The sequence below is a fragment of the Artemia sp. Qi Xiang Cuo genome, chromosome 14 (assembly GCF_049724085.1).
Source record: "Artemia sp. Qi Xiang Cuo chromosome 14, ASM4972408v1, whole genome shotgun sequence".
NCBI lineage: Eukaryota > Metazoa > Arthropoda > Branchiopoda > Anostraca > Artemiidae > Artemia > Artemia sp. Qi Xiang Cuo.
In genome coordinates this window covers 22,885,178-22,957,266 of record NC_142807.1, presented here as the reverse complement: position 1 = coordinate 22,957,266, position 72,089 = coordinate 22,885,178, and the positions used below count along the sequence as shown (strand labels likewise).

At 36.0% G+C, this 72,089-nt stretch overlaps 1 protein-coding gene across 1 annotated transcript; it reads left to right on the top strand.

Moving 5' to 3' along the window:
• Positions 1-27,904: 27,904 nt before the first annotated feature.
• Positions 27,905-48,927, top strand: LOC148944275 (uncharacterized). The gene is made up of 2 exons (XM_089099890.1): positions 27,905-28,092; positions 48,543-48,927. Exons 1-2 carry the CDS (start codon positions 27,905-27,907, stop codon positions 48,925-48,927), a joined length of 573 nt encoding a protein of 190 aa, XP_088956016.1.
• Positions 48,928-72,089: the final 23,162 nt, after the last annotated feature.

Genomic DNA, 72,089 nt, shown 5'->3' with positions numbered 1-72,089 from the left:
GGGATTATTTGCAAAAGAATTGCGCCAATGCCTTTTGAACTGGCATCAGTGGTAACCACAAATTTTCCATTTTCGAAATCAGGGAGTGACAAAATTGGTTCAGAAGTGAGTGCCTTTTTGAGACGGTCTAGGGAAGTTTGAGCTTCCTGGGACCAGGTAACATTATGAGAGTTTCCTTGGGTTAATTCCGTGAGGGGTTTCGCATTTTGGGAATAATTGCGTACGAATTTTCTAAAGTAGCCAGTAAGTCCTCAAATTTATCTTAATTCTTTCATAGTTTTGGGGGGCTTGAGGTTGTCAACACATTTTATTTTATCAGGGTCTGGGGATATCTCTCCCTGGGTTACTACTACTCCTAAAAATTTAATCTTATATTAAAATAGATTTACTTTCTCAGGCCGGCATTTTAAATTGCCTTGTCGGAACCTCTCGAGCACCTTAGCTAATGTTGCTAAGTGTTGTTCAGTGTTTCCCCCATTCATATAATATCAGCAACAAAATGAATCGTGTTCTTTAATCCTCTTAACAGGTGCAAAAGGAATCTACATCGCGTGCTTGAACTTGTTTTAAGTCCATATGGTACTCTCAAGTATTCATAAGAACCATATTCGGATGCTGAAAATGAAGTTTTTTGGACATCTTTTTCGGCTATTTTCACTTGGTGGTAACCTTGGGTAAGGTCCAAAGAGGTAATAATTTTGTTTTTGCTTGAAATTGAGTCAAGAATTTCGTCTATTCTTGGTAGAGGAAATTTATCTCTAACTACTTGTTTGTTGAGAGCCCTATAATCTACTACGAGTCTAAGATCTACATTCTTTTTTGGTACTAAGATCACTGGTGCGCTATATGGACTTATACTTGGGCGTATAATTTCGTTTCTTTCTAATTCATGGATTTTATTTTTTAACCACTCTTTGTGCTTATATGGCACACGATATGGCTGTTTTGCTACGGGATTACAGTCGTTAAAATTGAATTTTCATGAAATGGAATTAGCCCGATATCATCTTAAGATGCAGAAAATAAAACCTTAAAATTACATAGTAATTCGCCTAATTTTTTCTTAAGTTCAATATCCGTAATATGATCCATATTAAATTTAGTCGTTATTAGAAGGGGTATTCATTATTTGAAGTTTTAATACCGTTAACTAGGTTTCTTTTAGAATTTTCCCATGTATTTAAATCATTTTCCGTTAAAACCTGGATTTGAACTAGACACGTCCCCTTTTTAATTGTAATTGTATCATTTTCATGGTTATTGGTTACCCAAATAAAACCTTCCCCTTTGTCATAAGATATAATCTGTTCCTCGCATAACAGATTTTCGGGTAATTCAGACGGTGTCGCAAACCATATTTCTGATTTGCTAACCACTGGCTCGCTCATCTGTGATATTTGAATTTTTTGCATCGTTTTGGGAGGGATTTTTGTTTTCCTTATCGCAAATCCGTAATATTTTTCTTTATTTTCATTGTTTATTAGATTCATACTGGCGCTATGCTGCGCCATTGCGGCATCTTGTGGCTTCACGTTGGGTTTTACTATGTGTTTCCAAATTTCCACTATTTTCTTAATTTCATTTGATCTGTACTGTCACATATCTCCTATTTTTATTTTCGCAGATTCAATACTGTTATTATTTAAATTTACTTCATTTCTGCAATTTCTCTCAGGATAATTGAACAAATTTCCAATCATGCCATGTCTTTGCGAGACATAAGGTTCATAATGCTTCGACATTATACCACTAGAAATTTTATTTACTGTTTTGTTGTCGTCTTAACCTCTGTTACGATTTCTTAAGGTAGAAATTTCTTCCCCTACCTTAGCTGGGTAGACAAGCTTCTCGTTGGCTACGTCAAATAGTATTCTATTAGATCTTAGAAAGTTTGCCCCTATAATAGCTTCATATGGGAAATTATCACATATAATAAAATTTGTCATAAAGGTTCTATTGTCTCTTTTTACGTTTAGGAAAATTGACCCTTTGCATTTAATTTATGACCTGTAACACTTGTTAAATTGGGATTATTAGGGTTCCTTTGTTACCTAACTTGCAGAGGCAACATATTAAATACGCAAGAGTTTATGATATTTACAGTAGCTCCGCTGTCAACTAAGGCCGTAAAGTAAACGTTTTCTACACAAAATCATTAAATATAGGTAACTTGTTAATAATATCACTACAAGAAGGCACTAGTATTGTTTTGGACCTATTAAATATTCCTGGCACCTTCTGAGTCCAATTTATGTTTCTGAGGGGCCCAAAACTTTCCCTGGTGATTTATTTTCTGTGTTGGTGCTCATAATAGATATTCAGGCGTATTAGGTTCCGTAGGCATATTTAAATGATTTACGTCTGTCTGTCTTCGCCAAGTATTATTGTGGTAACGTGGATGTCTCGTGTCAGTGCCGTTTGCTCGCGTTGACTGCCAATACCGTTGGCTTGCAAAATTTTCATTTCTCATTGGCAAATTTTCATGATTTCTATATTGCATTCTCGGATTATATTGGCCTTGGCGAGTATTTGGGTTTCCAAACCGGTAATTAATTTGCCTGTTGGGGGGAGGGTTATACGAATTCGATTGGTACCCATTATAAGGTACTGATTGGCGCAATCGCCCCTGGCTATATCTCATTGCATGACCGGTGCTAAAATTTGTTCTTCTGAACAAATGGTTGCCGTGATTTTGCGTTTTACCGACAGTATTTCTTGGTATGGGATTGGGGACATAGTGCCACTCTCTTGCTATGTGGCCAACCCGATTGCAATTATAGCATCTTATTATCGTAGGGGTAATGGGCTGAAAACGTACTGTTTTCTGCCTAGCGGGTTCTGTCGTTTTATTTCTTTATGCCAATGGGGAGTTATCCCTTGAAAGGATATTGGGGGATGCCTTATCGCCCTTGAAGATTAGGTTCGCGTTTGAGTCGCCTAGGCTATTTATTTTTGCATTACTATGATTAGCAACCATTTTATCAACTTCGATTAGTCGCTCTACCTCTTGGACTGCAAGATCCAACGTCTGAATATTTTTGGATTTTACTACTCTATATAGTTTTGGGGGTAGCCCTTGCAAAAAGGTATTTAGTATGACTTTTTCATACAGTTGCCCCGAACCACTTCCGTATTTTGCTTCTACAGAAATGCGTATGTTATCAAGATATTCCCTTATATTCTGTGAAAAATCAAAGTTCACTACTCCTTGTCTTTTAATTTATTTATAGAACTAGTTTCTATAAATCTCTCTTTGAATGCTTTTAACAAGTGATCAACCGTATTTATTGGCAAGTTGGCGTTATTGCCTATGGTATGTTCGACCTGTTTTAGAAAAGTTAAGGCATGGCCTCTTAATCGTAGTAGGAGCATGTCTTTTAACGCTCCAATGTCTTCTTTTGTTAGTTATACAAACTGGGTCAGTTGGATATTAAATTCGTCAATATCTGACTGACCATTGTACTCTGGTATAGATTTTGCAATCTCTATATTTTTTGCGACTAACTTTTGCATTATTAATAACTCACTGAGTTCTTCCATTTTTTTTGTATTTATATCAACTTAAAATTTTTACTTAACCTATTTTGGGGTAGGCTATTATCGCCTATGAGATATAAGGGGTTTGCTGTCGTAGCCTAGCGGTTATAGGCCTAATCATTTTTCTTATATGTCTGTATCTCTCCCAACAATTAAATTTGAATTGCAAAGTTTTAATAGCCTAACTAGTTCGCAGTTTTCCTCCAATTTCCGACTCGCGCCATTTGTAGCGATAAAAGATTTGCTACTTGTGGCGATCGAAATTTCTCCGATAGGGCCGCTTATAGCGCTGGAGATTGTGTCAACTAGGCTAGCACCGCTCTCAATTAATGAGAGAAAATTGAATATGTAGACATATAAATGTGACCTCTTTTTCTCGAGCTATCTGGAGATCAGATTCCTTTGGGAGCATTTACCCTGGAGACTTACGAACTAATTACCTATTATTAGACTAGACGCAGACATATAAATGAAATAAACACAGATAAAAAGACATAAAAAACTTACATACTTAGTTGCACAGCAACGGGTCACTTCAATGACAAAAATGGTGACCGAGATGAAAGAGTTAAAACTTCTATCTCAATGGATCTTCTCAAGTCAGACTTACGATTAAAAATTAAAAAGCACATCTACCCCACAACCAAACGCAGTTCTTTTGTCCTGCGCTGTAAGGACTGCTCACCATTGGCCCAAGGGGACCAAGGATGTAAATCTTTCGTCCAATGAACTCTTTTAAATGTTTTTGATAATTCAAGCATTCAAACGGTTTTTTTTGCCATTTAAACTTCCTTTGAAATATTGTGCATGACATTTTTTTTGCTACGAATTATCTTAGCGAAATTCGAACGAATAGTGTCGTAGTTTGACTGAAGCTAGAATGTAATTTTCTCTTTTTGCTGATTAAGAATTTAGACTCTTGGAAGCGGTATTTGAACTCAATTAGGGGACGTTTATTTTCTGCCCGAATCATCTTTAGAAGGAAAGAATCTTGTATTTTAAATGTATCGCCTTTTACTCCTGGTACAGTTTCTGTGTGTTTGTCCTCTCTCTGTGTGATTCGTCTCTTTGTGTCTGTCGTCTCTGTGTGTTTGTCCTCTCTGTGTGTGAGTGGACTCTGTGTGTGTGGGATGTCTCTGTGCATGTGCCGTCTCTGTGTCTGTGTTGTCTCTGTGTGCGTGTCGTCTCTCTATGTGTTGTCGTCTCTGTGTGTGTGTCGTCTCTGTGTCTGTGTTGTCTCTATCTGTGTGTCGTCTCTGTGTGTGTGTTGTCTCTGTGTGATTGTCCTCTCTGTGTGTGATTCGTCTCTTTGTGTCTGTCGTCTCTGTGTGTTTGTCCTCTCTGTGTGTGAGTGGACTCTGTGTGTGTGTCGTCTCTTTGTGTGTTTCGTATCTGTGTATGTGTTGTCTCTGTGTGTGTGTGTCGTGTCTGTGCATGTGTTGTCACTATGTGTGTCGTCTCTGTTTGTTTGCCGTCTCTATGTGTGTGTATCGTCTCTGTGCGTGTGTCATCTCTATGTTTGTTTCGTCTCTGTGTGTGTGTCATCTGTGTGTGTGTGTGTCGTCTCTGTGTGTGTGTGTCCTCTCTGTGCGTGTGTCGTCGCTATGTGTGTGTCATCTCTGTATGTGTGTTGTTTCTGTGTTCAATAGTCGTTCTTTTCCATGCTATTAAAAAAAAGTATACCATTATTGCATCTCTGACCAATGAAAAATCTCTAAAATTCCTCTGGTCTTTGTTTCAACTCTTAACATAAACAGTTAGAATTTCATAATTAGATGTCTTACAGGAGATTAAAAAAAAATGTACTATTTTTACACTTATAACCGATAAAATATATCAAAATGTCCGTAGTTCTAGGTTTCACAGCTTAAATCAGGCAGTAGGAAATTCAACGTTTGTTCTTTTACACGCTATTACAAAACAGTATACCATTGTTGCATCTCTGACAAATGAAAAATCTCAAAAATCCATCTGGTCCTGATTTCATCTCTTAACTTAAACAGCGAGGCATTCAATAGTCGTTCTTGTCCATGCTAATAAAAAAGTGTAACATTTTTTCATCTCTGACCAATGAAAAATATAAAAAATTCCTGTGTTCTTGGTTTTACCTCTTAACATAAACAGTGAGGCATTCAATAGTCGTTCTTTTCCATGCTATTAAAAAACAGTACCATTATTGCATATCTGACCGATGAAAAATCTCAAAAACTCCTCTGGTCTTTGTTTCACCTCTTAACTTAAACAGCGCGACATTCAATAGTCGTTCTTTTCCATGCTATTAAAAAAAATGTACCATTGTTGCATCTCTGACCAATGAAAAATCTCAAAAAAGTCCTATGGTCTCGTTTTCGGAACTAACTGAAACAGCGAGGCATTCATCAGTCTTTATTTTACGTACTGTTAAAAAAGTATACCATTATTTCATCTCTGACCTAATAAAAATCTCAGATAATACTCTGGTCTTATTTTCAACTCTTAACTTAAAAAGCAAGGCTTTCAATAGTCGTTCTTTTCCATGCTATTAGAAAACAGTACCATTATTGCATCTCTGACCGATGAAAAATCTCAAAAACTCCTCTGGTCTTGGTTTCACCTCTTAACTTAAACAGCGCAACATTCAATAGTCGTTCTTTTCCATGCTATTAAGAAAAAAAGGTACCATTGTTGCATCTCTGACCTATGAAAAATCTCAAAAATTCTTCTGGTCTTGATTTCACCTCTTAACTTAAACAGTGAGGCATTCAATAGTCGTTCTTTTCCATGCTATTAAAAAAGTGTACCATTGTTGCATCTCTGACCAACGGAAAATGTAAAAAATTCCTCTTGTCTTGGTTTCACCTCTTAACTTAAACAGCGAGGCAGTCAAAAGTCGTTATTTTCCATGCTATTAAAAAACAGTACCATTATTGCATCTCTGACCGATGAAAAATCTCAAAAACTCCTCTGGTCTTGGTTTCACCTCTTAACTTAAACAGCGAGAAATTCAAAAGTCGTTCTTATCCATTCTATTAAAAAAATATACCATTGTTGCATCTCTGACCAATGAAAAATCTCAAAAATTCCTCTGGTCTTGATTTCACCTCTTAACTTAAACAGCGAGGCATTCAATAGTCGTTCTTTTCCATGCTATTAAAACAGTACCATTGTTGCATCTCTGACCGATGAAAAGTCATCGCCCCATCCCCCAAAAAATACTTTTTAGACAATTCTTGTTAAAACTTTATTTTCAACTAATTCATCCGAGTTTTCGAAAGCAATTCATGCCAGAGTACACTCCTAACTTTCAGTTGAAGAAACTTTTTTTATAATTTAATTTCTGATCGCGGGGGGCTGGGCACTGTTGTTTTCACGTATAAATACCCTCCACCTCTTCTATGGAAAATTCCCCCCTCAAGACAATCCCATTCCTGTCGACGTTTGGAAGGTGTTTCTTCATTTTTCGATAATCAGGCAATTTTCTCAAACTCATAGCTTTTTGACTGGCAACACTTAAGTTAATGAATCCTAAATCTTTTGGAAACAGCCTCTATTTTCTGTCCGTTTTCAAGTTTTGATATTGCTCCTTACTTTCAGTTGAAGAAACTTTTTTTATAATTTAGTTTCTGATCACGGGGGGCTGGGCGAGGTTGAAGTTGTTTTCACGTAAAAATACCCTCCACCTCTTCCATGGAAAATTCCCCCCTCAAGACAATCCCATTCCTGTCGAATTTTGGAAGGTGTTTCTTCATTTTTCGATAATCAGGCAATTTCCTCAAACTCATAGCTTTTGACTGGCAACACTAAAGTTAATGAATCCTAAATCTTTTGGAAACAGCCTCTCTTTTCTGTCCGTTTTTAAGTTTTGATGTTGCTCCTTACTTTCAGTTGAAGAAACTTTTTTTATAATTTAATTTCTGATCGCGGGGGGGGGGGGCTGGGCATGGTTGAAGTTGTTTTCACGTAAAAATACCCTCCACGTCTTCCATGGAAAATTCCCCCCTCAAGACAATCCCATTCCTGTCGACTTTTGGAAGGTGTTTCTTCATTTTTCGATAATCAGGCAATTTCTTCAAACTCATAGCTTTTGACTGGCAACACTAAAGTTAATGAATCCTAAATCTTTTGGAAACACCCTCTATTTTCTGTCCGTTTTTAATCACTTGTGTATTATACAGTACACAATCAACCCATCTCCCCCCCCCCCATCTCCCCCCAAAACACTTTTCAGCCATTTCTTGTTAAATTTTTTATTTCTTAACTATTTTAAATTGAAAGCACATCTAAGTATATTTTAAATTGACAACACTGTCCAAACGCACCAAGTAAAGAAAAACCACACGGCAATCAGGCAACAGAGTCTCTCAAACCCCGTAAAAATGACTCAAACCCCGTGCAACTGAATCCCCTTTAACTGAACCCTCGTGCAACTCAACCCCCCGTGCAACTCAACCACATTTAACTAAACCCCGTGTAACTGAAACCGCATGTAACTGAACCCCCGTGCAACTGAATCCCTCGTGCAACTCAACCCCCGTGCAACTCAACGTCATTTAACTAAACCCCCGTGCAACTGAACTCCCCATGTAACTGAACCCTTGTATAACCGAAACCCCGTACAACTGAACCTCCGTGCTACTGAACGCTCGTGCTACTGAACCTTCTTGCAACTCAACCCCATTTAACTAAACCCCCGTGTAACTGTACCCCCTTTAACTGAACCCTCGAGCAACTCAACCCACCGTGCAACTCAACTCCCGTGCAACTCAACCCCAGCCTGAGCGTGCACATATTTCCTTTTGGTGAATTGACTTTCCCTTTAAACACTCTCTGAAAGTTCCAACTTAATACACAAATCCCTTTTTTGATATATGCCATCTTGAAAATCTGCGTGCACATAGTGTATTTTGATTTAGTTCAAGTTCCACCTCAAATACCTCATTCTGTCAAATTGTCAACTTGATATGCGTAGCCTACCGCCAGGAATCAATGGGGGAATCCTCGCTCGTAATTGCTAATCACATTAACCCTTTTTCTCCATCGTCAAGTACATGCTCCAAAAATATTTTATTCAGTGAATTCATGTAAAAAATTATCCAATCCCTAATTACCCCTTTTTTGCAAATGAAATCAAACGCCAAGGAACGTAATCTCCCCAAACACGTCAAACAGTTTCCATGTGCAGTTGACAACAATAGCAATAACCACATGCTTTTTTTTTTTAATGTGCATGTCTAAATACAGTGACACAGCCATGGGTTTTCCTTGCGCAATTCCAAAGTATATTTTTATGTAGGTTTTCAATCTATTACACTTTTGACCATATTCTTGTAGGGTTGAAAGTGCCTAATAGGTTACTACTAACATCTTCCCAGTTTTAACTGAACCATGTAAGGAACCTAGCCTCACTGAGGTCGGGGGAACATGACGGTCCCAAGTCCGTTAAATGAGGAGGGTTGGGCTGTGGGTTCGCAACCCACACCCGGGACCTAGAGGGGTAACCCTCAGGGGAAAACACCTGCAACTGAAACGCCTACAACAGCCTCGGATGCATTACCCCCCCCCCCCTCCAGATCACCAAATCGGTCACCAAAGACGTTCCCAGGCACGATATAATCTGTGTTTTTGGCGATCTAAATACTAAAGTCGGTGCAGATCGTCAGTACTGCCCTTAAGTACTGGACCCACATGGCATCGGAGACATGAATGGAAACAGTGCACTCCTAATTGACTATGCCCTAAGTAATGACTTGGTGATAGGCGGCAGTATGTTCGAACACAAAACGATTCAAAAGTACTCGTGGGTGTCCCCCGACGACCGGACAAAAAATGAAATCAATCATTTCCTCATATCAAGACGCTGGAGAAGTAGCCTGCTCGAGGTGAGGGGATTTCAAGGAGCGGACGTGAATTCAGATCACATCTTGCTGATAGCCGAAGTAAGAACTAAACTGAAAGCTCAAAAACCAAAAACCAACGACACAACAAACAAACAGTTCAACACTAATAAACTGAATGATCGTGATATCCGCAGAAGCTTCTGCATATCACTACATACCAAATTTGAAGCGTTAAACCTGCTCGATGAAGCAGGTTTAAGGACAGAACACCGAACAAGCAGGTTAAGGACCGAAGGACCGAAACAAAATTTGGTTCCTCGGCTGAAAAAAATACTGATATGAGCTTAGAAAGCAAAATGATAACAAACACAAATAAGAGCCTGAATTAGTACCGGTTATTTATCAGCTAAGATATTTTCAAGATCTTTTGGAACTGTGGCTCTGACTAGTGTGACTTGTGCTCCGGTTCTCACTGAATTCTCGTCTGTCGGATTCTCCATCTGCAATCAAAATAGAAAACAATTAGTTATAATATCAAACTGGTCAAGATATGCACTCAAACATATTCCCAATAGTTTCAACGTGTCAAACACTAATATGCCTAAGCAAACGATACCATACTGCACCTTATTAAGGTTAATCTCACCGTATATAATTGGTAAGTGTTCATAACTTCCAGCTAGTCACCAGTAGAATAACACATATATTATTAATAAGAATAATATATTAAGTTTCATTAGTCGTGGTGAAAAATATTGTAGCAAACACATTGCATCATATTTTTTCGTTTTAATGCAATTTAGAATTATGTAATGGTCCCAACAGTAGATGCAACAGCACCATCTTTTTCTAAACAAAGGTAACTTTTTCAAGATTTGAAGTATCGAAACAAAATATGGTGTCACACCACTGACCCTCGTCCAAACCAAATAATTGGTTGAACTAGGATTCGAACCTTCGCCTTCTTGGACAAAGAATCCTAAATTTAGCGCACCAATCCACAATAGAAGTGTGTTGTACTCAAAACAAATTCTATTAGAAAAAATTAATAAACTAATTGACAAATAAAAAAAATAAAAAATAAAATGATTACAATTTAAGTTAGTGTTTAGCAATATTCAATATCAATACAGATATAACGATATATCTAGCTAAATATAGATATCGAAACGTAAATATATATATCTAAAACAATATTTTGAAATTTTTGAGTGTTTTCGGTTTTTTCTGCTATCTACTAAGTTTCAGTAGTCAATGCAAGGCATGCTTCGTCAGCAGCCAGATCTGTCACGGTTCTGAAGATTTTCAATAATGAGTCATTAGTTGTAAGAAAAACTGATTTACTCAAGTTGTTGAAGTCTCATAATATGGGTTTCAGAAACACCTATACGTGGTTGTAATGAAATTAATTTCCATGCCCACAATAAGCCTCATTTCTGAAAGTTTTTTCCGATGCTGTTCTGTTAATAAAACTGTTGTTGGTAACAAACTGTAAGTAAGAAGCGACTCGGCCAATTAGTAACCGAAAGTCTAAGAAATTTAATTTTAAAAACAATAAACACGCCAAAGAAATTGGCTTTTTGTGCTGATTCCATATATATAAAATCCATTTAGTTAACTATACCTATCAAAAGCTAAGATCCTAAGGAATTATATGTTATTTTCAAGAAAGGGGGGGGCACCCCCCAAACTTCAACAAAAGATCATGAAAATCATACCATCTGTTATATTAAACCGAATGATTTTTTTTTTTTTTTGCCAGGGTGATTTTATTGAACTAATGGTCGTAGAAGATCGGGAGAAAATTCCTTCTGCCCTTTTTTAAGTCACCAAAAGATTTACAGGTAACTCTTCTCCTCCCCCCCCCTCCAACACCCGTTTTTTCCCAATGTAATCCGAACTAAAACTAAATAGATCTGTTTTAATAAGCATAATTGAAATGTCAAATTTCTATTCCTCTGAGGAGACAAGACCCCCACAGACCCTAGGGAAGGGGCTCTAAGATATAAAGTTTTCCTATTGTTTAAATATAGTGTTTGTTATTGGGAAGTAAACGGACATTTTTCAGGACGAGGGAATTTCATGTGGGGGGGAAGGGTCCACGGGAAAAATTTGCTCAAATTCCTACACGAAATCCAACATGAAGGAACTTTCCAAGGAGTAATTTGCATGAGGGGGGATTTTCGATGAAGGGAAGAGGTAGAGATTGCGGTATTATTTAAAAAATAATCAAAAACGAATTATACAAACAAGTTTTTTTGCTGATAGTAGGGAGTAGAATTATGACTTAAAAAGAACATAAATTATCCTGTATATGAGTGGATAATTTGTGTACGACTTTGTGTCCCAATTCTATAAGGACAACTCCTGAAAAACTAGGGTCGCTTAATTAAATAAGAAGTATTTTTTAAATACAAAAAAAAATTAGAGTGTAGATCGAGGTATTGAGGAGGGGGTATTCCCCTCATGTATGGAATAGTTTTTGTTTTGTTTTTAAGTTTTAGAGTTGCTTTTTACTTTCAGATGAAAAAATATTTTTTTATATTTAATCACTGAAAGGCAGAATCAATTCTGAGGGGAAAATGTTGAAATGTTGCTGATTTTGAATAGCCAGTAGGTTTTTTCTTCATCCTGAGCCTGAGCAATTTCAAACCTCGTTTTTTGTGATATTCGTCTATGTAATTGAAGTTTGTTTTTATATTATTCAAAGTTTGGACAAATGTGTGCAAAATACTCTTTAATTACCATTTTTTTTTTTATTGAACTTTGGAAAAAGGCAAAATCAAGAGTTGATCTAAGCAAAAAACAACTGATCAGGAATATCGAAATCTTTGATATCGAAATCTTATATATATATATATATATATATATATATATATATATATATATATATATATATATATATATATATATATATATATATATATATATATATATATATATATATATATATATATATATATATATATATATATATATATATATAGTTTTGAAATATATATATATATCTTATATATATATATATATATTGATTATGTTATAGTAAACCGAAGACTGGCAGGATCAATAAAAGATACTAGGGTATATAGGAGTGCTGTTATTGATGTTAAAAGTAAAGATCACCATCTAGTAGTGTCTAGGGTTAATTTAAAGCTGAAATATCAGAAGGGTAATTACCTCCCGGGAAGTTATGATGTTAGAAGACTCCAGGATGAGAATTTGAGAGAAACTTTCCAGGAACAGTTGAACACTAAACTTGAAAGTTTAAAATTTGATAATGTGGAAGATGGTTGGAATAATTTTAGAAAAATAATTTGTGAAGTTGCTGAAGGTGTATTAGGGAAGAAAGCTAGAACTGCAGCTAAGAATATTAGTGAAAAAGCTTTATGTTTAATAGAAAGGGCTTGTACAAGAATTATCTGAGTGATAGATCGCATGAAAACAAAAGAAATGTAAAGAAAGTAGAGAAAGCATTGAAATATGAACTAAGGAGGTGTGAAGTGGAGGCCATGGATAAAATTGCCGAGGATTTAGAAGATGCAGCTAGACGGCATAATAGTAAAATATTGTACTGGCACGTTAACAAATTAAGAGGTAGTAGTCAATCCGGACTTGTCCCAGTTAAAGATAGAAATGGGGTGGCAATTAGCGATAAGGAAAAAGCTAAAGCGAGATGGGCCAAACATTTTGAGAACTTGCTTAACCAAGATAGAATTGCAGGAAAAGATATAGAGGAAACTGAAAAAGTTTGTGATACCTTGGATGTGAAGGAAGATTTGTTTTGTGAGGAGGAATTAGCAACAGTACTAAAAGGGTTAAAGAATAATAAGGCTCCAGGTGCTGATAGGGTAGTAAATGAGTTTCTTAAATATGGTGGCTCTGAGGTTACAAATAAGTTATTGAAGATTATGAATATGATTTTTGAAAAAGGGGAAGTACCTAACGATATAAGGAAAACCTTAATTAAGCCACTTTATAAGAAAGGTGATAAAAGTGAGTGTGGTAATTATCGAGGCATTAGTCTGGTCTCTGTAGGTAGTAAATTGCTTAGTAATGTGATACTTTTTAGACTGAGAGATGCCGTAGACAAAGTTTTAAGAGAAGAGCAGTGCGGTTTTAGAAAAGGTAGAGGATGTGTTGACCAAATTTTTACTCTTAGGTTAATAATTGAGAAGTGCCTAAGTTTTCAAACACCTTTGGTCCTCAGTTTTATAGATTATTAGCAAGCGTTCGATTCTGTTGATAGAGGAGCTTTAGTAAAGATTTTATCCTTTTATGGTATACCAGACAAATACATTAAAGTTATTAGTGCTATGTACGAGAAAAACACTGGTGCGGTTAAGGTAGGAAATGAGGTTATCAGCTGGTTTTGTATTAAATCAGGAGTTAAGCAGGGTTGTGTTCTATCCCCCTTTATATGGATTATTTTGATGGACTTTGTTTTAAGGAGCACAGGAAAGGGAGTGGGAGAACACGGAATCAAATGGGGAGGAAAAAGTCTCCTGGACTTGGATTATGCTGATGATTTAAGCATCCTAGATGAAAGTGTGAGCAAAAGGAATGAAGTTTTAGAGGTTTTAAGAGTTCAGGGTGCTAGAATTGGTTTGAAAATTAATGTTAAAAAGACAAAGTCACTAAGGCTAAGAATAAGTAAAGATGAAAACGTGATGTTGAGAAACGAAAAGATTGATCGTGTGGGCAGTTTCACCCATCTTGATAGTATAAATGGTAAAGATGGCGGGAGCAGTGAAGATATTGAATGTAGAACTGCCAAGGCCGAGGGTGTTTTTCACAGTTAAAAAAAGTCTGGAAGAATACGAAGATAATTCTACAAACCATGATTAGAATATTGGAAGCTACAGTGATGACAGTTGTCAAATATGGCTCTGAAGCATGGACGCTCCGAAAAGCGGATGAAGATTTGCTAGATGTTTTCCAGAGAAATTGCTTAAGGATTGTTCTGGGTACCCGGCTGACTGACCGTATTTCAAACAATAGGCTATACGAAAAATGTGGTTCAATACCGCTTTCTAGGTCTATAATGAAAGAAAGGTTGAGGTGGTTAGGGCATGTTGTGCGGATGAAGGATGACAGATTGCCGAAGATTGTTCTTTTCGGCCAACCATCTAGGGCTAAACGGAAAGCAGGTCGTCCCCGTCTGGGGTGGGAGGACGTCATAAAGAAAGATTTAAAGGAAATGGGAACTTCGTGGGCGGGTGTAAAAGGGAGGCTTTGAATAGATTGGGGTGGAGGAGGAGCGTGCCTAGCTGTGTTGGCCTCAGGCGGCTTGGTGCTGCGATGAGTTTTTAGTAGTAGTATATATATATATATATATATATATATATATATATATATATATATATATATATATATATATATATATATATATATATATATATATATATATATATATATATATATATATATATATAAGCGAATAAATGATGTTACAATATTGCGCAATTGGTACTCGTGGGCGGAGCTTAAAGGTAAGTCAGGAATGCCAAGTCACCTTATCGGCTTATCGCTATGCGGTTCAGGCGTGTATGGAACGAAATGAATTCGTCAAAACTTTCTAGCTGTGAAAGTAACTTTGATCAAGCAACAACATAGAAGATTTTAATAGTGATTTTAGTTGTGAAACAAATTTAATTAAGAGATTAAAAAAGATTAACATGGATAGAGGATTTTCACAAACAGGAAGTTATGGGGTTACACGAGAAATATATAGAGTTAGTTATAGTTCATCTCGAAAGAGAAGACAAAGTTGTGAATCTTATTCTGAGTTAAAAAAAGATTTTAATACATGCGGTTACATGTTTATAATTTGCCTACAATTGAAATTTTTAATAGCTAGGTGCAAATGACAAAGGTAAAGGCAGCCAGGCTATAGAAGAACACCAGTTGAAAAAATAGACAGAATCTATGAGACACACCCCAAAGCCAATCTCTCTATGCACGAGACCAAGAATTGTAACTATTTATCAGACCGAAAAGATATAAAATCGGAGAAAAGTTATCAGGCAACGCATGTATTAGAAACAATACTGCACCAATTATTTGAGAACAAGACGTTCGAAAGAGGCTCTATCCTTTATTTGAATAACTAAAGTGATAGCTCAGGACTTCTCTGTTTCGATGCTGCTAAACTTATAAAAACAATATTCTTTTGAACTTCAACAAAATTTACAAGATTACAGTTTGTAAAATTTTCGTTTTTTGGATGTCAAAATTATTTATTACTTAAGCTAGTTTTAAATTTTTTGTAAGTTAGTTTTTATATTATTCTTGTTTTTCTTGAAGATGATCTTTTTGCCTTAGATTTGGATATATATATATATATATATATATATATATATATATATATATATATATATATATATATATAGAGAAAAAGAACATCTTTCCATTTTAACTCAACCATGTAAGGAACCTAGCCTCACTGAGGTCGGGGGAACATGACGGTCCCAAGTCCGTTAAATGAGGAGGGTTGGGCTGTGGGTTTACAACCCACACAAGGGACCCCGAGGGGCAACCCTCAGAGGAAAACACCTGCAACTGAAACGCCTACAACAGCCTCGGAGGCCTCACCCCCTCCCCCCAGATAATGACCCCCGCGTGCCCCCGGAACCGATTTTTGACTGTGAAACAACACCTAAAGATGTGTTTTGGGAATGTGAGGACGATGAACCAGATATCCAAGACAGAAGAAGTTATTAAAGAGATGAGACAATACCTCATCGATATACTCGTTCTCATTGAAATAAGGTGGACTCGAAATGGATTAGAGGAATTTGATGATGGGTATACTATGGCATTTAGCGGTCACCCTTCCGTCCACCACGCTGGTGTAGGAATTATGATTTCGCCACTTTCACTCAAAGCAATGGCGAACTGGACACCAGTTAGCGAACGTATATTGATAGCTCGTTTCGTATCTAATGATACAAAATGACCATCATCGCCTGCTATGCTCCGACCAACGAAGCTGATGATGAGGAAAAAGATGCTTTCTACAACATGCTACAATTGGCCATAAAAGACGTTCCCAGGCACGATATAATCTGTGTTTTTGGCGATCTGAATGCTAAAGTCGGTGCAGATCGTCAGTAGTGCCCTTAAGTCCTGGGCCCACATGGCATCGGAGAAATGAATGGAAACAGTGCACTCCTAATTGAATATGCCCTAAGTAAGGACTTGGTGATAGGCGGCAGTCCATTCGAATATAAGACGATTCACAAGTACTCGTGGGTGTCCCCCGACGGCCGGACCAAAACCCAAATCAATCATTTCCTCATATCAAGACGCTGGAGAAGTAGCCTGCTGGAGTTGAGGGGATTTCAAGGAGCGGACGTGAATTCAGATCATATCTTGCTGATAGCCGAAGTAAGAATTAAACTGAAAGCTCAAAAACCAGAAACCAACGCCACAACAAACAAACAGCTCAATACTGATAAGCTGAAAGGTCGTGATATCCGAAGAAGATTCTGCATATCAGTGCATACCAACTTTGAAGCGTTAAACCTGCTCGATGAAGCAGGTTTAATGACCGAACACCGAACAAGCAGGTTAAAGGCCGAAGGACCGAAACGAAATTTAGTTCCTAGGCTGAGAAAAATACTGATATGAGCTTAGAAAGCAAAATGATAACACACACCAATCAAAGTCCGAATTAGTACCGGTTAGTTACAAGCTAAGATATTTGCAACACATTTTGGAACTGTAGTTCCAACGAGTGTTACTAATAATGCAGTTCTAACCGAATTTTAGTCTGGAAGCGTCTACTTCTTGACTTACAATATAGAACACTGACTTATAGTATAAAATTTTTCATAAGATCAACTCGAATATAGACCCGAAAGTTCAAAGTGTCAAACTCTAATATTCTGAAGCAAACTATACAATACTGAACCTTATTAAATAGCCTCTCACTATATATAATTGGTAAGTGTTCATAATTTCCAGCCATTCACCAGTAGAATAACACATATATTATTAATAAGAATAATATCTGAAGTTTCATTAGTCGTGGTGAAAAATATTGTAGCAAATACATTGCATCATATTATTTCGTTTTAATGCAATTTAGAATTATGTAATGGTCCCAACAGTAGATGCAACAGCACCATCTCTTTCTAAACAAAGGTAACTTTTTCAATATTTGAAGTTTCAAAACAAAATATGGTGTCACACCACTGACCCTCGTCCAAACCAAATAATTGGTTGAACTAGGATTCGAACCTTCGCCTTCTTGGACAAGGAATCCTAAATTTAGCGCACAAATCCACAATAGAAGTTTGTTGTATGCAAAACAAATTCTAGTAGAAAGAATTTATAAACTAATTGAAAAATAACAAAAATAAAAAAAATGATTGCGATTTAAACTAGGGTTGGGTAATATTCGATATGAATATAGATATAACGATATATCGAGCCAAATATCGATATCGAAACGTAAATATAAATATCTAAAACGATATTTGGAAATTTTCGAATATTTTCGGTTTTTTCTACTATCTACTGGTGAATGTCCAGCGAAACTAAATCCAATGCTGAAAAATGTTTCGCAAATGGTCGAGAAGAAGAAAAATAATGTATTCAATCCAGTGACCATGCTGCTTTACAGTATACTTAGCTGCATCCATAAGTAGGCATAGCCTGTTTTCAAAATCAAACTACGGTTAGGGCTTGGCTAGATAAAGTGTCTTTTAGGCTTATAAGTCTTGGTCGTATCACACCCGTCACGATTACTATATACCTTGATGCATGTTTCATGAAAATGTATACTTCCCCTGACAATCTTCTCCAAGTTGAGAGCAACAATCAAGGGGCACGGATTTTGCCTTGATGGCTGCTAAATCTAGATCAATAGAAGCATGTGCAGTGACAGTCCTTGTGATTCAGCCACCACTGAATTAAGCCAATTTGTGTGGATGACGTGAAGAAGTTTCAGTTGTCAATGCAAGGATTGCTTCGTCAGTAGCCAGCTCTGTCATGGTTCTGAAGATTTTCAATAGCGAGTCAGGAGTTGTAGGAAAAACTTATTTACTCAATTCGTTGAAGTCTCATAAAATTGGTTTAAGAAACACCTTTAAGAGGTTGTTATGAAATTAATGTCAATGCCCACCATCAGCCTCCTTTCTTAGTGTTTTTTCCGAAGCTTTTCAGTTAATCAAAATGTTCGTGTCAACAAACTTTAATTAATAAGCGACACGGCCAAATTGTAACCGGAACTCTAAAGAATACAATTTTGAAAACAATAAACACATCAAAAGAATTGGCTTTTAGTGCTGATTCCAGATATATAAAATTCATTAAGTTTATCGTACCTATCAAAAGCTACGAGCCTAAGGAATTATATGTGATTTTCAAGAAAGAGGGGGGGCACCCCCCCGAACTTCAACGAATGATCATGAAAATCATACCATCAGATTCGGAATATCAGAAAATCCAAGTTCTGTTATATTAAACCGAATGATTTTTTTTTTTTTTTTTTTTTATACAGGGTGATTTTTATTGAACTAATGGTCGTAGAAGATCGGGAGGAAAGTCTTTCTGCCTTTTTTTAAGTCACAAAAAGATTTACAGGTAACTCTTCTCCTCCCCCCCTCCAACACCCGTTTTTTTCCAAAGTCATCCGATCTAAAATTAAAGATAGCTCTTTTAATCAGCATAATTGAAAGGTCAAATGTCTATGCCTCTGAGGAGAAAAGACCCCCACAGCCCCAAGGGAAGGGGCTCTAAGATATAAAGTTTTCCTATTGTTTACATATAGTGTTTGTTATTGGGAAGTAAACGGACATTTTTCAGGACGACGGAATTTCATGTGGGGGGGGGGAGGGTCCACTGGAAAAATTTGCTCGAATTCCTACACGAAGGAACTTTCCAAGGAGTAATTTTCGTGAGGGGGGATTTTCGATGGAGGGAAGAGGTAGAGATTGCGGTATTATTTGAAAAATAATCAAAAACGAAATACACAAACAAGTTTTTCAGCTGATAGTAGGGAGTAAAATTATGACTTAAAGAATATAAATTATCCTGTATATGAGGGGATAATTTGTGTACGACTTTGTGTCCCAATTCTATAAGGACAACTCCTTAAAAACTAGGGTCGCGTTATTAAATAATAAGCAATTTTTAAATACTAAAAAAAATTAGATTGAATATCGAGGTATTTTGGAGGGGATAGTCCCCTCATGCACGTACTAGGGTTTGTTTTGTTTTAAGTTTTAGTGTTGCTTTTTACTTTAAGATGGAAAAATATTTTTTTTTATATTTAATAACTTAAAGGCAGAATAAAATTTGAGGGGAAAAAGTTGACATGTTTCTGATTTTGAATAGCCAGTAGGTTTTTTTCTTCATCCTGAGCCTGAGCAATTTCAAAACTCGGTTTTTGTGATTTTCGTCTATGTAATTGAAGTTTGTTTTTATATTATTCAAAGTTTGGACAAATATGTGCAAAATACTCTTTAATTACCATTTTTTTGTTATTGAACTTTGGCAAAAGGCAAAATCAAGAGTTGATCTAAGCAAAAAAAAACTGATCAGGAATATCGAAGTCTTTGATATCGAAATCTTATATATAAGTTTTAAGTTTTAGTTTGTTTTTAAGTTTTAGAGTTGCTTTTTAATTTCAGATGAAAAAATATTTTTTTTATATTTAATCACTGAAAGGCAGAATAAATTCTAATGAGAAAATGTTGACACGTTGCTGATTTTAAATAGCCAGTAAATTTTTTTTTCATCCTGATCCTGTGCGATTTCAAACCTCGTTTTTTGTTATACTCTTATATTTAATTGAATTTTGTCTTTATATTGTTAAAATTATTGAAAAATGTGTGAAAAATACTATTAAATCACCATTTTTTTTGTTATTGATCTTTGGAAAAAGATGAAACCAAAAGCTGATCTGAGCAAAAAAAAAAAACTGATCAGGAATATTGAAATCTTTGATATCGAAATCTTATATATATACATATATATATATATATATATATATATATATATATATATATACATATATATATATATATATATATATATATATATATATATATATATATATATATATATATATATATATATATATATATATATATATATATATATATATATATATATATATATATATATATATATATATATATATATATATATATATATATATATATATATGTGTGTGTATATATATAAATATATTATATATAACTTATGTAGAAATGTTTTGTAATGCAAAAAAAATTTCGAAGCAAATAAATGATGTTACAATATTGCGCAATAGGTACTCGTGGGCGGAGCTTAAAGGCAAGTCAGGATAAAAGCCACCTTATCGGCTTATCGCTATGCGGTTCAGGCATGTATGGAACGAAATGAATTCGTCAAAAATTTCTAGTAGTGAAAGTAACTTTGATCAAGCAACAACATAACAGATTTTATTAAAAATTTTAGTTGTGAAACAAATTTAATTAAGAGATTAAAAAAGATTAACATGGATAGAGGATTTTCACAAACAGGAAGTTATGGGGTTATATAAGAAAGATCTATATTGCATGAAATGGCATCAAGAAAGAGAAGAAAAAGTGTATACACTATGACAGAGATCCAACAATTGGTACCTAAAAGGTGGGACCATTTTTTTATTTAAAATCAAATTCCTTTATTGATTCAGATTGAACTTGAAAAACGGAACAGGGAAACAGGCCAGTCTATAGAAGAACACCAGTTGAAAAAACAGACAGAATCTATGAGACACACCCCAAAGCCAAAACTCTATGTACGAGACCAAAAATTGTAACAAAGAAGCTTCCAGTATTTATCAGACCGAAAATAGCTAAGATCATACAAACGGAATCATGCAACACATGTATTCTAAAAAAGACTGCACAAAGTAAGTTATAAAATGTAGTTATAACGAAGCTCGAGAATTTATCAGAAAATCGAAATTTAGATCTCATTAAGTCACTTTATCTATTATTATTATATTATTACAAATATATAATTTTATAAGTATAAAAAATTTAAATGCTTAAAGTTTTGAAAATTATAATCTGTGTTTTTGGCGATCTAATTGCTAAAGTCGGTGCAGATTGTCAGTACTGCCCTTAAGTTCTGGGCCCGCATGGCATCGGAGACATGAATGGAAACAGTGCACTCCTAATTGACTATGCCCTAAGTAATGAGTTAGTGATAGGTGGCAGTATGTTCGAACATAAAACGATTCACAAGTACTCGTGGGTGTCCCCCAACGGCCGGACAAAAAACCAAATCGATCATTTCCTCATTTTAAGACGCTGGAGAAGTAGCCTGCTCGAGGTGAGAGGCTTTCGAGGAGCGGACGTGAATTCAGATCACATCTTGGTGATATCCGAAGTAAGAATTAAACTGAAAGCTCAGAAACCAAAAACCAACGCCACAACAAACAAACAGTTCAACACTGACAACCTGAATGATCGTGATATCCGCAGAAGCTTCTGCATATCACTAAATAACAAATTTGAAGCGTTAAACCTGCTCGATGAAGCAGGTTTAAGACAGAACGCTGATCTAGCAGGTTAAAGGCCGAAGGACCGGAACGAAATTTACTTCCTAGTCTGAAAAAAATACTGATATTAGCTAGAAAGCTGATATGAGATAGAAAGCAAAATGATAACAAACACCAATAAGAGCCTCAATTAGTACCGGTTATTTATCAGCTAAGATATTTTCAAGATCTTTTGGAATTGTAGCTCTGACTAGTGTGACTTGTGCTCCAGTTCTCACTGAATTTTCGTTTTTTGGATGTCAAAATTACTTAGTCCTTAAGCTAGTGTTACATTCTTTGTAAGTTAGTTTTTATATTATGCTTGCTTTTCTTGAAGATGATCTTTTTGCCTTAAATTTGGATATATATATATAGAGAGAAAAAGAACATCTTCCAAGTTTTAACTCAACCATGTAAGAAACCTAGCCTCACTGAGGTCGGGTAAGATATTTTCAAGATCTTTTGGAACTGTAGCTCTGACTAGTGTGACTTGTGCTCCAGAAGTGTGACTAGAAGTGTGTTGTATTCAAAACAAATTCTAGTAGAAAGACTTTATAAACTAATTGACAAATAACAAAAATAAAAAAAATGATTGCGATTTAAACTAGGGTTGGGCGATATTCGATATGAATATAGATATAACGATGTATCGAACCAAATATCTATATAGAAACGTAAATATAAATATCTAAAACGATATTTGGAAATTTTCGAATGTTTTCGGTTTTTTCTGCTATCTACTGGTGAAAGTCCATCGAAAAAAAATTCAACATAGAAAAATGTTTCGCAAATGTCCGAGAAGAAGAAAAATAATGTATTCAATCCAGTGACCATGCTGCTTTACAGCATACTTAGCTGCATCCATAAGTAGGCATAGCCTTTTCTCAAAATCAAACTACGGTTAGGGAGTCTTGATCCTCAACTGTTGCTGAGCACTCATTAATTGCTTGGATCGATAAAATGTCTCCTAGGCTTATATGTCTTGGTCATATCAAACCCGTCACGGTTACTATATACCTTGATCCAGGTTTCATGACAAGATATGCGTACCCTGTTAATCTTTTCTAATTTGAGACCAAAAATTAAGGGGCCTGGATTTGGCCTTTTTGGCTGCTCAATCTATATAAATAGAAGCATGTGCAGCGACAGTTCTTGTGATTCAGCCACCACAGAATTAAGCCAGTTTGTGGGGATCACATCAAGAAGTTTCAGTAGTCAATGCAAGACATTCTTCGTCAGCAGCCAGATCTGTCACGGTTCTGAAGATTTTCAATAATGAGTCATTAGTTGTAAAAAAACTGATTCAATCAAGTCGTTGAATTCTCATAAAAAGGGTTTCAGAAACACCTATACGAGGTTGTCATGAAATTAATGTCCATGCCCACCATCAGCCTCACTTCTGAGAGTTTTTTACGATGCTGTTCAGTTAATCAACCAGTTCATGGTAACAAACTTTAACTAATAGGCGACTCGGCCCAATAGTAACCGAAACTCTAAAAAATACAATTTTGAAAACAATAAACACATCAAAGGAATTGGCTTTTAGTGCTGATTCCAGATATATAAAATTCATTAAGTTTATCGTACCTATTAAAAGCTACGAGCCTCAGGACTTATATGTGGTTTTCGAGAAAGGGGGGGGCGGGGCACCCCCAAACTTAAACTAATTAACATTAAAATCATACCATCAGATTCGGAATATCATAAAACCAAATTTCTTTTATATTAAACCGAGTTATTTTTTTTTTTTTTTTTGCCAGGGGGATTTTATTTAACTGATGGTCGTATAATATCGGGAGAAAATTCTTTATGCCTTTTTTTAAGTCACCAAAAAATTTAAAGGTAACTCTTCTCCCCCCCCGCCAACACCCGTTTTTTTTCCAAAGTCATCACATCTAAAATTTAAGATGGCCGGTTTGATCAGCATAGTTGAAAGGTCAAACGTTTATGCCGCAGAGGATGAAAAGATTACGCCCTATCGAAAAGAAATAATTCTAAGTTATGAATCATCCCCTTTGTTTATATGCAGTTTTAGTTATTGGTAGGCGTCCAAACATTGTTAAGAACGGGGGAATTTCTATTGTAGGGGGGGAGGGTCCACTGGAAAAATTTGCTCGAATTCCTACACGAAATCCTATGACTTAAATTAGAGTGAAGATCGAGGTATTGAGGAGGGGGTATTCCCCTCATGTACGGAATAGTTTCTGTTTTGTTTTTAAGTTTTAGAGTTGCTTTTTACTTTCAGATGAAAAACCTTTTTTCTATATTTAATCACTGAAAGGCAGAATAAATTATGAGGGGAAAATGTTGAAATGTTGCTGATTTTGAATAGCCAGTAGGTTTTTTTCTTCATCCTGAGCCTGAGCAATTTCAAAACTTAGTGACTTTAGTCTTCTTAACATTAATTTTCAAACCTATTCTACCACCCTGAACTCGCAAAACCTCTAAAAGTTCATTTATTTTGCTCACCCTTTCATCTAGGATGCTTAAATTGTCAGCATAATCTAAGTCCAGGATACTTCCCCCCCCCCATTTGATAAGCAATTTCCAGAGAAATTGCTTAAGGATTGTTCTGGGTACCCGGCTGACTGACCGTATTTCAAACAATAGGCTATACGAAAAATGTGGTTCAATACCGCTTTCTAGGTCTATAATAAAAGAAAGGTTGAGGTGGTTAGGGCATGTTGTGCGGATGAAGGATGACAGATTGCCGAAGATTATTCTTTTCGGCCAACCATCTAGGGCTAAGCGGAAAGCAGGTCGTCCCCGTCTGGGTTGGGAGGACGTCATAAAGAAAGATTTAAAGGACATGGGAACTTCGTGGACCGGTGTAAAAAGAGAGGCTTTGAATCGAGTGGGGTGGAGGAGGAGCGTGCGTAGCTGTGTTGGCCTCAGGCGGCTTGGTGCTGCGGTGAGTTGTTAGTAGTTAGTATTTGATTCTGTGGTCTCCTATTGCCTTTCCTGTGCTCCTTAAGACAAATTCCATCAAAATAATCCATATAAAGGGGGATAGAACACAACCCTGCTTAACTCCTGATTTAATGCAAAACCAGCTGCTAACCTCATTTCCTATCTTATGTTTCAAAAAGAATAAAAAATTTCAGAATAGAACTGTAAAACTATTATTGGAATTTTATGATTCTAATGAGGTTCCTGTTCATGACCATTTTAAAAAGAATAAGTTAATGAAGGTATCCCAAATTTGAGATTACCAAGTTGTGATTTTCTTATGCAAATTTTTGGGTCAGCCCACCCCTGCTTTTGAAAATCTGTTCACTTTTAATAGAGACCGTCATGATCATAATACAATAAAAGCTGATAACTTAACTCATGAGTTTAGGAGCACCACTCGGGCATCTTTTGTGATTAGCCATTATGGTCCCCATGTTTGAAATATATTGCTGGAGTGCGTGGAAAATGCACCTGGTCTTCTGACTTTCAAGTCATGGGCAAAGAAATTTCTTTGATCTCGTGAGTGAATTTGACATGAAGTCCGCTCTAGGTTGTCATTCTATTCAAGATATTTCTCCGATTTCCTTTGCTGTTAATTTTCTTGTTTTCTATTTTATTCTTAGCTTTTTCTCTTTCTCTTTTTTCCTTTCTTCCTTCATCAGTTGAGTTTTTTGTGTGTTGAGTAGCTTGGTATGAAAGTGGTTTTAATTAGCTGAGTGTCATAACCATGCTTGCCCTTCCAGTCTTTCCACATTTTTTCCAACTCAATTTGACTGCTCAACATCTTCCCAATGTGGGCTGTGTGCATTTAGGTCACCAAAAATAAAGAGGTTTTGCCCCTCTGCTTCAGTTGATAAAATATTAAACACATCTACATCACCCTTTGGGTTATACATTGATTTAATTATTAGTGTATCTCCTGATTTTAAAGTGATTGAGACTCCCACCACATCAACTTTGTGATCATGTTGCATTAATGGTAATTGGGAATGAACTAAACACTCATCTATTAAAATAATCACCCCCCCCCGCCGTTTCTGCCAGAATCTCTATCTTTGCGGCAGCATTTATATCCTGGTATGGCCACTCTTTTAAGATTATTCAAATTTGTTTCTTAGAGGCAAATTATATCCACTTTCTCTTTATTTAAATATGAGCAGAGTTCCATTATTTTCATTTTATTCAGTGATAATGTGTTCCACTGCAGTACAATCAGTTTATCTTTTATATTAATCTTGTTAGTCAGTTGGGGGGGCATTTTTTTAATCATTGGGTGATTTGAATATTTTGGGCAGCAACTATAGCAACTAGCTCCATAAATTCATGTGTCACTTCTTTCAGCAAGGACTCTGGAAAGTGCTTCTCTAGTGCTTTCTCACTTAATAAGCATTTCATTTGTATGTCATAATTTGATGTTTGAATAAGTTCCTGGGTAATAATGAATTGGTTTTTGTGACATTCGTCTATGTAATTGAAGCTCATTTTGATATTATTCAAAGTTTGGACAAATATGTGCAAAATACTCTTTAATTACCATTTTTTTTGTTATTGAACTTTGGCAAAAGGCAAAATCAAGAGTTGATCTAAGCAAAAAAAAAAAACTGATCAGGAATATCGAAATCTTATATATATATATATATATATATATATATATATATATATATATATATATATATATATATATATATATATATATATATATATATATATATATATATATATATATATATATATATATATATATATATATATATATATATATATATATATATACACACACACACACACACACTATATATATATATATATATATATATATATATATATATATATATATATATATATATATATATATATATATATATATATATATATATATATATATATATATATATATATATATATATATATATATATATATATAATATATATATATATATATATATATATATATATATATATATATATATATATATATATATATATATATATATATATATATATATATATATATATATATATATATATATATATATATATATATATATATATATATATATATATATATATATATATATATATATATATATATATATATATACATATATAACTTATTAACAAATGTTTTGTAATGCAAAAAAAATTTCGAAGAAATTTTTTACACGAGAAAGAGCTATATTGCGTGAAATGGCAGCAGGAAAGAGAAGGCAAAGTGTATACACTATAATGGAGGTCCAACCATTGGTACCTAAAGGGTGGGAACAGTTTTGTATGGAAAATCAAAGGCCTTTATTAATTCAGATGGATCTTGAAAAACGGAACCGGGAGCCGGGCCAGTCTATAGAAGAACACCAGTTGAAAAAACAGACAGAATCTATGAGACACACCCCAAAGCCAAACTCACTATGTACGAGAACAAGAATTGTAACAAATAAGTTTCCAGTATTTATAAGACCGAAAATAGTTAATATCGTACAAACGGAATCATGCAACTCATGTATTAGAATAAATTACTACCAAAGTAAGTGATATTATTGAGGTATAAATCGGAACTATCATTTATTGTAAAAACTACATTTATATATATTTAAGTACCTTTTCTGATGATTAGACTAGACTAAAAACAATATAATTTTAAAAGAAAAAACCCTTTAAATGATGAAAGTCTTAAAAATTTGTTGTTTTTTGGATGTCAAAATTATTTATTCCTTAAGCTAGTTTTAAATTTTTTGTAAGTTAGTTTTTATGTTATGCTTATTTTTCTTGAAGATGATCTTTTTGCCTAAATTTGGATATATATAGAGAGAAAAAGAACATCTTCCCAGTTTTAACTCAACCATGTAAGGAACCTAGCCTCACTGAGGTCAGGGGAACATGACAATCCCAAGTCTGTTAAATGAGGAGGGTTGGGCTGTGGGTTTGCAACCCAAACCCGGGACCCCAAGGGGCAACTTTCAGGGGAAAACACCTGCAACTGAAATGCCTACAACAGCCTCGGATGCATCGCCCCCCCCCCCCCCAGATAACGACCCCCGCATGCCCCCGGAACCGATTTTTGACTCCAAAATAACACATAAAGATGGGTTTTTGGAATGTGAGAACGATGAACCAGATATACAAGACAGAACACGTTATTGAAGAGATGAGACAATACCTCATCGATATCCTCGTTCTCACTGAAATAAGGTGGACTGGAAATGGATTAGAGAAACTCGATGATGGTTTGCTATGGCATTTAGTGTACACCCTTCCGTCCATTACGCTGATGTAGCAATTATGATGTCACCACTTGCACTCAAAGCAATGGCGAATAGGACGCCAGTTAGCGAACGTATATTGATAGCTCGTTTCGTATCTAATGATACAAAATGACCATCATCGCCTGCTAATCTCCGACCAACGAAGCTGATGATGAGGAAAAAGATGCTTTCTACAAGATGCTACAATCGGTCACCAAATACGTTCCCAGGCACGATATAATCTTTGTTTTTGGCGATCTAAATGCTAAAGTCGGTGCAGATCGTCAGTACTGCCCTTAAGTTCTGGGCCCACATGGCATCGGAGACATGGATGGAAACAGTGCATTCCTAATTGACTATTTCCTAAGCAATGACTTGGTGGTAGGCGGCAGTATGTTCGAACATAAAACGATTCACAAGTACTCGTGGGTGTCCCCCAACGGCCGGACAAAAAACCAAATCGATCATTTCCTTCTTTCAAGACGCTGGAGAAGTAGCCTGCTCGACGTGAGAGGATTTCAAGGAGCGGACGGGAATTCAGATCACATCTTGCTGATAGCCGAAGTAAGAATTAAACTGAAAGCTCAGAAACCAAAAACCAACTTCACAACACACAAACAGTTCAACACTGATAAACTGAATGATCGTGATATCCGAAGAAGATTCTGCCTATAAGTAAGTACCAAATTTGAAGCGTTAAACCTGCTCGATGAAGCAGGTTTAAGGACCGAATACTGAACAAGCAGGTTAAAGACCAAAGGACCGTAACGAAATTTAGTTTCTAGGCTGAAAAAAATACTGATATGAGCTTAGAAAGCAAAATGATAACAAACACCAATAAGAACCTGAATTATTACCGGTAATTTATCAGCTAAGATATTTTCAAGATCTTTTGGAACTGTAGCTCTGACTAGTGTGACGTGTTCATAACTTCCAGCCAGACACCAGTAGAATAACACATATATTGTTAATAAGATTAATATATTAAAATTTCATTAGTTGTGGTGAAAAATATTGTAGCAAACACATTGCATGCCATGCACATTGCAACCTGGTAAACGTAACCTTGTCCTTTAGCTTTTAGCAATGGGTGCTAGTGCTTCGGAGCCAAGGTTTGGCGGTTGCTTGCCCTCAGTAGACGGTGACAGGGCAGCTTCATCGTCGAATAAATCAAATATTCCATAAGGTTGAATGCCAAAATCACTTGTAGACGACTTGGGTACCGGCTGGGGTGTTGTAAACGGTAGATCAGTAATTGACACTGCGATCTGCTGTGAATAAGCCTACGACCGGGAGATTTGTCTAGCCAGCGGGCAATTTCCCCAACTTCACTTGAATGAATTTCACGTGTTGTTCGTAGGGGACTAGGGTGTATCAAGAGTAAAAAGGGTGAGGGCACCCGCACTTTAAATTGAATAAGGCAAATTGTATTAAGTGAAGTCTTTGGTTTTGGAGTCCAAGCGTGTTTCCCTGTGTTTTGAAAGGGAGAGTGTTCTTCAAAAAGAGGTCGAGGCCAGAGGCCTCGACCGAGTATATAGGACAAATATAGGACAATTTATGTCATGGGAAGATGTTTTGAAATCCCCCTCCCCCCAAACTCAAAATTTTTCTAAATTCTACTTCAGAAGCTTTTTTAAATATCTGTAAAACATCAGAATTGACTTTAGAGGACAATTTATCTCATGGGAAGATGTTTTTGAATTCCCCCTCCTCCCAACCTAAAAATTTCCAAAATTCTACTCCAGAAGCTTTTTTAAATATTTGTAAAGCGCTAAGACATCGAGCGCTACAAACGTCAGAATCGACTTTAAAGGACAATTTATGTTATGGGAAGATATTTTTGAAATCCCCCTTCCCCCAAACTCAAAATTTTACAAAATTTTACTTTGGAAGTTTTTTTTTAATATTCCTAAAGCGCTAAGACATAGAGCAGTAAAAACATCAGAATCAACAGGACAAATTATGTTATGGGAAGATGTTCTTGAAATCCCCCTTCCTCCTAAATTCTAAATTTTCCAAAATTCTACTTTAGAAGCTTTCTTAAATATTTGTAAAGTGCTAAGACATAGAGCGCTACAAACATCAGAATCGACTTTAGAGGACAATTTATGTCATGGGAAGATGTTTTGAAATCCCCCTCCCCCCAAACTCAAAATTTTCCAAAATTCTACTTTAGAAGGTTTTTTAAATATTTGTATAGCGCTAAGACATAAAGCGCTACAAACATCAAATTCGACTTTAGAGGACAATTTATGTCGTGGGAAGATGTTTTTGAAATCCCCCTTTGCCCCAAACTTAAAATTTTGTAATATTCTAGCCTTCTTTTTCATGGAGGGATGGTGGTATCATTCGACTTTAAAGGACAATTTATGTTATGGGAAGATGTTTTTTTTGTATGTCAATGGAAGATGTTTTTGAAATACCCATTGCCCATTGAAATTTTGACAAAACAATTGGAGTCAAGCGCAGGACTGGTCTTGCTTTTGGGTTTTTGCATTTTGAGCTAGTCACTCCTGTGGACAGGTTAAACTGTCTGAAAAAAACAAACAAACTAGGAATTCCAGTACCAAGGTTTTACTACAAAATAAAGATTAGCTTAGCTGGAGATTACCTGAAATCAGTAAATGGGGAAAGTGGAAAGTGTGTAATCCTTACTTTACAAAATTGGTATCATAAAAGAAAAAAATTAGAAATTTTATATACATATAGAAATTCCTGGTATCATACTGGATTCGAACCTTGACACTTTCATTTGTATCGCCTTGGCTTCCTCCACTAGAGCGATACCAGATAATGGTAATCAGTATTTTCCAATACTTTGATGTAAATATATTGGAAACTTATATGCATTTAATTAACTTAAAAAAAGTTTCTCAAAGAAAATTAACGGCCATATTAAACTTAAGATTAGAAAAAATAAAGGTAAGACTATAGTTTAGCTACTTTTTGCAATCTTGGAAAGGGGTTAGGTTAGGAAAATGAACCTTCCAGGTATGGGTCTACAGGTTAAAGTGTGTACAGGGAACGTGTTTTGAAGTAACTACTTCCATTCCGTCTCCCTCTAGAGGGTGGTGACCTTTGTTGACCTTTAAAAATCTTTGTGTTATGAAAATGAAACCTTGCAAAACAGAACTTGTGCTCCAATGAGGTTCAAGAAAACTGTTTTTAACGTCACAACTTTGCTCAATTTCAATTTATAAGGGTTCAAAGATCATTTGCCAAATTTAGGAAGAAACCCATTGATGTGGTTTAGAATTCTAATCAAATAACGGGAACTGCATTTTCAGAACTAAAATTAGAGAAAAAGAAACTGGTAATTGAAAATTAAGGTAAATAATTGTAAACTGTTATAAGTTAACTGTTTAGATGTGTCTGTTTAAACACTTTACCCCCACCCCACCCTCTATTTGCAAAAACATAGCCCAAATTTGTTTTAAACTATTATATATTCATCATATTTTATTTTATTTGCAATAACCAAACTTGACTTTTTAGAGAAGCCCGGATAATGGGATAGTCCCACGTTGTTTCCTAGGTAGCGAAAGAAGCAGCAAATTGATGGACAGACAATATACATTCAGCAAAATCTTGGTGCAAAAACAAGTTTTTCATTGAGGAAGAAGTCATCAACTAACAGTTTGAAATCCCAGAGGACCTGGATTATGTCTAGCTTTATTTATCCTTACAATTTTTTGCTACTTTTTATGTCTTGGATTGATATTTGCTTCATGAGTTGTCAATATCTGCAGCAGCATACTTTTGTTTTTAGGCATTATGTTTCCCTTTTATTTCGTCTCTTTCATTAAATTCGTCCAAAGAATTCAGATTTACTTCATTTACAAATCGCCACATTCAGCACCATTTTGTTTTCACTAAAACTTTACAGAACAAAGAAGTTACGTCACCATCATTCCTCGCAAGGCTTCATGGCGTCGTAAATGGACCCTTGCCTAAACGAGACGAACCAATCTATTCTCCCCCTTTCCACACCGATAAGCCGACTTACTTGGCATCAAACTATAACCCGTCAAATGCCGTATAAACGTGTTTGCAAACAGCTTCGCGTTCTATTGCGATAGCACGTTTAACACGTTACATTTGTTTGCATTTTCTTTTTCTTATAAAAATTAATTAAAAAAATCTTTCCGAAAAATAAGTTTTTCAAAGAAAAGTAAAGGCCATTTTAAAGTTAAACTCAGGAGATAAAAATACCTGTTAAAATTCAAACTAAAAACGACCAGCAATTACTATTAAAGAATAAATGAAACCCAAAACGAACAAAAATTAAATAAACAATCATAGCAAAAAACATACAACAACTAATAATATAAATGAATAAATAGATCTTAAAGTGAGTAATGTTGAGATTGAATATGAAAATCAAGCTTAAAACGAAAACAAATATTTTGCTATTAAATTATAAATGAAACTTAAAACGAACAGAAATTAGATAACAATCAATGCGAACAAACATACAATATATATTGATGTAAATGAATAAATAAATCTTAAAACGACTGAAACTTAAATTGAATATGCAAAGCAAGTTTGAATCGAATAAAAATAACTACAAACAAGAGTTTGGGTATCGCCTCACTGCAGAAGCCTAAAACCTACTGCGTCATTGGCGCTTTACTGAAAACGAATTATATTACAATGTGTAATTTACAAATGTTTTCTTTTGTACTTAATATTGAAAATAAATATTAAAATTACAGTAAAATTTGGAACTGATGAGCTTTTAGCAATTAATGTCTTAAAACTAATTTTAAGAAATTCGTAAAACAAAGTTCTAGTGAAGAAGAACTTTCAATTTTCAGTCAAATGTGACCTCTCCAAAGTTTATACGAGCATCCCTTCCATAAGAAATAATAGGAAGGATTTGGAGAATCCTTAAATTACAACTCTTGCCCTGAGGGCTGTGGGGGAGTTGTAATCCTCAAAGACCCAATTTCCAGAACTTAAAACTACGTTTAATAAAATGGCTGTCTCAAAATTTTGATTGGATGTGTTTGGGAAAAAGGTGGGCGTGAGAGGGGGGTTAGTTGCCCTCAAATCACTTTTGACTATTAAAAAGGGCACCAGCCCTTTGAATTTCCAATCGAATGAGCCTTTTTTGAAGTTTCTACGACACCGCCTTCTATAAAAACCTTATATGCCCTCAGGGCATAACTTAAAACCCTTGCCCTGAGGGTTGTGGGGGATTGTCCTCCTCAAAAATATATTTTCTATCTGGAAATCAACTATGCTGAACGAAATAGCTATCTCAAAATTTTGATTGGATGTGTTTGGGGGAAAGATGGGCGTGGGGGGGGGGACTAGTTGCCCTCCAATCACTTTTGACTATTAAAAAGGACACTATCCCTTTGAATTTCCAATCAAATGAGCCTTTTTTGTAGTTTCTACGACAACGCCTTCTATAAAAACCTTATATGCCCCCAGGTTTTATCTTAAAACCCTGGCCCTAAAGGTTTTGGGGGAGTGTCCGCCTCAAAAACATATTTTCCATCTGGAAATCAACTACGCTGAACAAAATGGCAATCTCAAAATTTTGATTGGATGTGTTTGGGGAAATGATGGGCGTCAGGGGGGGGGGCTATTTTCACTCCAATCACTTTTGATTATTAAAAAGGGGCACTAGCCCTTTAATTTCCAATCAAATGAGCCTGTCTTGAAGTTTCTACGACAACGCCTTCTATAAAAACCTTATGTGCCCCCAGGGCATAACTTAAAACCCTTGCCTTGAGGGTTGTGGGGGAGTGTCCTCCGCAAAAATATATTTTCTATCTGAAAATCAACTACGCTAAACCAAATGGCAATCTCAAAATTTTTATTGGATGTGTTTTGGGAAATGATGGGTGTAGGGGGGGAGGGGGGCTAGTTACACTCCAATCACTTTCGACTATTACAAAGGGCACTAGCCCTTTAATTTCCAAGCGAATGAGCCTGTTTTGAAGTTTCTATGACACCACCTTCTACAAAAACCTTATATGCCCCCAGGGCATAACTTAAAACCCTTGCCCTGAGGGTTGTGAGGGAGTATCCTCCTCAAAATAAATTTTCTATCTGGAAATAAACTACGCTGAACAAAATGGCTATCTCAAAATTTTGCTTGGATGTGTTTGGGGGAATGATTGGCGTGGGGGGGGCTAGTTGCCCTCCAATCATTTTTGACTATTAAAAAGGGCACTAACCCTTTAATTTCCAATCGAATGAGCCTGTTTTGAAGTTTCAACGACAACACCTTCTATAAAAACCTTATATGCCCCAAGGGCATAACTTAAAACCCGTGCCCTGAGGGTTGTGGGGGAGTCTCCTCCTCAAAAATATATTTTCTATCTGGAAATCAACTACGCTGAACAAAATGGCTATCTCAAAATTTTGATTGGATGTGTTTGGGGAAATGATGGGCATGGGGAGGAGGGGGGCGATTTACACTCCAATCACTTTCGACTATTAAAAAGGGCACTAGCTCTTTAATTTCCAATTGAATAAGCCTGTTTTGAAGTTTCTACGATAACGCTTTCTATAAAAACCTTATATGCCCCCCAGGGCATAACTTAAAACCCTTGCCCTGAGGGTTGTTGGGGAGTTTCCTCCTCAAAAATATATTTTCTATCTGAAAATCAACTACGCTGAACAAAATGGCTATCTCAAAATTTTGATTGGATTTTTTTAGGGGAATAATGGGCGTGGGGGGGGCTAGTTGCCCTCCAATCATTTTCGACTATTAAAAAGGGCACTAGCCCTTTAATTTCCAATCGAATGAGCCTGTTTTGAAGTTTCTACGATAACACCTTCTATAAAAACCTTTTATGCCCCCAGGGCAAAACTTAAAACCCTTGCCCTGAGGGTTTTGGGGGAGTTTCCTCCTCAAAAATATATTTTCTGTCTGGAAATCAACTACGCTGAGCAAAATGGCTATCTGAAAATTTTGATTGGATGTGTTTGGGGAAATTAGGGGCGTGGGGGGGGGCTATTTACACTCCAATCACTTTCGACTATTAAAAAGGGCACTAACTCTTTAATTTCCAATTGAATGAGCCTGTTTTGAAGTTTCTACGACAACGCCTTCTATAAAAACCTTATATGCCCCCCAGGGCATAACTTAAAACCCTTGCCCTGAGGGTTGTGGGGGAGTATCCTCCTCAAAAGTATATTTTCTATTTGGAAATCAACTACGCTGAACAAAATGGCTATCTCAAAATTTTGATTAAATGTGTTTGGGGGAATGATGGGCGTGGGGGGGGCTAGTTGCCCTCCAATCATTTTTGACTATTAAAAAGGGCACTGGAACTCTCGATTTCCAATCAAATAAGCCCGCTTTGAAGCTTCTACGACGACCCCTTCCATATGAAGTGCGACAATTATTGAGATATGTCTTGCAATTTTTGTGAAATAAATTTCTGTGGTGGTATCATTCAATTTTCTACTGTTGAGGCAGTCTTAGAGTTGTATTATAACCATGGCATGTTATTGAGAAGCAGGAATTGTGATATTTGTGGCCAGATTTGCGTAAAATATAAAAATTCGTTGCGTTGCCAGAAGTCTAGGCTTATACCTATCCGAAGGTGCCGTTAATATTCTCAGGTAAAGTGTAATTTTTCAAAATCGATCTATGACAAAACATGGCGCACACCTTTCTGAGCTAGAAAACTTCCGTTTTTTGATGATTTGGCTTCAAATACCACCTCCAAGGGAGGACTTCATGATCAACAATGATACTTGCTGTAAACAAACCTTTGTGGATTGGAGCCAGTTCTGTAGAGAGGTTTGTATGTACATATGTCATTCAAACTTCGCTCCTTTGGGAGGAGAAGGAGTCATTTTTGAAATAGATGAAGCCAAATTTGGGAAGCGTAAATATAATCGTGGTCGGATTGTCGCGGGTAAATGGGTATTTGGGGGAATAGTTCGAGGCACTGGTAATTCATTCATGGTTTCTGTGCCGGATAGAAGTAGTGCCACGTTGTTGGGAATTATCCAAAACCGAATCCTGCCAGGGAGAACAATTATCAGCGACTGTTTGAGGGCCTACGATTGCCTGGCTAGCCAGGGCTATCAGCATTTACGCGTCAACCGCAGCATAAATTTTGTTGACCTTGCAACAGGTGCTCACACACAAAACACCGAAAGACACTGGCGTGACGTTCGAGACAATATACCCAGATATGGCAGAAGAGAAGAACATATGGAAGGATTTCTGGCAGAGCACTATTTCAAAAAAAAATATTCAATCTCCTCGAGAATGCCCCATTTCATGAAACATATATCGGAGCTTTATAACCCCAACTAATTTGTTTTTTTATGGGTATTATTTACTAATTAATGTTTAAAACATTGTAACAGAAAATTTGGCAATTTACGGTATTTAACCCCATTCGTTCTTAAAGCAATTCAACTGTTTTTGTCCAAATAGTTTAGTGTAGCAATCTTCATTCTTGAAGCTACAAGACGTTATTGAAGTGTAAATAGGGAGGGGGAGAGAGGGGGCAGAAGTACATATTTAACTATAGATTATTTGGTACTTTTGCATTATAAATAACCCACCACTATACACAAAAGAAGTTAAGTTTGGTTACTGCTAATGAAATAAAATAAAATAGGATGAAAATATAATAGTTTAGAAACAAATTTGGGCTATATATTTGCACATTAGGGGGTGGGGGTAGATCATAGCATATATTAAGTACATAACCTAACCTAGGTACTTTTGCCCCTCGCTAAACCTAAAAAAACAACAGATTAAATATTATAAACTCGATGAGAAATCACGCTTTGCAATCCATTTATCAAGCAAAAATCCATTTGTCTAGTTTCCCTGCACAGTTTCTAGTGGTGGGTTATTTATAATACCCAAGTCCCAAATAATCTATATTCGATTTGTTTATTTTTTTTGGGAACCCCTTAAAATTTTGAGTTGGGTAACCACATAAAACATATTCAAAAAGCTTAATCCTATAATGTTGAAAAATTTTGCTTTTCTTTTTACATCCGCGATTTAAAATATGTAAAAAATGTTGGAACTTATATAAAAATTTTCTTTCGAGGGTGCAAAGGTTAGCTGAAAGGAGATTTGATAGCGGGAGGAGGGGGAGGGCGGGGGCGGTGTTCAGCAACCTGCTCGCGGTGCCCCTGCTTATACTAATCTAAGCTGACCATTTCGTTGCAACGTGTTGCACCAGAATAATACTCTAAAATCTGGTTGATAAATTGCCTGTCTAACAAATTTGTCTAGACAGGCAATTTATCAACCAGATTTTAGAGTATTATTCTGGTGAAACACGTTGCAAGGAAATTAACAAAATGAACTTAACAGATGTAAATATCCTTGTGTTGAGCCTACATGGTTGACCCAACGATTCGGCTTGTTTAGTCACAGGTTGCATAAATTTAACTTTGGCAGAAATTTTGAGTTTGGGGGGAAGGGGGATTTTCAAAAACTCTTCCCGTGATATAACGTATCCTCTGAAGTCGATTCTGATGTTTTTAGCACTCTATCTATTAGTGCTTTAGAAATATTTTAAAAGCTTCTAAAGTAGAATTTTGGAAAATTTTGAGTTTGGGGGGAAGGGGGATTTCAAAAACATCTTCCCCTAACATAAATTACCCCCTAAAGTTGATTCTGATGTTTGTAGCGCTCTATGTCTTAGCGCTTTAGAAATATTTAAAAAAGCTTCGAAAGTAAAATTTTGGAAAATTTTGATTTTGGGGGAAGGGGGATTTCAAAAACATCTTCCCATAACATAATTTGTCCTCTGAAGTCGATTCCGATATTTTTAGCGCTCTATGTCTTAGCGCTTTATAAATATTTAAAAAAGCTTCTAAAGTAGAATTTTGGAAAATTTTGAGTTTGGGGTGAAGGGGGATTTTAAAAACCTCTTCCCGTGATATAACGTGTCCTCTGAAGTCGATTCTGATGTTTTTAGCACTCTATCTATTAGTGCTTTAGAAATATTTTAAAAGCTTCTAAAGAAGAATCTTGGAAAATTTTGAGTTTAGGGGGAAGGGTGATTTAAAAAAAATCTTCCCATAACATAATTTATCCTCTAAAGTTGATTCTGATGTTTGTAGTGCTCTATGTCTTAGTACTTTACAAATATTTAAAAAAGCTTCGAAAGTAAAACTTTGGAAAATTTTTAGTTTGGGGGAAGTGGGATTTCAAAAACATCTTCCCATGACATAAATTGTCCTCAAAAGTCCATTCTGACATTTGTAGCACACTATGTAATAGTGATGAATAAATATTTAAAAAAGCTTATAAAGTAGAATTTTAGATAATTTTGAGTTTGGGGGAAAGGGGGATTTCAAAAACATCTTCCCATGACATAAATTATCCTCTAAAGTTGATTCTGATGTTTGTAGCGCTCTATGTCTTAGCACTTTAGAAATATTTAAAAAAGCTTAGAAAGTAAAATTTTGGAAAATTTTTAGTTTGGGGGAAGGGGGATTTCAAAAACATCTTCCCATGACATAAATTGTCCTCTAAAGTCCATTCTGATGTCTGTAATGCTCTATCTATTAGTTACTTAGAAATTTTTAAAAAGCTTCTGAAGTAGAATTTTGGAAATTCTGAGTGTGGGGGGAAGGGGGATTGAAAGAGTATTTTGCAATAACATAAATAGTCATCTGATTTTGATTATGATGTCTAAAGCGCTCGATGTCTTAGAGATTTGGAAATACTAACAAAAACTTCCAAAGTAGAATTTTGTAAAATTTTGAGTTTGGGGGGAAGGGGGATTTTAAGAACATTTTCCAATGATATAATGTGCCCTCTGAAGTCTATTATGATGTTTTTAGCACTCTATGTATTAGTGCTTTACAAATATTTTAAAAGCTTCTAAAGTAGAATTTGGGAAAATTTTGAGTTTGGGGGGAAGGGGGATTTTCTAAACCTCTTCCCGTGATATAACGTGTCCTCTGAAGTCGATTCTGATGTTTTTAGCACTCTATCTATTAGTGCTTTAGAAATATTTTAAAAGCTTCTAAAGTAGAATTTTAGAGAATTTTGAGTTTGGGGGGAAGGGGATTCCAAAAACATAGTTCAAGACAATAATTTATCCCCGGCATGCGATTCTTCTATTCTCAATACTCGAGGTCTTTGCTCCTTGGTACCATTTAAAAAGAAGTTGAAAGTAAAATTTGGGAAATATTTTAGCGTGGGGGAAGGGGGATTAATAACACATCTTACATTAACACAATTATCCCTCTGAAGCCGATTCAGATATTTGTAGCGCTCTATATCTTAGCGCTTTAGAAATATTATTTGAAAAAAACTACGTTTTCTAAAGAGTTAAAGAAGCTGAGTCAAAAGTTCGAACCTTAAAACGTACAGGGATTAGAAGGTATAGTTGGGGGGCTTCCTCCCCCCAAACCCCCTGCTTTCGCAACCTCTAAATAAAAGAAAAAAATTTTAAACTGAAAGTAAGGAGCGACATTAAAACTTAAAACGAACAGAAATTATTCCGTATATGAAAGGGGCTGTGCCCTCCTCAACGCCTCGCTCTTTACGCTAAAGTTTGACCTTCTTACAACTCTTTTTTTTAAACAATAAAAACTTTAGCGTAAAGAGCGAGGCGTTGAGGAGGGCACAGCCGCTTTCATATACGGAATAATTTTTGCTCGTTTTAAGTTTTAATGTCGCTCCTTACTTCCAGTTTAAAAAACTTGTTTTTTTTATTTAAAGGCTGCAAAAGCGGGGGGGTTGGGGGTGGCAGCCCCAACTGTACCCCCTAATCCCTGTACGTTTTAAAGTTCGAACTTGTGACTCAGCCTCTTTAACTCTTTAGAAAACGTAGTTTTTTTTCAAATAATATTTCTAAAGCGCTAAGACATAGAGCGCTACAAATATCGGAATCGACTTCAGAGGACAAATAATGTTATGGGAAGATGTTTTTTAAATCCCCCTTCCCCCAAACTCAAAATTTTTCAAAATTTTACTTTCGAAGCTTTTTTAAATATTTCTAAAGCGCTAAGACATAGAGCGCTACAAACATCAGAATCAACTTTAGAGGATAACTGATGTTATGGGAAAATGTTTTTGAAATCCCCCTTCCCCCCAAACTCAAAATTTTCCAAAATTATTCTTTAGAAGCTTTTAAAATATTTCTAAAGCACTAATAGATAGAGTGCTAAAAACATCAGAATCGACTTCAGAGGACATGCTATATCACGGGAAGAGGTTTTGAAAATCCCCCTTCCCCCCAAACTCAAAATTTTCCAAAATTCTACTTTAGAAGCTTTTTTAAATATTTCTAAAGCGCTAAGACATAGAGTGCTACAAATATCGGAATCGCCTTCAGAGGACAAATTATGTTATGGGAAGATGTTTTTGAAATCCCCCTTCCCCCAAACTCAAAATTTTCCAGAATGTTACTTTCGAAGCTTTTTTAAATATTCCTAAAGCGCTAAGACATAGAGCGCTACAAACATCAGAATCAACTTTAGAGGATAAATTATGTTATGGGAAGATGATTTTAAAATCCCCCTTCCCCCCAAACTCAAAATTTTCCAAAATTCTATTTTAGAAGCCTTTAAAATATTTCTAAAGCACTAATAGATAGAGTGCTAAAAACATCAGAATCGACTTCAGAGGACACGTTATATCACGGGAAGATATTTTGAAAATCCCCCTTCCCCCCAAACTCAAAATTTCTGCCAAAGTTAAATTTATGCAACCTGTGACTAAACAAGCCGAATCGTTGGGTCAACCTTGTAGGCTCAACACTAGGATATTTGCATCTGTTAAGTTCATTTCGTTAATTTCGTTGCAACGTGTTGCACCACAATAATACTCTAAAATCTGGTTGATAAATTGCCTGTCTAGACAAATTTGTTAGACAGGCAATTTATCAACCAGAATTTAGAGTATTATTCTGGTGCAACACGTTTCAACAAAATTGTCAGTTTAGATTAGTAGAAGCAGCGGCACAGCGACCAGGTTGCTGACCCCCGCCCTCCCCCACCCCCCCCGCCCGCTGTCAAATCTCGTTTCAGCTAACCTTTGCACCCTCAAAAGAAAATTTTTATATAAGTTCCAACATTTTTTACATATTTTAAATCGCGGATGTAAAAAAGATAAGCAAAATTTTTCAACATTATAGGATTAAGCTATTTGAATATGTTTTATGTGGTTACCCAACTCAAAATGTTAAGGGGTTTCCCCAAAAAAATGAATAAAATAAATATAGACTTTTTGGCACTTGTGTATCATAAATAACCCGCCGCTATAGACTGTGCAGGGAAACTAGACAAATGGATTTTTACTTGATAAATGGATTGCAAAGCATGGTTTTTTATTGTATTTACAATCTTTAATCTGTTGTGTTTTGGGTTTAGGGAGGGAAAAAGGTACCTAGGCTATGCTATATATTTAATCTATACTATTCTTTACCCCCCACCCCCTAATCAGACAATATATCGAACATATTTTTAACTCTAAAAAAGAATATTAGTAATTTGTTATATTATTTAACTAGAATTAAAAAAAAAACAAATATAGCGTTTATATATGTTTGTTATTTATAATGCACAATTACCGAATAATCTATAGTCAAATATGTAATTCTGCCCCCTCTCTCCCCCTCCCTATTTACACTTTAATAACGTCTCGTAGCTTCAACAATGAAGATTGCTACACTAAACTATTTGGCCAAAAACATTTGAATTGCTTTAAGAACAAATGGGGTTAGATATCATAAATTGCCAAATTTTCTGTTACAATGTTTTAAACATGAATTAGTAAATAATACCCGTAAAAAACAAATTAGTTGAGGTTATAAAGCTCTAATATATGTTTCATGAAATGGTGCATTCTCGAGGAAATTGAATTTTTTTTTTTGAAATAGTGCTCTGCCAGATATCCTTCCATATGTTCTTCTCTTCTGCCACATTTGGGTATATTGTCTCAAACTTCCCGCCAGTGTCTTTTGATGTTTTGTCTGTGAGCACCTGTTGCAGGGTCAAAAAAAATATATGCTGCGGTTGACGCGTAAATGCTGATAGCCAGGCAATCGTAGGCCCTCCAACAATCGCTGATAATTGTTGCCCCTGGCAGGATTCGGTTTTGGATAATTCCCAACAACGTGGCACTACTTCTATCCGGCACAGAAACCATGAATGAATTACCAGTTCCTCGAACTATTCCACCAAATACCCATTTACCCGCGACAATCTGACCACGATTATATTTACGCTTCCCAAATTTGGCTTCATCTATCTCAACAATGACTCCTTCTCCTCCCAAAGGAGCGAAGTTTGAATGACATATGTACATACAAACCTCTCTGCAGAACTGGCTCCAATCCACAAAGGTTTGTTTACAGCAAGTAACATTGTTGATCATGAAATCCTCCCTTGGAGGCGGTATTTGAAGCCAAATCAACAAAAAACGGAAATTTTCTAGCTCAGAAAGGTGTGAACGAGCCATCCATGTTTTGTCATAGACCGATTTTGAAAAATTACACTTTACCTGAGAATATTCACGGCCCCCTCGGATAGGTATAAGCCTAGACTTCTGGCAACGGAACGAATTTCTATATTTTACGCAAATCTGGCAACAAATATCACAATTCCTGCTTCTCAATAACATGCCATAGTTATAATACAACTCTAAGACTGCCTCAACAGTAGAAAATTGAATGATACCACCACAGAAAATTATTTCACAAAAATTGCAAGACATATATCAATAATTGTCGCTTTTCATATGGAAGGGGTCGTCGTAGAAGCTTCAAAGTGGGCTCATTTGATTGGAAATCAAGAGTTCTAGTGCCCTTTTTAATAGTCAAAAGTGATTGGAGGGCATCTAGCCCCCCCACGCCCATCATTCCCCCAAACAAATCCAATCAAAATTTTGAGATAGCCATTTTGTTCAGCGTAGTTCATTTCAAGATAGAAAATATATTTTTGAGGAGGATGATCCCTCGCAACCCTCAGGGCAAAGTTTTTAAGTTACGCCCTTGGAGCATATAAGGTTTTTATAGAAAGCGTTGTCGTAGAAACTTCAAAAAAAGCTCATTCGATTGGAAATTAAAGAGCTAGCGCCCTTTTTGATAGTCAAAAATTATTGGAGGGCAACCATCCCCCCCCACGCCCATCATTCCCCCAAAAACATCCAATCAAAATTTTGAGATAGCCATTTTGTTCAGCGTAGTTGATTTCCTTATAGAAAATATATTTTGAGGAGGATACTCCCCCACAACCCTCAGGGCAAGGGTTTTTAAGTTACGCCCTGGGGGCATATAAGGTTTTTCTAGAAGGCGTTGTCGTAGAAACTTCAAAACAGGCTCATTCGATTGGAAATTAAAGGGCTAGTGCCCTTTTTAATAGTCGAAAGTGATTGGAGTATAACTAGCCCCCCTCCCCCCCACGCCCATCATTTCCCAAAACACATCCAATAAAAATTTTGAGATAGCCATTTTGTTTAGCGTAGTTGATTTTCAGATAGAAAATATATTTTTGCGGAGGACACTCCCCCACAACCCTCAAGGCAAGGGTTTTAAGTTATGCCCTGGGGGCATATAAGGTTTTTATAGAAGGCGTTGTCGTAGAAACTTCAAGACAGGCTCATTTGATTGGAAATTAAAGGGCTAGTGCCCCTTTTTAATAATCAAAAGTGATTGGAGTGCAAATAGCCCCCCCCCCCGACACCCATCATTTCCCCAAATACATCCAATCAAAATTTTGAGATAGCCATTTTGTTCAGCGTAGTTAATTTCCAGATGGAAAATATGTTTTTGAGGCAGACACTCCCCCAAAACCTTTAGGGCAAGGGTTTTAAGATAAAACCTGGGGGCATAAAAGGTTTTTATAGAAGGTGTTGTCGTAGAAACTTGGAATTGGAAATTCAAAGTCCTTTGAATTGGAAATTCAAAGGGATAGTGTCCTTTTTAATAGTCGAAAGTGATTGGAGGGCAACTAGCCCCCCCCCCTTGCCCATCATTCCCCCAAACACATCCAATCAAAATTTTGAGATAGCCATTTCGTTCAGCATAGTTGATTTGCAGATAGAAAATATATTTTTGAGGATGACACTCCCCCACCACCCTGAGGGCAAGGGTTTTAAGTTATGCCCTGGGGGCATATAAGGTTTTTATAGAAGGCGTTGTCGTAGAAACTTCAAAAAAGGCTCATTCGATTGGAAATTCAAAGGGCTAGTGCCCTTTTCAATAGTCAAAAGTGGTTTGAGGGCAACTAACCCCCCTCTCACGCCCACCTTTTTCCCAAACACATCCAATCAAAATTTTGAGACAGCCATTTTATTAAACGTAGTTTTAAGCTCTGGAAATTAGGTCTTTAAGGATTACAACTCCCCCACAGCCCTCAGGGCAAGAGTTCTAATTTAAGGATTCTCCAAATCCTTCCTATTATTTCTTATGGAAGGGATGCTCGTATAAACTTTGGAGAGGTCACATTTGACTGAAAATTGAAAGTTCTTGTTCACTAGAACTTCGTTTTACGAAGTTCTTAAAATTCGTTTTAAGACATTAATTGCTAAAAGCTCATCAGTTCCAAATTTTACTGTAATTTTAATATTTATTTTCAATATTAAGTATAAAAGAAAACATTTGTAAATTACACATTGTAATATAATTCGTTTTCAGTAAAGCACCAATGACGCAGTAGGTTTTAGGCTTCTGCAGTGAGGCGATACCCAAACTCTTGTTTGTAGTTATTTTTATTCGATTCAAACTTGCTTTGCATATTCAATTTAAGTTTCAGTCGTTTTAAGATTTATTTATTCATTTACATCAATATATATTGTATGTTTGTTCGCATTGATTCTTATCTAATTTTTGTTCGTTTTAAGTTTCATTTATACTTTAATAGCAAAATATTTGTTTTCGTTTTAAGCTTGATTTTCTTATTGAATCTAAGCATTACTCGCTTTAAGATCTATTTATTCATTTATATTATTACTTGTTGTATGTTTTTTTGCTATGATTGTTTATTTAATTTCTGTTCCTTTTGGGCTTCATTTAATCTTTAATAGTAATTTCTGGTCGTTTTGAGTTTGAATTTTAACAGGTATTTGTATATCCTGAGTTTAACTTTAAAATGGCCTTTACTTTTCTTTGAAAAACTTATTTTTCGGAAAGATTTTTTTTTAAATTAATTTTTATAAAAAAAGAAAATGCAAACAAATGTAACGTGTTAAACGTGCTATCGCAATAGAACGCGAAGCTGTTTGCAAACATGTTTATACGGCATTTGACGGGTTATAGTTTGATGCCAAGTAAGGCGGCTTATCGGTGTGGAAAGGGGGAGAATAGATTGGTTCGTCTCGTTTAGGCAAGGGTCCATTTACGACACCATGAAGCCTTGCGAGGAATGATGGTGACGTAACTTCTTTGTTCTGTAAATTTTTAGTGAAATAAACCGATTTGTAAACGAATGCAGCTGTAGCTGAATGTGGCGATTTGTAAATGAAGTAAATCTGAATTCTTTGGACGAATTTAATGAAAGAGACGAAATAAAAGGGAAATATAATGCATAAAAACAAAAGTATGCTGCTGCAGATATTGACAACTCATGAAGCAAATATCAATCCAAGACAAAAAAAAGTAGCAAAAAATTGTAAGGATAAATAAAACTAGACATAATCCAGGTCCTCTGGTATTTCAAACTGTTAGTTGATGACTTCTTCCTCAATGAAAAACTTGTTTTTGCACCAAGATTTTGCTGAATGTATAATGTCTGTCCATCAATTTGCTGCTTCCTTCGCTACCTAGGAAACAACGTGGTACTATCCCATTATCCGGGCTTCTCTAAAAAGTCAAGTTTGGTTATTGTAAATGAAATAAAATATGATGAATATATAATAGTTTAAAACAAATTTGGGCTATGTTTTTGCAAATAGATGGTCGGGTGGGGGTAAAGTATTTAAACAGACACATCTAAACAGTTTACCTTATAACAGTTTACAATTATTTACCTTAATTTTCAATTACCAGTTTCTTTTTCTCTAATTTTAGTTCTGAAAATGCAGTTCCCGTTATTGGATTAGAATTCTAAACCACATCAATGGGTTTCTTCCTAAATTTGGCAAATGATCTTTGAACCCTTATAAATTGAAATTGAGCAAAGTTGTGACGTTAAAAACAGTTTTCTTGAACCTCATTGGAGCACAAGTTCTGTTTTGCAAGGTTTCATTTTCATAACACAAAGATTTTTAAAGGTCACAAAGTTCACCACCCTCTAGAGGGAGACGGAGTGGAAGTAGGTACTTCAAAACACGTTCCCGGTACACACTTTAACCTGTAGACCCATACCTGGAAGGTTCATTTTCCTAACCTAACCCCCTTCCAAGATTGCAAAAAGTAGCTAAACTATAGTCTTACCTTTATTTTTTCTAATCTTAAGTTTAATATGGCCGTTAATTTTCTTTTACAAACATTTTTTAAGTTAATTAAGTTCATATCAGTTTCCTATATATTTACATCAACGTATTGGAAAACACTGATCACTGCTACCTGGTATCGGTCTAGTGGAGGAAGCCAAGGCGATGCAAATGCAAGTGCCATGGTTCGAATCCTGCATGATACCAGGAATTAACGATATCTATATAAAATTCCTAATTTTTTTCTTTTATGATACCAATTTTGTAAAGTAAGGATTACACAATTTCCACTTTCCCCATTTACTAATTTCAGGTAATCTCTAGCTAAGCTAATCTTTATTTTGTAGTAAAACCTTGGTACTGGAATTCCTAGTTTGTTTGTTTTTTTCAGACAGTTTAACCTGTCCACAGGAGTGACTAGCTCAAAATGCAAAAACCCAAAAGCAAGACCAGTCCTGCGCTTGACTCCAATTGTTTTGTAAAAATTTCAATGGGCAATGGGTATTTCAAAAACATCTTACATTGACATAAAAAAATACATCTTCCCATAACATAAATTGTCCTTTAAAGTCGATTGATACCACCATTCCTCCATGGAAAAGAAGGCTAGAATCTCACAAAATTTTAAGTTTGGGGCGAAGGGGGATTTCAAAAACATCTTCCCACGACATAAATTGTCCTCTAAAGTCGATTTTGATGTTTGTAGCGCTCTATGTCTTAGCGCTTTACAAATATTTAAAAAAGCTTCTGAAGTAGAATTTAGGAAAATTTTTAGTTTGGGAGGAGGGGGATTTCAAAACATCTTCCCATGACATACCTATAAATTCGATTCTGATGTTTGTAGCGCTCTATGTCTTAGCACTTTACAAATATTTAAAAAAGTTTCTGAAGTAGAATTTTGGAAAATTTAGAATTTAGGAGGAAGGGGGATTTCAAGAATATCTTCCCATAACATAATTTGTCCTGTTGATTCTGATGTTTTTACTGCTCTATGTCTTAGCGCTTTAGGAATATTAAAAAAAACTTCCAAAGTAATATTTTGTAAAATTTTGAGTTTGGGGGAAGGGGGATTTCAAAAAAATCTTCCCATAACATAAATTGTCCTTTAAAGTTGATTCTGACGTTTGTAGCGCTCTATGTCTTAGCGCTTTACAAATATTTAAAAAAGCTTCTGGAGTAGAATTTTGGAAATTTTTAGTTTGGGGGGAGGGGGGATTTCAAAAACATCTTCCCACGAGATAAACTATCCTCTAAAGTCGATTCTGATGTTTGTAGCGCTCTATGTCTTAGCGCTTTACAAATATTTAAAAAAGCTTCTGAAGTATATTTTAGGAAAATTTTGAGTTGGGGGGGGCGGGGGATTTCAAAACATCTTCCCACGACATAAATTGTCCTATATTTGTCCTATATACTCGGTCGAGGCCTCTGGCCTCGACCTCTTTTTGAAGAACACTCTCCCTTTCAAAACACAGGGAAAAACGCTTGGACTCTAAAACCAAAGACTTCACTTAATACAATTTGCCTGATTCAATTTAAAGTGCGGGTGCCCTCACCCTTTTTACTCCGGATACACAATATTCCCTTACGACCAACACTTGAAAATCATTCAAGTGACTTTCGGGGGACGGGCCCTCTTTAAATAATAATAAAAATTGATGAGGATGAGAATAATAATATCTCTGATGCACGTACATCTCGCCAGTTTCCACCACAACGGACTTTCACAACGGTGAATCACCTTTTGTTTTGCTGTAAACATTCTTGACTAGGAGAGTAAATCTGAGTACAATATGCCTTATTGCCGTCTCCCGAGGGCAAGCAACTGCCGAACCTTGGCTCCGAAGCACTAGCACCCATTGCTAAAAGCTAAAGGACCAGGTTACGTTTAGCCACCAGTGAGTCCGAACGCACGGTACCGTTGTGAACTCCAGCACAGATTCTACCTTCAGAGGCTTTCAGGTATAATCACACGGACGTAGCCTCGCACCATTGGCCGTTCGACCAAGTGCAAAACCAAATGTCCGAACCTGCGGTTCCTCTCGTACTTCGCAGGATTACTATAGCAACGGCTTTGAACGTCTGTAGGGTAAAACTAACCAGTCTCACGACGGTCTAAACCCAGCTCACGTTCCCTGTAGGTGGGTGAACAATCCTACACTTGGCAAGTACTGCTTGGCAATGATAGGAAGAGCCGACATCGAAGGATCAAAAAGCGACGTCGCTATGAACGCTTGGCCGCCACAAGCCACTTATCCCTGTGGTAACTTTTCTGACACCTCTTGCTTAAAACTCTTAAAGCCAAAAGGATCGATAGGCCGTGCTTTCGCAGTCCGTACTCGTACTGAAAGTCTTGATCAAGCCAGCATTTGCCCTTTTGCTCTACGGGAGGTTTATGTCCTCCCTGAGCTGGCCTTAGGACACCTGCGTTATCATTTGACAGATGTACCGCCCCAGTCAAACTCCCCATCCGTCCAACGTCCAGGAATTTTTTGCAAACCGAAATCACCTGTTGTTGCGGTTTAACCCGAGTCTCTAGCCCCCGCGCGACGAGCACTAGCCGCACGTGACATCCCCTGGTCAGTCCCCCATTACCTGGACTGCCCTGGGGCCGTAGCTGCATAGGTCAATACATCTGCGTTAACAACGCCAACACTACTGGAGCACACATTCAATTGATTACATACTACTAAATTCCTACGACGTAAAGCACTTCTACTGGTGAGGGTTAATGCATAGTTACCATTGCCGTTTCGTGGGCTCTGAAGGCTACTATGTAACCTCAAAATGAATAAGCTCACTTTAATTACCCAGATGATGTTAACCTTGGTGAAGCTATGTGATATACCAAGAATCTTGTTAATCTTTGAGTTGGAACTTCTCCGACCTCCCCGAGCCCCAAGTACAAAAGGAACGACCTCAAGCCTGGAAATTTTGCCTAAGCCAGAGGGCATATCCTCAGGAGTAAGTACGCCGTACTTTTGTACCTTTTCTTCAGCTGCTCTATTGAATACCGAGGCGCGATCGTAAGCCACCGTTACATTCACAATGTAGGCCACACCTAACTTAATAATTACTAGATCCGGCTTGAGCCTTTTTGTGCCATTATTTGAAAAAAACTACGTTTTCTAAAGAGTTAAAGAGGCTGAGTCAAAAGTTCGAACCTTAAAACGTACAGGGATTAGGAGGTAAAGTTGGGGGGCTGCTGCCCCCAAAACCCCCCGCTTTCGCAGCCTTTAAATAAAATAAAAAAATTAAACTGAAAGTAAGGAGCGACATTAAAACTTAAAACGAACAGAAATTATTCCGTATATGAAAGGGGCTGTGCCCTCCTCAACGCCTCGCTCTTTACGCTAAAGTTTTTATTGTTTAAAAAAAAAGAGTTGTAAGAAAGTCAAACTTTAGCGTAAAGAGTGAGGCTTTGAGGAGGGCACAGCCCCTTTTATATACGGAATAATTTCTGTTCGTTTTAAGTTTTAATGTCGCTCCTTACTTTCAGTTTAAATTTTTTTTCTATTTAAAGGCTGCAAAAGCAGGGGGTTTGGGGGGCGGCAGCCCCCCAACTGAACCTCCTAATCCCTGTACGTTTTAAGGTTCGAACTTTTGACTCAGCCTCTTTAACTCTTTAGAAAACGTAATTTTTTTCAAATAGTTTCTGCACATTTTTGTACAGTTTATTACTTATTATTTATTGACTAACTGTTAGCTGATCGTGTCAGGAGTTAAAGTTGGGGGAATCCCGCCCCCCGTACCCCCTGCTCTTTAAGATTAAAGAGGCACACTTGTGCCTCTTTAAAGAGTTCTTCTGGAGACGCCTGTTGAGCCGAAGGATTTAATAGATTGGATTTAAAAAAGAAACTGAGTTTCTTTTTTAAACTTTAAATTCAATATGTAAAAAAGTTTCTCTGACGGGGAATCGAACCCAGGTCTTCCACCTGACAGTCAGGAGTAGTGACCACTGTACCAAAGAAACGTTACATTTCTTTTATTCTGTGCGATGTATTTTTGACGCAAGCAAATCCCCACAAAACTTGATATTTGGTTTTTTGAAAACAGGAAAGGAGTGATCGGATTGAGCGGAAATTTGAGGATAAGCTTCCAGGCCCCAGGAAAGCTTATCCTCTAAATTTCAGCCCGATCAGACAACGTTAAAGGGGGGCTGTGGTGGGAAAATTTAACATGGGCTCTTATAGGAAAACGAGGTTTTTCGTAAATGTAAATTCGGGGGATAATTTTTTCGGTATGAAAATATCAAAAGGCCCTAACAGGTCGAAACGGCACTAACAGGTGGCTAATAAAAAAAAATGAACTTTAAGTGGCTATATTTGGTTTTTGGAAAACAGGGAAGGAGTGATTGGATTGAGCTGAAATTCTGAGGATAAGCTCCCGGACCCTAGAAAAGCTTAACCACTAAATTTCAGCCCAATCGGACAGCGCTACAGGGGGGCTGGGGGCGAAGGGTCGAAACTTCCGTCCCACTTTTACCCATGAAGATAAAGTCAGAGGGGAGTGAAATTATGCACGTTTCTTAGTTTGAGCTTGGGCTACAAAATGCAATCACCGCTGTCTTTCTGTGACCGCTAGGACTGGAAATCGCATAACAATGTGGTGGGTCGCCTCTTTATAGAGGCACAAGTGTGCCTCCTTGATATTTAAAAAAGCTTCGAAAGTAAAATTTTGGAATATTTTGAGTTTGGGGGAAAGGGGATTTCAAAAACATCTTCCCATAACATAATTTGTCCTCTGAAGTCGATTCCAATATTTGTAGCGCTCTATCTATTAGTGCTTTGGAAATATTTAAAAAGCTTCTAGAGTAGAATTTTAGAAAATTTTGAGATTGGGGGAAGGGGGATTTCAAAAACATCTTCCCGTGACATTAATTATCCTCTAAAGTCGATTCTGATGTTTGTAGCGCTCTATCTTAGCGCTTTAGAAATATTTAAAAAAAGCTTCTAAAGTAAAATTTTGGAAAATTTTGAGTTTGGGGGGAAGGGGGATTTCTCACATGTAAATACTCTGCTAAATAAAAAAAAAAAACAAAATGAGTTACACGAAGCTTTAAGATTGTAGAAAAATTAAGTTATATAGCAGGAAAAATAAGCAAAGAAATACTTATTTCCTTTCTTTTTTTTCCTTTTTTTGATAAAAAAAAACTTTGTCAAAATTTCCTTCAAAATGTAATTAAACAACTCCATGCTAGGATAGTGCGACAAGGGCACTAATAACTGACCAAATGGACAAATTTATTTTTAAAAAGAGTGAAAAACATTAGTAGTATGCTTCGTCTGGATTTGCTCACTTTATGTTCCATGCTGTGTTATTTGCCCTTTTTACGTTCCCTGGCAGCTTTCCATGGTTGATTACCAGACATATAGCAATTGCCATGTTATTTGCTCACAGGTATAGGACCATGCTATTTGCTAGTTTTTCAAAACTAGCTATTTGCTATTTGCTGGTTTAGTTTTTCAAAGAGAGTGAGTATTTGACATTTTTGCAAAAAGAGATTCGCAAATTGGACACTATGAACGATATTAATTAATGTTTTGAATAATAGGAGTGTGAATGATTTTAATTAGCGATTGGATTGTATGAAGGTGGAGAAAAAAAGGATTAAACTGATTAACAGTTAAGGCAAACCCGAAAGGGCTGTTAACTCAGGTAATTTGTTACAAATTTGAAACAACAGTCTATGAAAATGACTAACGATGATAGAATGACATTGTGAGTTGACCTAGCTTCACCTCTCCGATGTGGTCTGTATAATACACAAGTGATGTTTGATAAGTATTGTCAATTTAAAATAAGATCTAACGTTCCCTTCGTTCCCCCATTTCTGAGAGCGGGGGAGGGGGGAGTTCAATTTTGGAGGGAAAACCAAAAATACTCAGAATCGAAAATAAATGAGATCTGCCACAAGGGGAAGGCTCCGAGGCCCTTCGTTCCCCCATTTCTGAGAGCAGGGGAGGGGGAGAGTCAATTTTGGAGGGAAAACCAAAAATACTCAGAATCGAAAATAAATGAGATCTGCCCCAAGGGGAAGGCTCAGAGGCCCTTCGTTCCCCCATTCCCGAGGGCAGGGGATGGGGAGGGGGGAGTCAATTTTGGAGGCAAAACCAAAAATACTCAGAATCGAAAATAAACGGGATCTACCTCAAGGGGAAGGCCTGGGCTGATGTTTGCAAGTCGAAAAATTTGTCTTTGATGGTTTGAATGTCTAAAGTGCCTGTCTTTCTCTGTTTACATGTCTGATTCTTTTTGTATGCATGTCCGGGTTGGTGTTTGCAAGTCCAAGTTGGGTTTTCAGACCTACATTTTTTAGATTTTCGTGGGTGTTTGGTTCCCGGAGTTTATTATTTGAGAAGTTAACTTTAGTATTTCGTGATTTGACGTGCCTGAAATCATGAATTAGTATAGTTTATTAGCTGTTTGGGTTTTCAGACCTAGTTTTTCTAGATTTCCGTGGGAGTTAGGTTCCTGGGATTTATTATTTGAGAAGTTAACTTTAGTATTTCATAGTTTGACTTGCCTGAAATCATGAATTAGAATATTTAATTGGCTGTTTGGTGATTTTCAGACCTAGGTTTCTTAGATTTTCGTGTGTGTTTGACTCCTGGGGTTGATTATTTGAGAAGTTAACTTTAGTATTTTGTGGTTTTACGTGCCTGAAATCATGAATTAGAATATTTAATTGGTTGTTTGGGGATTTTCAGACCTAGTTTTTTTTCGGTTTTCGTGTGTGTTTGACTCCGGGGCTTTATTATTTGAGAAGTTAACTTTATTATTTTGTGGTTTTACATGCCTGAAATCATGAATTAGAATATTTAATTAGCTGTTTAGGGTTTTCAGACCTAGGTTTTATAGATTTTCGTGGATGTTTGACTCCTGGGGTTTATTATTTGAGAAGTTAACTTTAGTATTTCGTATTTGACGTGCCTGAAATCATGAATTAGAATATTTAATTGGCTGTTTGGGGAATTTCAGACCTAGGTTTTTTAGGTTTTCGCGTGTGTTTGACTCCTGGGGTTTATTTTTTGAGAAGTTAACTTTAGTATTTTGTGGTTTTACGTGCCTGAAATCATAAATTAGAATAGTTAATTAGCTGTTTGAGTTTTCAGACCTAGTTTTTTAGATTTTCGTGGATGTTTGACTCCTGGGGTTTATTATTTGAGAAGTTAACTTTAGTATTTTGTGGTTTTACGTGCCTGAAATCATGAATTAGAATCATGGGCGCCCATAAGCTGAACTCCAGGGGGGGGCAAACCTCGTCTAATTGGCACTTTTAATACCATATAATAGAAATCTCAGAAAAAAATATAAAAACAAGGCAACATCATTCAGCCAAGGGGGGGGGGCGGGAGCCCCCCTGCCCCCTCATATGGGCGCCCATGATTAGAATAGTTAATTACCTGTTTAGGGTTTTCAGACCTAAGTTTTTTAGATTTTCGTCGGTGTTTGTTTCCTGGAGTTTATTATTTGAGAAGTTAACTTTACTATTTCATGGTTTGACGTGCCTGAAATCCTGAATTAGAATAGTTATGTGAAAATGAACACAATTGTAACAGAGAGGTGTGTTTTGACCGTATTTTCTATAATTTCGTCTGAAAAATAGGAGTTCACACTTAAAAAGTTCTATTACTACTACTACTACTAACAACTCACCGCAGCACCAAGCTGCCTGAGGCAAACACAGCTACGCACGCTCCTCCTCCATCCCAATCTATTCAAAGCCTCCCTTTTTACACCCGCCCACGAAGTTCCCATTTCCTTTAAATCTTTCTTTATGACGTCATCTTCGGCAATCTGTCATCCTTCATCCGCGAAACATACCCTAACCACCTCAACCTTTCTTTCATGATAGACCTAGAGAGTAGTATTGAACCACATTTTTCGAATAGCTTATTGTTTGAAATACGGTCAGTCAGCCGGGTACCCAGAAAAATCCTTAAGCAATTTCTCTGGAAAACATCTAGCAAATCTTCGTCAGCTTTTCAGAGCGCCCATGCTTCAGAGCCATATTTGACCACTGTCATCACTGTAGCTTCTAAGATTCTAATCTTGGTTTGCAGACTTATGTTCCTATTCTTCCAGACTTTTTTAACTGTGAAAAAACACCCTGAGCCTTGGCTATTCTATTTTTAACATCTTCACTGCTCCCACCATCTTTACTAATAATACTACCAACGTAAGTGAAGCTGCCCACCTGATCAATCTTTTCATTACCCAATGTCACCTTTTCATCTTCACTTATTCCTAGCCTTAGTGACTTAGTCTTCCTAACATTAATTTTCAAACCAATACTAGCACCCTGAACTCGCTAAACCTCTAAAGCTTCATTCATTTTGCTCACACTTTCATTTAGGATGCTCAAACCATCAGCATAATCTAAGTCCAGGAAACTTTTTCCTCTCTATTTGATCCCGTGGTCTTCCATTGCCTTTCCTGTGCTTCTTAAAACAAAGTTTATCAAAATAATCCATATAAAGTGTGATAGAACACAATCCTGCTTAAATCCTGATTTCATACAAAACAAGCTGATAACCTCATTTACTATCTTAACAATAGCAGTGTTATTCTCGTACATAGCTCTAATCACTTTAATTTATTTGTCTGGTATACCATACAAGGATAAAACATTTACTAAAGCTCATCTATAAACAGAATCGAACGCTTGCTCATAATCTATAAAATTGAGGACCAAAGGTGTTTGAAAACTTAGGCACTTCTCAATTATTAACCTAAGAGTGAAAATTTGGTCAACACATCCTCTACCTTTTCTAAAACCGCACTGCTCTTCTCTTAAAACTTTGTCTACGGTATCTTTCAGTCTAAAAAGTATCATATTACTAAGCAATTTGCTACCTACAGAGACCAGACTAATGCCTCGATAATTACCACACTCATTTTTATCGCCTTTCTTATAAAGTGGCTTAATTAAGGTTTTCCTAAAATCGTTAGGGACTTCCCCTTTTTCAAAAATCATATTCATAATCGTCAGTAACTGATTTCTAACCTCAAAGCCCCCATATTTAAGAAACTCATTTACCACCCTATCAGCACCTGGAGCCTTATTATTCTTTAATCCTTTTAGTACTGTTGCTAATTCCTCCTCACAAAAAAAATCTTCCTTCTCATCCAAGGCATCACAAACTTTTTCATTTTCCTCTATATTTTTTCCTGCAACTCTATCTCGGTTAAGCAAATTCTCAAAATGTTCGGCCCATCTCGCTTTAGTTTTTTCCTTATCGCTAATTGCCACCCCATTCCTATCTTTAACTGGGACAAGTCCGGATTTACTACTAACTCTCAATTTGTTAACGTGCCAGTACAATATTTTACTATTATGCCGTCTAGCTGCATCTTCTAAATCCTCGGCAATTTTATCCGTGGCCTCCTCTTCACACCTCCTTAGTTCATATTTCAATGCTTTGTCCACTTTCTTTACATTTCTTTTGTTTTCATGTGATCTATCACTCAGATAATTCTTGTACAAGTCCTTTCTCCTTTCTATTAAACATAAAGCTTTTTCACTAATATTCTTAGCTGCAGTTCTAGCTTTCTTCCCTAAGACACCTTCCGCAACTTCACAAATTATTTTTCTAAAATTATTAAAACCATCTTCCACATTATCAACTTTCAAACTCTCAAGTTTAGTATTCAACTGTTCCTGGAAAGCTTCTCTCAAATTCTCATCCTGGAGTCTACTAACATCATAACTTCCCGGGAGGTAATTACCCTTCCGATATTTCAGCTTTAAATTAACCCTTGACACTACTAGATGGTGATCTTTACTTTTAACATCAATAACAGTACTCTTATATACCCTAGTATCTTGTATTTATCCGGCCAGTCTTCGGTTTACTATAACATAATCAATAAGGTTTGCTGTCTTCCCATCACGTGAATACCATGTTAGCTTATGAGCCATTTTATGACCAAACACCGTATTGGTTATAAATAGATTGTTATACCTACAAAATAGCAAAAGTCTGTATCCAATACTGTTTTCTTTTCATACACCAAATTTACCTAAGCTGGGATACCATCTATCCTTATTTCTACCAACCTGGGCGTTAAAATCTCCTAGTAAAAACTTCATATTTCTACCTGGGACCCTGTCTATTTGATCCTGTAACTGTAAGTAAAATTCATCTGAGTCACTAGTATCTCCGTCAATTGGTTCTACAGGGGCATATACTACTATAACTGATACCCTGAACTTTTTAGTCATAAAATGATCAATTAGTATTCTATTATTAATACCTTCCCAGCCTGAACAAGACTTAGCAGCTTCCTTATTCATCATGAGCCCTACTCCCTGTCTATGTAACCCATCCTTCCTGCCTGAGTAAGCAAATTCTATATCACCTAATTTCATGCTTCCTACCCCTGGGATTTTTATGGAAATGGTTCATTTTTGAACAAAAACTACGCTTTTCTGACAGGGACTCTGTTGTTTTATTCCGTGTGATTTTGTTCTTTACTTGGTGTTCATTAAAAAAGCAAGGATTTCTGTTAAATAAATAATTCTTATACCTTTTAAAATAGATTTAATGGGTTTGAGGGACTCCGTTTTTTTATTCCAAGTGATTTTTTCTTTACTCGACGGCCATTCAAAAAGCGAGGATTTCTGTTAAATAAATAATTCTTATACCTTTTAAAATAGCTTTACGGGGTTTGAGGGACTCTGTAGTTTTATTCCTTGTTATTTTTTCTTTACTTGGGGTTCATTAAAAAAGCGAGGATTTCTGTTAAATAAATAATTCTTATACCTTTTTAAAAAAGCTTTACGGGGTTTGAGGGACTCAGTTTTTTTATTCCATGTGATTTTTTCTTTACTTGATGTTCATTCAAAAAGCGAGGATTTCTGTTAAATAAATAATTCTTATACCTTTTAAAATGGCTTTACGGGGTTTGAGGGACTCTGTTGTTTTATTCCGTTTGATTTTTTCTTTACTTGGTGTTCATTCAAAAAGCGAGGATTTCTGTTAAATAAATAATTCTTATACCTTTTAAAATAGCTTTACGGGGTTTAAGGGACTCAGTTGTTTTATTCCATGTGATTTTTTCTTTACTTGATGGTCATTCAAAAAGCAAGGATTTCTGTTAAATAGATAATTCCTATACCTTTTAAAATAGCTTTACGGGGTTTGAGGGACTCTCTTGTTTTATTCCGTGTGATTTTTTCTTTACTTGGTGTTCATTCAAAAAGCGAGGATTTCTGTTAAATAAATAATTCTTATAGTTTTTCAGTTAAATTTAAAGAGATTATTTCTGTAAAATAAATAATTCTTATACCTTTTAAAATAGCTTTACGGGGTTTGATGGACTCTGTTGTTTTATTCCATGTGATTTTTTCTTTACTTGATGGTCATTCAAAAAGCGAGCATTTCTGTTAAATAAATAATTCTTATACCTTTTAAAATGACTTTACGGGGTTTGAGGGACTCTGTTGTTTTGTTACTTGTGATTTTTTCTTTACTTATTCTTCATTCAAAAAGCAAGGATTTATGTTAAATATATAATTATTATACCTTTTAAAATATATTTACGGGGATTGAGTGACTCAGCTGTTTTATTAAATGTGATTTTTTCTTTAGTTGATGGTAATTCAAAAAGCGGGGATTTCTGTTAAATAAATAATTCTTATACCTTTTAAAATAGCTTTACGGGGGTTTGAGGTACTCTGTTGTTTTATTCCGTGTGATTTTTTCTTTACTTGGTGTTCATTCAAAAAGCGAGGATTTCTGTTAAATAAATAATTCTTATATTTTTTCCGTTAAATTGAAAGCGAGGATTTGTGTTAAATGAATAATTCTTATAACTTTTATAATAGCTTTACGGGGTTTGATAGACTCTGTTGTTTTATTCCATGTGATTTTTTCTTTACTCGATGTTCATTCAAAAAGCGAGGATTTCTGTTAAATAAATAATTATTATACCTTTTAAAATAGCTTTACGGGGGTTTGAGGTACTCTGTTGTTTTATTTCGTGTGATTTTTTCTTTACTTGGTGTTCATTCAAAAAGCGAGGATTTCTGTTAAATAAATAAATAATTCTTATATTTTTTCCGTTCAATTTAAAGCGAGGATTTCTGTTAAATAAATAATTCTTATACCTTTTAAAATAGCTTTACGGGGTTTGATAGACTCTGTTGTTTTATTCCATGTGATTTTTTCTTTACTCGATGGTCATTCAAAAAGCGAGGATTTCTATTAAATAAATAATTCTTATACCTTTTAAAATAGCTTTACGGGGTTTGAGGGACTCTGTTGTTTTATTCCATGTAATTTTCTCTTTACTTGATGGTCATTCAAAAAGCGAGGATTTCTGTTAAACAAATATTTTTTATACCTTTTAAAATAGCTTTACGGGGTTTGAGGGACTCTGTTGTTTTATTCCGTTTGATTTTTCTTTACTTGGGGTTCATTCAAAAAGCGAGGATTTCTGTTAAATAAATAATTCTTATACCTTTTTAAAAAAGATTTACGGGGTTTGTGGGACTCCGTTGTTTTATTCCATGTGATTTTTTCTTTACTTGATGGTCATTCAAAAAGCGAGGATTTCTGTTAAATAAATAATTCTTATACCTTTTAAAAAGGCTTTACGGGGTTTGAGGGACTCTGTTGTTTTATTCCGTGTGATTTTTTTTTTACTTGATGTTCATTCAAAAAGCGAGGATTTCTGTTAAATAAATAAATCTTATACCTTTTAAAATAGCTTTAAGGGGTTTGAGGGACTCAGTTGTTTTATTCCATGTGATTTTTTCTTTACTTGATGGTCATTCAAAAAGCGAGGATTTCTGTTAAATAAATAATTCTTATACCTGTTAAAATAGCTTTACGGGGTATGAGGGACTCTGTTGTTTTATTCCGTGTGATTTTTTCTTTACTTGTTGTTCATTCAAAAAGCGAGGATTTCTGTTGAATAAATAATTCTTATAATTTTTCCGATAAATTGAAAGCGATGATTTCTGTGATATAAATAATTATTATACCTTTTAAAATAGCTTTACGGGGTTTGATCGACTCTGTTGTTTTTATTCCATGTGATTTTTTCTTTACTTGATGGTCATTCAAAAAGCGAGCATTTCTGTTAAATAAATAATTCTTATACTTTTTAAAATGGATTTACGGGGTTTGAGGGACTCTGTTGTTTTATTCCGTGTGAATTTTTTCTTTACTTGGTGGTCATTCAAAAAGCGAGGATTTCTGTTAAATAAATAATTCTTATAACTTTTAAAATAGCTTTAAGGGGTTTGAGGGACTCAGTTGTTTTATTCCGTGTGATTTTTTCTTTACTTGATGGTCATTCAAAAAGCGAGGATTTCTGTTAAATAAATAATTCTTATATTTTTCCGTTTAACTATTTTCAGTGTAAGCCAATATAATGCCAGGGGGAGTAAAAACGGTAGTTATTTAGTACCCGGTAAACAGGTGACTTGATATGCTTCATTAGAAGTAGGTTATTGCTAATGATACCTCCACGACAGATATTTTTATGGCTCTAACAATTGTACTCTATGCTTGCCCAGAGACACAATGTGGCTTTCCCGCTATTGCTCTATGGCCAGTTATTGACACTACCTAGTTTATTGCATGTATTAAAGCAGTATTTTTTACACAGTGGAATGATAAACAAGTAACTAATATCTCTAAAAAAGCGAATATGAAACATTTTAAGAAATTGTGTTCACATGATAGTATTATTTTAGCATTGAATAATAACAAGGAGACGTATTTAAACCATTAAACAAGTCAAAGTGGTAGTACTATCGGAAACGTATATATGTATTGTCATGACAGTAAGTAATTGAATTTCTTTAGAGTACCAAAAAAATTCAACTCTTATGATGGTGGATATGCGAGATTGAGATTTCCGGAGAAGATTGCACTCAAAGAGAATGCCAACATAAAAATAGTAGTTGATAAAGAGGGGCATCTTCTTGCTAGTGCTTGTGGTAACATGTTACCCAGTGTTAAACCATATCGTCAGCTTTCGGGTATTAGCATTCAAATGAAAGCAAAGACGAAAATAAAGGCCTACTCTTCTACTAATATCATAAACCATATCCTGTCTACGTGCCGGAACTGTTACCTGTGTATAAATAGTGTGATAATAGACAGTGAAATTGCCAGAAAAATAAAAAGGGCTTTGGCAGAAAAAATCACTAAGGAATATACAGCTGAATCGATGAAAAACAAAGTACCAGCAAGCGTTACTGCCATTCACCAAACAGTCAATGAACCAAATAATACCAAAGACGAAAAGCATATTGACCTTGTTGATGACACACCTTTAAAAATTGTGTATGAGTCAAAATGGAATAACGATTATTCTACTGATTACGAACTAAGAGAAAACAATAGCTATAGTATCAAGAGAGAACATGGTGAACCATTTTATGGAACAGATTCAAAATGTCCAAAGTTGATCATTGATATTAATAATGTATAATAATATATATTTTTTGTATTAATATTCTACATGACATTATTTCATTAAAAATATATTATGCCTACATTGTTATGTATTCATTATTTTTAGAGTAAGCTGGCATATCGAACGTTTAGAATGTCTATTACAACATCGGAGATGTAAGAAAAGGAATTCACATACATCATATATTGGATAGATAGGTTAACATAGAGAAAATCTAAGTATAAGAATGAATAAATTCTCTATCAACATCTATTGACAGATATTTGGGATAGCATTGACAAAATCAAAGTATCGTAAGTAGCAAACTCTTTCTTGAATTCAACTCATGGGATTTCTCGAATTAAATATCAAAACAATAAAGAGTTTATTACTTACTTGCGATTTTATCATGATTTCTCGAATTAAATATCTGTATTGTGTCCAGGAAGCGTATTCAAGAAAGAGATTGTTACTTACAATTTCTTCACAATTTAATGAAAAGAATAGAACAATTCTAAAGAATAAAGACGGGTTAAGCTTAAAGATATTTATTGCTTAAACGTATTAACAGATTTTTTTTAGAAAAAAAACACAACAACAAATGTTTACATAAAATAGTACTTAGAGTTCACTCTTAAACATCCACAAACGATGGTCCCATGATATAGAATAGTTTTTTACCACGTCATGAATTTATCACGATCAGGTATGTTCTTAGGTATCCACTGTGCGAAGAACCTAACCTCGTCTTCAGGACGGTGATAACCCCCTTCAAATTTAGGACACTTAAACTCTTCTAGATTGAAAAGTGGAATCCTAGGATCACACTTTTGAATTAAAACTTTATCTGTAGGTACATTGCCCTTTACATAGAGTGCTTCAACCCCGAAAAAGCTGCAAATTTCACTGACTTCCTCCTGAACATTTCTCAGTTCCTGACCAGCATTATTAAGTGGTGTAATCACTATATCGTAGAATCCCAGTCTAATTATATGACGTAATGTAGTACTCCACAAGCTTTTATCATACTCAGACATGTTATAGTTCACTATCCAATGATAACAGTCAATTTCTTCGAGTTCCATAGACAATAATAAAAATGCACATTCAAATATAACACCGCAAGATGATTTTTTCAAACTAATAAATTCTGTGTCATACAGTGCTATCATGTTGGAAGTTATTAATGTAGTTGTTAAGTAGAGAAATACTTTATCAAACTTTTATACCTTTGCTCAAGGTTGATTGGAGTTTTGGCTTGGGAAATGAGTCCTAAGACCATGTGAATTCATTGTGGGGAGGAGTCATAAAACCCTTGGAAGTCATTGCGGGGAGGAGTCATTGAACTCTCGGTATCCATTGCATGTAAATGAAGTCTGGAAATTTCAATAACAGAACAATTCATTCAAGAAATTATGAAAATATTTGTAAGTAAGTAACAAGCTCTTTATTGATTTCACCTCTTGAATATACAGTACAGATACTTCATTCAAGAAACGTGATTAAACACGTTTTGAAACTACATGCTATTTGCTTGCCTTTCCTTGGCAACTTTTCCAAACGAGCGGGGATTCTCCACTGGTTCCTACACATTGCAAAAAAGTAAGCAGTACGAAAACTCCACGTTTTCAAAAAGACTGGTTTTTTAGACAACACCCTTTTTTTAGGGACCAATCAGAGACAGAGGAGGTTGCTCAATATACAATAACTTGATTGCGCACGTAACCTCATCTAAATTAACCTTAAAAATGAAATGAAGCTATGTCGACTTTGCATGTCTCTCTCACTATGTATGCACCGTCGCGGTGTGTAACCAATCACCAATCAAGTTATTGTATATTGAGCAGCCTCCGCTGCTCAATATACATTCAAACCATCAAAGACAAATTCTTCGACTTGCAAACATCAGCCCAGGCCTTCCCCTTGAGGTAGATCCCGTTTATTTTCGATTCTGAGTATTTTTGGTTTTCCCTCCAAAATTAAACCCCCTCTCCCCCCCCTCCCCTGCTCTTAGAAATGGAGGAATGAAGGGCCTTTGAGCCTTCTCCTTGAGGCAGATTCCCGTTTATTTTCGATTCTGAGTATTTTTGGTTTTCCCTCCAAAATTGACCCCCTCCCTCTCCTGCCCCACAGAAATGGAGGAACGAAGGACCTCTGAGCCTTGCCCATGAGACAGATCTCATTTATTTTTAATTCTGAGTATTTTTGGTTTTACCTCCAAAATTGACTCCCCCTCCCCCTCCCCTGCCCTCAGAAAGGGGGGAACGAAGGGCCTCTGAGCCTTCCCCTTGGGGCAGATCTCATTTATTTTTGATTCTGAGCATTTTTGGTTTTCCCTCCAAAATTGACTCCCCCCTCCCCCTCCCCTGCTCTCAGAAATGGGGGAACAAAGGGCCTCTGCGCCTTCCCCGTGGGGCAGATTCTCAGTTATTTTCGATTCTGAGTATTTTTGGTTTTCCCTCCCAAATTGACCTCCCCCTCCCCTGCTCTCAGAAATGGGGGAACGAAGGGAACGTTAGATCCTATTTTAAATTGACAATACTTATCAAACATCACTTGTGTATTATACAGATCACATCGGAGAGGTGAAGCTAGGTCAACTCACAATGTCATTCTATCATCGTTAGTCATTTAGACTGATGTTTCAAATTTGTAACAAATTACCTGAGTTAACATCCCCTTCGGGGTTACCTTAACTGTTAATCAGTTTAATCCTTTTTTTTCTCCACCAATATAATTTCAATCCAATCGCTAATTAGAATCATTCACACTCCTATTATTCAAAACATTAATTAATATCGTTCACAGTGTCCAATTTGCCAATCTTTTTTTGCAAAAATGTCAAATACTCACTCTCTTTGAAAAACTAAACCAGACTATATACGTATTTAATCCTTTATCAAAATAAGCCATCGGGAAGGTTGAAAATTTGAATGTTAATCCGACAGGTATAATTTGAATGTTAAAAGCATGGAGATTCCTATACCTGTAAGCAAATACTATGGTCCTATACCTGTGAGCAAATAACATGGCAATTGCTATATGTCTGGTAATCAACCATGGAAAGCTACCAGGGAACGTAAAGTGGGCAAATAACACAGGATAGAAAATAAAGTGGGCAAATCCAGAAGAAGCATACTACTAACATTAAAAAGGCACAGAGGAGGGTTCCCCCTTTCCCCTGGGTCTGCTAGTGTGCAATATTCAGTATAAAAAAAAGAGTGAAAAAGAAAACCTTCAGTCAAAGCCAATAAACAGTGATCTTAAAATGTAAAAATATGGAGGAATAAAAAAAAAGGGAAGAAAAAAGTTTTAGCTATTGGTTGGGATGTGGATTTAATTTGGAAGATTATGAATAGTGAAACAAGGGGCACAGTAAAAATCTGTGTCCGATGCCCTTACAAATTTAAGAAATGGCTTTGGGTATTTATCCGAATGCGTCTTGGGTATGCAACAGTAATGCATGTGTTTATCATATTCAAGATTGCTGCACGGGGGGGGGGGGGGGTCAAACCGGAAGACCCATTTTTTTCAAATCAAACTACTTTTGTCTTAATTCTCTGGTACTAATATGAATGCTTAGCTCATCAGAGCACTACAGCCTTATATACACAGAACCCTTTCCAGGTCCAATTTATGACTAAGGTGACCTTGTTTACTGACAATATGAGTCAGAAATTAGAAATTAGTTCACAGCAAAACAAAAAACGGAAAGCTAACCAAAAATGGAGTATTTTTACCCCACTTTAAAATGGTGGCTGGTGTTTGAATCATGGAGGCTTGTTTATCTGCTGTTCTTTCCCAGGAGTGATCGTATTGACCAAATGGACCTAGAAGGGCTCATTCGAATGGATATTAAAAGTTCTTGTGCCCTTTTTAAGCGACTAAAAAGACTAGAAAACAACTGGACCCCCTCCTACGCTCATTTCCCCCCCAAATTATCTGATCAAAATTTTGAGATAGCCTTTTTGTTCAGTATAGTTGAAAGATCAAACAACTATGTCTCTCAAGGCCGTACCCAGAGGGGGGGTGGGAGTTTGAGCCCCTCTCCCCCGCAATGTTTGTTTGACTCCTAAAAACATAACAAAAATGGATTAAAACAAAATTTGAATGCTTTTTTAGAGGGTTTTTCGTGTAACCCCCCCCCCCAAAAAAAAAAAACCGGCCTTGATGTCTTTAGCGGTAAAATGACCCCCCATTGTAAGTTATGTAAGTTATGAAGGGAGAGGCCTGTAAGTTATGAAATTCGTCCATTGTTTACATGTAGTATTTGTTATTGGAAAGTATGCACATTTTTTTTGGGGGGGGGGGGCTGTTCTTGGGATAGTTTTCTATGAGTAGAATGTTCCTTGGGGAGGGAAAATTCTGGATTGTGAAAATTCTAGGGGAAATGTTACACTGGTGACAAGGCCATACCCAGGATTTTTTTCTTTGTTTTCAGGGAAATAATTTTCACGGAAGGGGGCTTTTCTGGAGGGATCGAGAAACCGATTAGAGATTTAAGTCTTATTCAAATGAAAGGATACAAAGGAGAATATTTTAGGCTGAATCGTCTGCAAGCAATTTACATAGAGGGGAGATTCACAGCTAAAATGGAACTGGCTGGAGGGAATTTGACAGGGAGAGGGTGCACTTTACATTGTATAAAATTTCCACAGATGATTTTTCCGTGAGGGGGAGGGGTCTATTTCATAGAGGGTCAGCCAGATCCACCTACATTAATTGAAAAACGAACAGAAATTATTCTATATATGAAGGATTGCCCCTCTTCAATAACTTGCCCTTTATGCTAAAGTTCGATTGTTTACTAAAATTGAAACACAGGGACCATTTAATTACAATAGAAAGCTTTCTTAAAAGTGCTAACAGCTTTAGCGTAAAGAACAAGGCATTAAGGAAGAGGCCTTAAAATATGGAATAAATCTGTAAAAATTAATATTCAATTTTTTTTTTAATGTTCCATGTACGATGAGCCAAATTCAAGCCTTCATTAGTTGAAAAACATTCAGAAATTAAATTAAAAAAGAACGCTTTTTTTCTAATGAAAGTAAGGAGCGACATTAGAACTTAAATTGAACAGAAATTATTCCAGATATGAAAGGGACTGTCCCCTCCTCAACGCCTTGCTCCTTACGCTTAAGTTTTTATTGTTTTAAAAAGTAGAGTTGCTACACAGAGTTGAAATTTAGCGTAAAGAGAGGTGTTGAGGAGGGGACAGCCCCTTTCATATACAGAATAATTTCTGTTCGTTTTAAATTATAATGTCACTCCTTACTTTCAGTTAAAAAAACTTAAGAAAAATTAATTCTATAGATTAAAACTTAACTTAATCATTTGGGTTAGGAGGAGAGTAGTAAAATTTGTCTATGTTATTCTTGTGCTTGTTATTCCAAGTTATTACACTGGCTTTTTGGCACAAAAGTACCGTAATTCTGTATTTAGCTCATTAGAAGAAAATTCTTTTTTGTGTACAATTGTTGGTTTCTTTGAAACACTGTTGAATTTTATAAATCACAACAAAAACGGATACACGCTTAACCTTGTTTCTGTTATGACAGGTTGTAACTTACCTTCAATATTTATTTACCTTCTTACTTTCTATTATCTACCCAACTTTTATTTATTTACCCAAACTTACCTTCAATATTTGCATTGCCACTAACCCATATTTTTGTTTTTATTTCCAATTAGCTTTAAGTTATTTTTGTACAAATTTTCCTTCATGACGTCTTTCACCAAGAAGGCGGTAAAAGGCGGGGATGTTGCTACTATACTTGCATTGCGTCATGCAATAGTAAAATAGAGGCGGTCCGAAAACCCGTCTCTGTTTTCCCGGAATGCCGAACCTTAACCTAATTTAAATTGTTTTGATAAAGCTAAAGAAAATCATTAAACAGCTTTAATTTGTCTTTTAGACTTTTACACTGTAATACGTTGCCTGTAAATTAATTTGAAAATTTCAGACACCTTGTAGATGTATTAGGCCTATAGGCTAGCTTATCATAACCAAGTTGTGAGTATCTTACCTCTGGTAAAGATTTGCCATGACTCAGATTGTAAATTTTTACATCATTCGAATTTATAACAAGCATATTCAACCAATTTTAATTTACTCGTGTTCAGACAAAATATCTCTTAAAGTTTGGTTTGGAAATCACGTGTTAAGCAATTATAAATGACCGCCATGAAATCATAAGATGATATTTATTTCAAAAATTCGGACTTTGGAGTCGACAATATAAAAGGTTGCACTAAAACTGGCAAAAATGCAAAGAACTGCAACAAAATAGAAAAATCATGATGAACAATCATTTAAAAGTCAATAATTAAAACTTTAAAAAGTCAATTAAATAATTAAAAAGATAGAAACTGGTCAAACTTAAACAAATACAAATCAGAAAAAGAATTAGAACGGGCATAAAAAAAGGGGGAATAAGCAAAAATACAAAAAAAAGCGAGACATAAATACATTTAAATTAAAAGGGATACTAAGAAAGTGTCAATAATTCAACTACAGTAATTCAATAAAAGAGTTAAAAACAATAAAAACTGGTCAAGAAAGGGGGGGGGGGCAAAAAATCGTAAAAAGAACGAAAAATAAAATATAAAAAATTACAGGGGGAACTAAAAAAAGAGGGGGGTAAGCAAATGAGTGCACGAATCTGGGCAGTACCATCAGCTAATAAACAAAAAAGAGGGAAAAAAAGAAACTATTGATACATTTTATTCATTTTTTCTGTAATGAAGAGGGCAAAAGTTCTTTCGTATCTGGAAGTAACGCAGCAAATGGGGGACAAAGCAGGGATGGGCTCAAAAACAGCTCGAGGCTGCCGTAATCTGGATGGAGAGGAACGTTTGGGGAAAATACTTGCCGTCCGAGGGTTTGTTATGGCATTTTTTACGAAACGGAGGGACAACGAAACCCTCCTTTCCTCCAGGGTTTTCAAACTAGCTTTTTTTAGGAGCAGAGAGTATGGCACCTTGCCTTCTTTGAAAATTATTTGCAAGGCCCTTTTTTGAATTGATTCGATTTTTTCCGATTCTTTGCGAGAGATACCGGGGTGCCAAACTGGACAACCATATTCTAGATGCGGGCGGATAAAAGACGTGTAAATTCTTAAGGAGTGGGAAGGGGGGACGCTGAATTCATTTATGAGCTTAAAAAGGGCGATAGACACATTAGCTCTTTAAATTTGAAGAAATTGTGACGCCAAGTAGTTTAAATGAGGACACAGAAATTTCAGGAGGGATAGGATTAAGAAAATAGGGCGAGGATTTGAGGAAACAAATGGGCATTATTATGGACTTAGAGGGGTTTACTGTCATGTCTAAGTCTAAGGCCTCGTCTCCAATTTCATTGAGGATACTCATTGGGTCGCTTATTAAATTTCTGAAGCAAGTTTCAACAACCGTTAGGTCATAAACAAATTTCCATCGGTCAGGAAATTCCTTTGTGAGGAGAGTACCTTGGGGTATGCCATTGTGGACAGGGAGAGGATTTGAATAGCAATTTTTGTATTTGACAACTTGTGATCTATTTGTTAACAAGAAGGCAACTAATTTCACCAGTAAGAGATCAATATTGAACTCGTTGACAAGTTTCTCAATTAAAATATTGTGGTTAACAAGGTCGAATGCTTTCTGAAGGTAGATGGAAATTAAATTTAGCCAAGAATTAGGCTTTTCAAGGATTTCCCCGATGTGATCAATAAGAGAAACGAGGTAATGGGAAGTAGAGGTGGATTTTAGGTTCCCGAATTGCTTCAAGTCATTAAGAGGTAGGATTTTTTCCTTTAGCCAATCTGCAAGTAATCCTTCATAAGGTTTCGAGAAAATAGGAGTAAGAGTAATAGGACGGACGCCATCAAAACCAAGCTTTCCGTTTTTCTTTTTTAAAGGGGTTATGAAACCCTGTTTCCAAATTGTAGGAATTCGCCCAGACTCGGTAATCGTGTTAATTAGGAAAGACAAGGGCTTAGACAAGAAATCACCGAAGGCACTAATAAGAGGAAACGTGATATCTAAAGGACAAAAACTTGTTTTTCTTAGTTTTTCAATTCGTTTTTCTATCTCAGACGGGGAACCAGTGGGAAAAGAATGGGAAAGGGCTCCTGTTGGTAATTGGTTGGACAGTGGTGGAAGGCTCTGGACAATGGAAGCGAGGAAATTATTGAGATTATTTGCAGTAATATCAGGGGACCCGGGTAGATTGAAGTTAAGCTGTTCAAGCCTCCTGCCACACAGCTTTTTAACCTCAGAATACCGGTTTTTTGGTTTATAAGTGAACAATACTTCGACCTTATTTTTGTTGAACGATCGTGCCAATTTCTGAATTTCTCTTTTAATTGATTTCCTTAGTTTATTGGCTTCATCTGGTTTACCATTTTTGAAAAGCTTCAATTTGGTTCTAATTAGTGTTTTTATAGTTTGGTTAATAAAGGGTTTATCACTGGAGCACTTTTGAATTTTTTTTTTTTAGGGAAACAAATTTGATATTTGTCAATTAGCTTTTTGTGGACCATAGCCATTTTCTCATCAAGATTTTTTAAACTATAAACATCGGACCAATCTTCAGTATTCAGCCACATGCCAAAAGAAAGAAGACCAGAATTTTGAAGAGGACGATAATTGCCATAATTTATTGAGAAAGAATGCTTAAAATTTGAGGAAGGGGATAAAAGAATCGAAAGATGATAACTCCCACCTAATGGAGGCAAAGCTGAGGGAGGGTTGTAAAAATTATACATATTAGTTAAAATAACATCAAGAGAGGTATTTCCCCGAGTCGTTGGTATTTTAAAAATTTAATTAAATTTAAGTGAGCATCAAACATAATACATTTAAGGTCGTTTTCATAGCCCACTAAAAATATAACAGCATTGGGGTATTTAGAAATAACAAAATCAGCACTTGGCATCAATTGCTGGATGAATTTACGTTTTGAATCGATATTTTGATTTGGGGAGTAATACAAAACAGCTATTAAAATAATATTAAATGGACGAGGGAGAACTTTTGGTCTAATACTTAGCCAGAGGATTTCATCATACTCGGATAAACTAGGGACTCAAATAACCTTTGGGTAAAGGTTACTCTTAATAAAGAACAAAACACCGCCACCTTTTTTTCCAAGTGGGTGGTCTAAAGGACGGGGTTTAATAAACTCTGAATAATTTTTCAGGCACAGAAACCCTGGGTCATGGGACTGTACTTCCTTAATAGCTATAATATCGATTAGAATTGATTCTGAAAGCACCTCGAGTTCGGTAAGCTTTTCAAAGTTAAGACTTTCAGCATTAGTAACTAAAAGTTTAGGAAAAACATACCGATTGGGGTATCTCGACAGGGATACTTGGTGTGTATGAGAATTCCCTGGGTGGGGTTTCAATTTAATATTATGATGAAGTAGGGTAAGAGAAGGATTTACCTTGGGGATTTAGAGGTGAAAGGAAGGGGGAGGATACAGACGAAGCATGATGAGGAGGGCGCGACTTGTTTTCAGTTGTCGGGAAATGCGAACAATTAGGATTTAATACAAGACAATTATTAAATGCAAAAGGTCTCAGACCTGAGTCAAACCGGTAGGGTGGGCACGAGGGATAAAACGAATGGGTCGGGGGCGGCCACGCTTACAGCTGTCTGAAAGCAATCAAATACATTTTGCTTATTTATTATGGAGCTTAATGCTTATCGTTCTATGAGAATAATTTGGCGTATCCTATTCCTGTTTGTAATCTTTACTGGTTAAACTTATTGTTGTATCATTTACTTGAAATATTTGTGGCTTAAAAGCAATTGGTTCAAAGAAACCGCGTGTCTCGTACTAAACCACATTATCAGCTGATGGAATTGTGTATCTGAAAGAAAGCTGGGAATGTTTTTTTTTATTCCACTTGCGGATCCAGGGGTCGGGAGGGGGATCTCCTCCCCCAATATTTTTTCAGGAGCCCTTATTTTTTTTCTGTTTTTCACTCCTTTTTTAAAAATAAATTTGTCAATTTTGTCCATTGTTGGCGCATTTGTCACATTGGGTCCTTCCAAGATTTTACTCTAGATCCACCCCTGCTTTATTCTAGGTAACTTATGACATAAGATAAGATTACATATGTTTCAAGCCAAAATATGGCCATGTACACAAACAACATATAGGATTAACAAACTACAACACTCGTCACAATAATCAAGAAAAAATAAAAACTAATCTCCTTTTTTTGCAAAAAAAAATGATCAAGATATCTTCTCATTAGACAAATAAACTGTGGCAACGAACTCTTCAAGGCATCAGGAAGCAGCAATACATAATTCCCCGATAAATTTTCCCTTACCCCCCAAAAGACCTCAACAACGACTCAGACAATGCTCCAAATTCTCCTCCTCTTCTTTGCAAAGAGGGCAAGAAAACCTGCCATCAGGGACACTTTTCCTCCTTTCAAAAACCCTCAATCTCGAACGAACCGGAAGGCAATTAGATTGTAGCTGTATCCAATAGGTAAGGCATCCAGCCGGTAAAGTTAACTTAAAATAGAATTCCTGCCCATATACTATCTTAACCTATTTATAATATCTTAAGGTTCCCGGTTTCTTAACCTCCTCACCCCATTTCTGTATCGCCTGGTCCTCCAGCACCCGCTTGATTTCCTTGTCCAACTATAATTGTTGACTATTTGGTCCAAGGCCATCATTCCAAGTGAAAGGAAAACCTGTTTTATCTAGTACCTCCTTGACTTTAAAAGGCCAAGATTTTTTCCTTCGTAACTCATCATATGCAGCCTATCACAGCGTAGCTGTACAACCTTTAGTCAAAATTTAATTATTTGGACCGTTTTATAATTTTTAAGAGACCGCAGTCCAAGATCTTCTTTAAGAAACTGAGTATGGGTCATTCTGTACAGCCCGTACAGTCTCTTAAAATTGGTTGACAAACCAATTTTTTGAAAAATTTTGAGAAAACGTGGTTTTATCGTTGCTAAAATGTTGAAAGCGGCAAAGTAGCGGCATGTGGAATCAGCTGTAAATCTAGTTTTGACAAAACAAAGCTGGGACTCAAATTTATTGTTTTGATGATCAGATTTATTTTATAATGTTTTGGGAAGCTATGCACGAACACGAAAAATTTTGAATAAGTATTATGGCAGTATTTTAATACAGCTTTAAGAATGAATAATATAAACTTTTTGCAGCTTTGAAAGGGAAGAAAGAATCCGAAATTTATAAAGCAAGTCGAAATTTTAATAATTCGGCAATTTAGATTTTTCGAGGGCTTCTTCTCT

What these genes read in the sequence shown, in the direction of transcription:
- LOC148944275 (XM_089099890.1), top strand. Translation starts at nt 27,905, where the DNA reads ATGGGTTTTTGGAATGTGAGAACGATGAACCAGATATACAAGACAGAA. An exon ending in CTTCCGTCCATTACGCTGAT is followed by an intron (nt 28,093 to 48,542) that starts GTAGCAATTATG and finishes CGTTCCCTGTAG; the next exon opens with GTGGGTGAACAATCCTACAC.